Source organism: Oncorhynchus masou, chromosome 14, assembly GCF_036934945.1.
Source record: "Oncorhynchus masou masou isolate Uvic2021 chromosome 14, UVic_Omas_1.1, whole genome shotgun sequence".
Lineage (NCBI taxonomy): Eukaryota > Metazoa > Chordata > Actinopteri > Salmoniformes > Salmonidae > Oncorhynchus > Oncorhynchus masou.
In genome coordinates, this window is record NC_088225.1 from 30,506,746 (window position 1) to 30,574,736 (window position 67,991).

General features: G+C 43.1%; 2 protein-coding genes and 1 pseudogene across 8 annotated transcripts; 1 reads left to right on the plus strand and 2 right to left on the minus strand.

The window, feature by feature from the left end:
• Positions 1 to 14,151: 14,151 nt before the first annotated feature.
• Positions 14,152 to 18,825, minus strand: LOC135554727 (beta-galactoside-binding lectin-like). The gene is made up of 4 exons (XM_064987157.1): positions 18,718 to 18,825; positions 15,285 to 15,364; positions 14,851 to 15,022; positions 14,152 to 14,674 (listed from the first exon to the last, which is right to left on the minus strand). Exons 1-4 carry the CDS (start codon positions 18,721 to 18,723, stop codon positions 14,528 to 14,530), a joined length of 405 nt encoding a protein of 134 aa, XP_064843229.1. The 5' UTR covers positions 18,724 to 18,825; the 3' UTR covers positions 14,152 to 14,527.
• An 8,827-nt stretch (positions 18,826 to 27,652) lies between these two features.
• On the plus strand, positions 27,653 to 36,247 carry LOC135554728 (GTP-binding protein 1-like; annotated as a pseudogene).
• Positions 36,248 to 36,887: 640 nt separating this feature from the next.
• LOC135554729 (small G protein signaling modulator 3-like) lies at positions 36,888 to 60,515 on the minus strand. 7 transcript variants are annotated; one of them, XM_064987162.1, is made up of 22 exons: positions 60,363 to 60,515; positions 50,014 to 50,106; positions 49,551 to 49,636; positions 49,198 to 49,258; positions 47,166 to 47,365; positions 45,904 to 46,026; positions 45,481 to 45,624; positions 44,387 to 44,582; positions 43,905 to 44,050; positions 43,406 to 43,669; positions 43,177 to 43,338; positions 43,035 to 43,055; positions 42,311 to 42,466; positions 41,921 to 41,975; positions 41,160 to 41,209; positions 40,877 to 41,029; positions 40,728 to 40,798; positions 40,572 to 40,620; positions 39,636 to 39,721; positions 39,425 to 39,547; positions 39,053 to 39,113; positions 36,888 to 38,642 (listed from the first exon to the last, which is right to left on the minus strand). In XM_064987162.1, the coding sequence occupies exons 2-22, from the start codon at positions 50,018 to 50,020 to the stop codon at positions 38,559 to 38,561; spliced, it is 2,298 nt and encodes a 765-aa protein (XP_064843234.1). In that variant the 5' UTR covers positions 50,021 to 50,106; positions 60,363 to 60,515; the 3' UTR covers positions 36,888 to 38,558. The 7 variants fall into 7 exon arrangements, with proteins under 7 accessions (XP_064843234.1, XP_064843237.1, XP_064843235.1 ...); XM_064987165.1 differs by having other exon boundaries at positions 43,406 to 43,639; positions 45,919 to 46,026; positions 49,198 to 49,261; XM_064987163.1 differs by having other exon boundaries at positions 45,919 to 46,026; positions 49,198 to 49,261.
• Between the last annotated feature and the right edge of the window lie 7,476 nt (positions 60,516 to 67,991).

A 67,991-nucleotide genomic window follows, 5' to 3' on the forward strand; every position in this document is an offset into this window, starting at 1 on the left:
TAGATGAAACAACATTTATTGAATACCTCAGTAGTCCATTCATAACACTTCTTAATAAAGTACTATGAATGACAAGATGATTACTCATGATTTGGTGGGGGTGAGTTGGCAGCATGTGCAGTGATGCCTGCTGGTGTGGATGAAATGCCAGGTCCAAATACTTGTCCCAGTCTGCCCCTGCGCACACACACACACACACACACACACACACACACACACACACACACACACACACACACACACACACACACACACACACACACACACACACACACACATAAAAACACACTCACCAGTAATTGCCAATTAAAGCCAATTTGACAGCAGTTCCATTACCACTCTCACAGAGACCCGGCAGCCCCCATCTTGTGGTTAAAGCCCCATTAAAAGAGCCCGTTCAGATTCCCTAGACTTGTTACCAGCGCAGGTCTCGTAAGTCACCAGCTATTCAAATGTTTAGTATTTACATTAGTTACACTTACTGTGGCTTCGGCTACGTTATGTTCTCTCTGCACACTTCCAGTAGCATACATCTCACAGCAGACAGTTTGGAAGGATGCTATGAGAGCAGCTTCTCATCTTAACCATGACACACTTCAACAATACAACTAGATACAGATACTAAACTAAAGCCCATTTCTAGCTAAGGGAAAGCATTGGGATGATGAATGACTTAAGCTAAGCTAATGAATGCTAACGCTAGTGTCTCTACATCACGTGTCAAACAGAGGGCCATGTGTCTGTGGGTTTTCTCTCCTTACTTGTATTTGATTGATGAATTAAGGTCAGCTGATTAGTAAGGAACTCCCTCACCTGGTTGTCTAGGTCTTAACTGAAAGGAGAAAATAAAACCAGCAGACACTAGGCCCTCCATGGAAAGAGTTTGACACCCCTGCTCTACATGATGTAAAGTGGGAGGATGACGCTAAGCTAACTTTAGCCTATAGCTAAGGTATGGTATTGGGAAGATGCTGGTTTAAGCTAAACTAATGCTAGTGTCTCCAGCTGAGGTAAGCTAAGGGGATGGTGCAGTGTGTTAAGCCAGTGAGCCAGGAGAGCAGTCAGCTGTGTGGGGCCCACGCACATATCAATGTAGCCGATAGCTTTGGTGCAGAAATCTGGAGTCATGCATGCTGCCTGCTACTATATTTAGAGATCAGCTTTATGTAAGGCTAGGTGAATCACACATTCCCCCTCTCTCACTCACACATACAATATGCTGTATACTGTACACACACACACACACACACACACACACACACACACACACACACACACACACACACACACACACACACACACACACACACACACTTAATGATGACATATGACATGCCAAAATAACAACACTATGGGGAATCACATAACGGTATGAGCAAACACTCACATGATGAGATGCATTATTCATGTATATACACCAACAATGTATCACAGTTTGACTTCGAAATTTGACATTTGTCCACGTTTTTCCAAACGTCTATGGCTGATCTCAAGGTAAACGTTGGTTTTTGATGTTTAGGTTGAGACACTCACCTAACCAAAAACACTTGCATTGGGCTAGGGGTTTCACTTCTTGTTAAGTTAAGGATTAAGGTTTGGGATAGGATAGGATTAAAATAGGGTCAGGTTTAGAAATGAATTCAGAGTGATTAAGTTAAGGGTTAAAGTTTAGGAAAGGCTGAAAACAGAAAAACAAAACATTATCTCCTAGCTCTGGGATTGAACATGCAAACCTTGGCGCTGGAGAGTGGCTTTACCACTTATCCACCATCCCCATCTACAAGCCCCTTACAATCAGCCAGCCTACTTGAAAATAGTAACAATCACCGTGGCCGGTTTTGAAGGCAATTCTAGATGTTCATGGGACCTGGATGGACATCTAACTTAGACTTCAATCTAGAGCAAAATCCCTGTATACACACCAGGCAGGACACAGACACACACATATACACACACCTTATTCTCTGTTTTTTACTCACCTAAAATCACCAAAAGTCCCCACAAGGATGGTAAAGCAAGGCTATTTAAACTTAGTGGTTAGGTTTAGCGTTAGGGTTACAAATAGGGTTAGAATTAGGGTTAGGGTTAGAATCAGGGTTAGAATTAGGGTTAGAATTAGGGTTAGGGTTAGAATTAGGGTTAGAATTAGGGTTGGGGTTAGAATTAGGGTTAGGGTTACAAATAGGGTTAGAATTAGGGTTAGGGTTAGAATCAGGGTTAGAATTAGGGTTAGAATTAGGGTTAGGGGGTTAGAATTAGGGTTAGAATTAGGGTTGGGGTTAGAATTAGGGTTAGGGTTACAAATAGGGTTAGAATTAGGGTTAGGGTTAGAATCAGGGTTAGAATTAGGGTTAGGGTTAGAATTAGGGTTAGAATTAGGGTTGGGGTTAGAATTAGGGTTAGAATTAGGGTTAGGGTTAGAATTAGGGTTAGGGTTAGAATTAGGCTTAGAATTAGGGTTAGGGTTAGAATTAGGGTTAGAATTAGGGTTAGGGTTAAATTAGGGTTAGAATTAGGGTTAGAATTAGGGTTAGGGTTACAATTAGGCTTAGAATTAGGGTTAGAATTAGGGTTAGGGTTACAAATAGGCTTAGAATTAGGGTTAGAATTAGGGTTAGGGTTACAATTAGGGTTAGAATTAGGGTTAGGGTTACAATTAGGGTTAGAATTAGGGTTAGGGTAAGCATTAGGGAAAATATGATTTTTTTAATGGAAATTACATATTAGGTCCCCACGAGGATAGAAGAACATAACAAGTGTATATGTGTGTGCGCGCGCACTTGTGTGTATTCCTCAGAGACTACTCTGATGAGGGTAATTAGAGGGTGTTAATCAAAGCCCTAACAAAATAGATTAGACAGGTGCGTGTGAGCGTGTGTGTGTGCTTTGCATGCTTAAACCCCCTCACCACACACACACACACTCCCACCCCCCAACACTCACTATGATTGTGTGAACTGCAATGCACTCAGACATCAGCCTCAACAGTCCAATGAAAGGGGTGGTTTGTCTCTGAGAACCTATCATCCATTTCCCAGAGGGACCACTCACTGTGGTGGTCATCCTTCCCTCCCTCACTCAGTCTATGTGTGGATAGCGTCTATGTTCAGGTCATTTATAGCACTCTTCCTCTAACTTGAGGGGGATGGTCAAGTCTCTCTCTCTCCCCCTCTCTCTCTCTCTCTCTCTCTCTCTCTCTCTCTCTGTCTCTCCTTTGTTTCACCATCAAAGTGCATAGTGCAGGGAAGCTAATTGAAGGAGAGAAACCAACTGAATGAGAGAGAAAGAGGGATCAATGAAGCTGAGGGGAGGGCAGGTCTCCAGCCCTGCTAAAAATATCCACACGGACGCCGAACCATCAGACACATTCACAAGACACAGACGCATAAAAACACATGTAGGCAAACATACACACACACACGCACATAACACACACAACACACACACACACATGGGCAGAAACATATAGAAGAACACATGCACACACCAATTCAATTAAAGATAAGAAGAGGAAGAGCAGAGAGAAATCAAAGAGAGAGAGAGAGAGATGAGGGGGGAGAGGCGGAGGGAGAGCCGAGACTGAGTCTGACATGAAACTGGTCGTCATGGTATCCAAATCTTTGCTCTCTCCTCTCCAGGGAAACAACCTCTGACAGCGCTGGTGCCGACTGAGAGCTGATTACCACACACACTCTCATACACAGACACACACCTGGGACTCTAGAGCAGAGGGATAAACAACAGTTCAGGCAGAGCCTGTGTCCACCACAGCAATGTCACACACACATACACTACAATCATATGCACATGCATGCATGCGTACACTCCCAAACAATACTGCCAATCAGCTAGAGACATAAACACACTCACATACACCAGCCCTAAAACCCCAAACTACATATACCGTTAATCAACTTCAGAAAACTCACTCTGTCTCTTTCTTGCTCACACACGCACGCACGCACGCACGCACGCACGCACGCACACACACACACACACACACACACACACACACACACACACACACACACACACACACACACACACACACACACACACACACACACACACACACACACACACACACACACACACGCACACACACACACACAGAGCATGGAGGATCTTCATATATCAACTACTGAGAACTCACTCTTACACACACACACACACACACACACTTTAAAACACATACACACACTCTCAAACAATACGTCAATCAACTAGAGAGAACACACACAGACACAAAGGATTTCTGCCGGGAAAGTGGCAGGTCACCTTAAATGATCTCATAGCCTGCTACAGTCTTGTCAAAGATGACATCTGAAAGACAGGGTTGCTTTCCACTCCTCTCCTTATCTCTCCTCAGAACTCTTTCAGACCAATCACATTATATTACATCAGATCAAATTTGAATAACACACAATGCTATTCCGTGTGACATTCCTGTGTGGTTAACCATCTCCTATGGCTCTGTGTGTGTGTGTGCGTACACAGGTGGAGAGAGGGAAGAAGATAGAGGGGACAAAGAGAGAGGGGAAGAAAAGAGGTGAGAGATGCACACACACACACGCTTGTCACAGTCTCTCACTTCCTCTTACTGGAGTGGCAAACAGAGGATTAGTGATCAGCACCACGGACAGCCTACAGGAATGTGACAGTATGTGATAAAACCAAAACAGCCCTTTGCTACACGTTGACTTGTCTGTCATACTGACAAAGCCCCGAATCACATACTGTAGTTACAGTACATAAAACAGTCACAACATAGATAGTATTAGTGTTGGGAAAAACATTTCTGAATTAGGCCTATAATAATATCCATTCCAGAACCAGACAGTCTGTGTAATGTGTGGTCAGATGTGTTGATGATTCAAAGAATAGCAAAAATATTGAGTAAATATTTTATCCAAAATATTGGGTCACTGAGACTAAAACGGTTCATCCCCTGACTGAGGTAGCAAACAATGTACGAGCTGTGATTTTCAATCAAATAGCAATATTTATTTACTACCTTGATATTTTAGACGGGTATCTGTTTGTTTCAGTTCTGCAAATTAGTCCAACATCCATTTGAAGAAATAGCTGATAGCACAGAACTATGAGGAAAAACATTTTTGGTGTATTTGTTTTCATTATTGGTCGCTTGGCTCCTCCTAGTGGTTTTATCGACAATGAATCACCAATAAATCCATCATTTCAAATTCGGTTTAAAATGATTGCTCACCTGAGAAACCTTGCCATCTTCTTATTACTTCTCTCTTTATTGTCGATGTGGACCTCCAGTTCCCACATTGTCCTGCATGAATTCCATTCTATGAGCTTTATGAGGCTTACACTCTGCCCAACAGTAGAAGGTGTGACCTGTTAAATAGATACTGTAGGCCTAAACCTACATTTCCACATTAAATGAACTTTAAACTGAATTTCAGTGCTAGGGGTGTCACTACAGACCCTGGTTAAATTTGAGTCTTTGTCATAACCGGCCTTGGGAGTTGGAGTTGGATTGGGAGTTCCCTCGGGAGGAGCACAACTGGCCCAGCGTCGTCTGGGTTAGTGTTTGGCCGGTCTAGGCCATCATTGTAAATACGAATTTGTTCTTAACTGACTTGCCTAGTTAAATGAAGTTTATTTTTATTTTTTATGATATCCCTGTAAAAGATGTGATCACATATCTTGGTATTACAGTTAGCAAAGATCAGAAAGAAAGGGACAACTTAAATGTCTCTTCTATTGTAGAGAACATTGGAAAGAGATTTAACTCCTGGTTATTAAGAGATCTTTATCTGGGCGTGTACTTTTATCACAATCTGAAGGTCCAGATGAGTTTATACCTCCCTTGCCTTGGATGTTCCTCTGTCAGTAACTCAAATGGTTGATACTAAATTATTTAACTTCATATGGAGGAGTAAACCTCATTATTTAAGAAAAGTGGTAATATGTAGCACCCAAGGTGAGGGAGGGTTGAATGCTCTGGATTTTAAAACCTCTAATATAATATTTAAGATCAAATGGATAAAAAACTATTTGAGAAATAAGAATTGCATTTGGAATATAATCCCTCATTTAATATTTCAACAGATTGGTGGTCTAGAATTCTTACTCAAATGCAACTTTGACATGGATGCCTATTAAGCTTGCTAACTTTCAGCAACAGGTACTTCTAACTTGGAACTTCATGTACAAACATGTTTTTTCCCAACATAGATATACAATCTGGAATAATAAAGACATAAAATACAACACACCAGAACTGGTTCAACAACAGCATTATTTGAGTTAAAAAATGATTGATGATGGACAACAATATGATTATTCAGAATGTATGAGAACACACAATGTTTAATTCACTCCTGAGGAGTTTCCAATAGTTGTTAGAGCTGTCCCTAAAGGTGCTATTCTTCTTTTAGGAGAAAATAACATGACTCCAAGTGCAACTGTTGATGAGTTTGTAGCCTCAATACAGCTAGAAGGAATGTACATTTTAAACTATAACTACTATAACATGTATATAAGAAAACTATGTCAATATGTTACTGTTCCCTCTGCTTTGCATCCCTAGGACAAGTGAACTGGAACATAGTCTCGTTGTTGTCTGGCAAATATTGTATCATACAAACTCATTCATAGAATCTACCTGCCGGTAGATTGCTTAGTGGTTAGAGCATTGGGCCAGTAACTGAAAGGTTGCTGGATCAAATCCCCGAGCTGACAAAGTACTAAAATTATGTTGTTCTGGCCCTGAAAAAGGCAGTTAACCCACTGTTCCCTGGTAGGCTGTCATTGTAAGCAAAACTGACTGGTTAAATCAAAAAATACCTTTATTATACACAGATTCAAATTAGCTACTGATAACAAATGTGTATTTTGTGGTTGAGACCCAGAGATTCTTGACCATTTATTTTGGTACTGTTCTTATGTCAGAAGATTGAGTGAGTAAGATTGTATTTGAAAATAAACAACTATTAATGTTAATCTGAGAGACTGATATTATGTTTTATTTTTATCCAAATGATATTGACCCTGATTTATCTTTCATTGTTAATGTGTTTATCTTTCATGCAAGATTCTTTATCCATAAAATGAAATGGGTGGAGAATTGAAATATTATTTTGAAATGATCAGTAAGTGTAATAACAAAAAAGCAATACGTACCATAAAAAAAAAATGTTTTTTCCATGTATATGATGAAGCAGCATCACAGCCAGCCCAGACCTTGATTCCATATATTGTGGGTTTAGACGGTATGTACTGCCTGAAGAGGCAGCGGCCCCGAAATGGCATAAGCTGCTCATCAACAGTAACGGTGGGCCCAGGGTTGTAAAACAGGGGAAGGTGGGTCACCCACTTGTCCTGCACTGACCTGATAGCAGCTAGCTGGTCTCTCTGCACTGACCTGATTGTAGCGAGCTGGTCTCTCTACACTGACCTGATAGCAGCTAGCTTGTCTCTCTGCACTGACCTGATAGCAGCTAGCTGGTCTCTACACTGACCTGACTGCAGCTAGCTTGTCTCTCTGCACTGACCTGATAGCAGCTAGCTGGTCTCTCTGCACTGACCTGATTGTAGCGAGCTGGTCTCTCTGCACTGACCTGATAGCAGCTAGCTTGTCTCTCTGCACTGACCTGATAGCAGCTAGCTTGTCTCTCTGCACTGACCTGATAGCAGCTAGCTTGTCTCTCTGCACTGACCTGATTTCAGCTAGCTGGTCTCTACACTGACCTGATAGCAGCTAGCTTGTCTCTCTGCACTGACCTGATTTCAGCTAGCTGGTCTCTACACTGACCTGATAGCAGCTAGCTTGTCTCTCTCCACTGACCTGATTTCAGCTAGCTGGTCTCTCCACTGACCTGATTTCAGCTAGCTGGTCTCTCTGCACTGACCTGATTTCAGCTAGCTGGTCTCTCCACTGACCTGATTTCAGCTAGCTGGTCTCTCCACTGACCTGATTTCAGCTAGCTGGTCTCTACACTGACCTGATTGCAGCTAGCTTGTCTCTCTCGACTGACCTGATTTCAGCTAGCTTGTCTCTCTGCACTGACCTGATTTCAGCTGTCTGGTCTCTACACTGACCTGATTTCAGCTAGCTTGTCTCTCTCCACTGACCTGATTTCAGCTAGCTGGTCTCTACACTGACCTGATTTCAGCTAGCTGGTCTCTCCACTGACCTGATTTCAGCTAGCTGGTCTCTACACTGACCTGATTGCAGCTAGCTGGTCTCTGCACTGACCTGATTGCAACTTGCTTGTCTCTCTCACTGACCTGATTTCAGCTAGCTGGTCTCTACACTGACCTGATTTCAGCTAGCTTGTCTCTCTGACCTGATTTCAGCTGGTCTGGTGTCTCTGTTATCACTGACCTGATCCTGGAAATAACCTGATGGAAGTTTTCCACTGACCTGATTTGCTTGTCTGAAAGGTTCTCTCCACTGCATCCAATAGGGATTATGTGGAGCTATTGGTCTCTCCACTGACCTGATTTCAGCTGAGCTTGGTCTCTCCTGACCATTTCTCTCTCCAAAAACTACCTCTCCACTCCAGATTTCAGCTGAGCTTCCTGGTCTCTCTGTGATGAACAGTGAAGACTTTAGTCTGAACATGGTCTCTGCCACTGACCTGATTTTATCAGGCAGCTGAGTCTTCTGCAAGAAGACCTGATTTTATAAATGTTTTGCTCCATGTCTCCAAAAACACCTGCAAGCTGCTGATTAGCAGGTTGCTGTCTCTGTTCCTGACCTTGGTTGTTGAACGTGGAAGTTTTCCTGGGGTTGGTTGTTGACCTGGTTTCCTGGGGTTGGTCTTACTGCATCCCTGGGGTTATGTGGTCCTTGGGTTGACTGATTGGTCCTGGGGTTGGATAAGAACTGATCCTGGGGTTGGTTGTTGACGGGTTGATCCTGGGGTTGGTTGTTGACGGGCTGGTCCTGGGGTTGGCTGTTGACGGGCTGGTCCTCTCAAAAACTGTTGACGGGCTGATCCTGGGGTTGGCTGTCCACGGGCTGATTTCCTGGGGTTGGTCTGTTGACGGGCTGAACTGGGGTTGGCTGTTGACGGGCTGGTCCTGGGGTTGATGGGCTGTCCTGAACCTGGGGTGGTCCTGTTGACGGGCTGGTCCTGGGGTTGGCTGTTGACTGGGGTTGGCTGATGGGGTTGGTCTGTTGATCTGGTCCTGGGGTTGGTTGCTGATGGGCTGGTCCTGGGGTTGGCTGTTGACGGGCTGGTCCTGGGGTTGGTTGTTGAAGACCTGGGGTTGGCTGGTCCTGGGGTTTTGTTGACGGGCCTGGGGTTGGGGCTGGTTGTTGATGGGCTGATCCTGGGGTTGGTTGTTGACGGGCTGGAGCAGGTTGCTGACCTGGTCCTGGGGTTGGTTGTTGATGGGCTGATCCTGGGGTTGGTTGTTGACGGGGTCCTGGGGTCCTGGGGTTGGTTGTTGACGGGCTGATCCTGGGGTTGGTTGTTGACAGGCTTCCTGGGGTTGGTTGTTGACGGGCTGGTCCTGGGGTTGGTTGTTGACGGGCTGGTCCTGGGGTTGGTTGTTGACGGGCTGATCCTGGGGTTGGTTGTTGATCCTGGGCTGGTCCTGGGGTTGGTTGTTGACGGGCTGGTCCTGGGGTTGGTTGTTGACGGGCTGATCCTGGGGTTGGCTGTTGACGGGCTGGTCCTGGGGTTGGTTGTTGACGGGCTGGTCCTGGGGTTGGTTGTTGACGGGCTGGACGGCTGGTCCTGGGGTTGACGGGCTGGTCCTGGGGTTGGTTGTTGACGGGCTGGTCCTGGGGTTGGCTGTTGACGGGCTGGTCCTGGGGTTGGTTGTTGACGGGCTGGTCCTGGGGTTGGTTGTTGACGGGCTGGTCCTGGGGTTGGCTGTTGACGGGCTGGTCCTGGGGTTGGTTGTTGATGGGCTGGTCCTGGGGTTGGTTGTTGACGGGCTGGTCCTGGGGTTGGTTGTTGATGGGCTGGTCCTGGGGTTGGTTGTTGACGGGCTGATCCTGGGGTTGGTTGTTGACGGGCTGGTCCTGGGGTTGGTTGTTGACGGGCTGGTCCTGGGGTTGGTTGTTGACGGGCTGATCCTGGGGTTGGTTGTCCTGGGGTTGGTTGTTGACGGGCTGATCCTGGGGTTGGTTGTTGACGGGCTGATCCTGGGGTTGGTTGTTGACGGGCTGGTCCTGGGGTTGGTTGTTGACGGGCTGATCCTGGGGTTGGTTGTTGACGGGCTGGTCCTGGGGTTGGTTGTTGACGGGCTGGTCCTGGGGTTGGTTGTTGACGGGCTGGTCCTGGGGTTGGTTGTTGACGGGCTGGTCCTGGGGTTGGTTGTTGACGGGCTGGTCCTGGGGTTGGTTGTTGACGGGCTGATCCTGGGGTTGGTTGTTGACGGGCTGGTCCTGGGGTTGGTTGTTGACGGGCTGGTCCTGGGGTTGGTTGTTGATGGGCTGGTCCTGGGGTTGGTTGTTGACGGGCTGATCCTGGGGTTGGTTGTTGACGGGCTGATCCTGGGGTTGGTTGTTGACGGGCTGGTCCTGGGGTTGGTTGTTGACGGGCTGGTCCTGGGGTTGGTTGTTGACGGGCTGGGGTCCTGGGGTTGGTTGTTGATGGGCTGGTCCTGGGGTTGGTTGTTGACCGGCTGGTCCTGGGGTTGGCTGTTGGTCCTGGGGTTGGTTGTTGGTGGTCCTGGGGTTGGTTGTTGACGGGCTGGTCCTGGGGTTGGTTGTTGACGGGCTGGTCCTGGGGTTGGTTGTTGATCTGGTCCTGGGGTTGGTTGTTGGTTGTGAACTCCTGTCTGATCCTTGACGGGCTGGTCGCTTGTTGACGGGCTGGTCCTGGTTGGTTGTTGACGGGCTGGTCCTGGGGTTGGTTGTTGACGGGCTGATCCTGGGGTTGGTTGTTGACATGGGCTTCATGATGGCCTGGGGTTGGTTGTTGAGGGCTGGTCCTGGGGTTGGTTGTTGACCCTCTGGTCCTGGGGTTGGTTGTTGACGGGCTGATCCTGATTGTGCTGATGGGCTGGACCTGGCTGAGGGTGTTTATTTGTTTTCCTTCCAATTTGCCCCTGGCTGTCAGATTCTGAATTGACAGAGACATGATCTTCATTTCCTTCCAATGTATCTCTCTGCAAAAATTTATTTAAGAACATTGTGCAGAGATAATTTTTTGCATACTGATTGATTGTGCTCAGGACACATGCACAGTGTTTATTTGTGGAGTCCTTCCCCCAATTTGCCCCTGGCTGGGGTGCACAGTGTGGGAAAATACTTTTTTTTAATACAATGTGTCGTAATAATTTATTGTAGTAACATTGTGCAGGTGGAACACCGAACACATATGTAGTAATAATGTGTAGGGGTGCACAGTGTGCAGGTGGACCCGAACACCACATATGTAGTAATAATGTGTAGGGGGGTGCACAGTGTGCACTCAATGAAAATGTGTTATTTTACATGTTCTTCACAGAAAATGAGCCAAGGCCAATGAGTCTCAGCTTGAAAAAATAATGAATTGTAGAATTTTTCTTTTAGTAAATATTGAAAATGGGTTCCACAGAACCGAACACCACACAAGGGTTAAACAAAAATAAGGGTGGCTATCCGATTCATCATTTTGTGGAAATGCACTGTAAGACAAAAAAACAATGTTCCTGATGCCCCATTGTAGTTCCTATGTTAGACATGTGTGTTGGAAAGTGTTATATACCTGTATACTGGCTATATCTTCTGCCTAAAACCGAAGTTAGTCTTTAGGAAATAACTATGTGCTGGTGCAGTCAAATGGGTTAAAACCATAAGGTCAATAGGCCATGGGGTACAGTGCTCTTTGGAAAGGGTAGTCTATGGACTGGCAGAAAAACTAAGGGGATAATGGCCACCACTTAGTAAAGCAAAAAGCAACATTGATCCTTGGGCTTACTTTTCTCATCCAGGCACTCTAAGAACGGAAGGATGAATGTCTTGTTACTAAAGCTTTTATTTGCTTGGCATTTCAGTAGAAATCTTTCGAAACTGCAGGTCAAACACAATGCTTGGTACAGGCAGTGTTTTCACTGTTGCGATTTTCCAACTTTATTGACACGAACTGTGATTGGATCATGAGCCAATTCACTCACCACTGCTCGACCAATCAAATACAGGTGAACTCATTTGATTAATGTACATTTTTCTATTGAACAGTGCAATTTGCAGTGGATTTCTTTCCCATATCTCATTGTATTTACATACATGCATTAAATGTGACATGACTCAACACCTCTTAAGCTCGGCATGAGCTCATCGTCATAGGCTGACGAGGTCGATAATTCATCTACCATGTGGTTTAATTAACTAGCATAGAAAGGTAATGCTGCAATGCTAAAACATGGTTATTCTCAGTATCATAATCACATACAGCTGGCTGTTTAACCAGTAAATGTGTATTGAGGAACAGGATGGGTTTGACAATTAGTTACAAATGACTATATACAGTTGAAGTCAGAAGTTTACATACACTTAGGTTTGAGTCATTAAAACTAGTTTTTCAACCACTCCACAAATTTCTTGTTAAACAAACTATAGTTTTGTCAAGTTGGTTAGGACATCTACTTTGTGCATGACACAAGTAATATTTCCAACAATTGTTTACAGACAGATTATTTCCTTTTCATTTTTTGTATCACAATTCCGTGGGTCAGAAGTTTACATTTCCATAAGTTGACTGTGCCTTTAAACAGCTTGGAAAATTCCAGAAATGTCCTGGCTTTAGAAGCGTCTGATAGGCTAATTGACTTCATTTGAGTCAATTGGAGGTGTACCTGTGGATGTATTTCAAGGCCTACCTTCAAACTCAGTGCCTCTTTGCTTGACATCATGGGAAAATCTAAATAAATCAGTCAATACCTCAGAAAAATTATTGTAGACCTCCACAAGTCTGGTTCATCCTTGGGAGCAATTTCCAAACGTCTCAAGGTACCACGTTCATCTTTACAAACAATAGTACGCAAGTATAAACACCATGGGACCACACAGCCGTCATACCGCTCAGGACGGAGACGCGTTTTGTCTCTTAGAGACGAACGAACTTTGGTGCAAAAAGTGCAAATCAATCCCAGAAAATGGCAACGGATCTTGTGATGATAATGGAGGAAACCGGTACAAAAGTATCTACAGTTGAAGTCGGATGTTTACATACACCTTAGCCAAATACATTTCAACTCAGTTTTTCACAATTCCTGGCATTTAATCCTTGTAAACATTCCCTGTCTTAGGTCAGTTAGGATCACCACTTTATTTTAAGAATGTGAAACGTCAGAATAATAGTAGAGAGAAGGATTTATTTCAGCTTTTATTTCACATTTTATTTCACAGCTTTCACATTCCCAGTGGGTCAGAAGTTTACATACACTCAATTAGTATTTGGTAGCATTGCCTTTAAACTGTTTAACTTGGGTCAAATGTTTCAGGTAGCCTTCCACAATAAGTTGGGTGACTTTTGGCCCATTCCTCCTGACAGAGCTTGTGTAACTGAGTCAGGTTTGTAGGCCTCCTTGCTCGCACACACTTTTTCAGTTCTGCCAGCAAATATTCTATGGGATTGAGGTCGGGGCTTTGTGATGGCCACTCCAATACATTGACTTTGTTGTCCTTAAGCCATTTTGCCACAACTTTGGAAGTATGCTTGGGGTCATTGTCCATTTTGAAGACCCATTTACAACCAAGCTTTAACTTCCTGACTGATGTCTTGATGTTGCTTTAGTATATCCACATAATTTTCCCAGGCCTCATGGTGCCATCTATTTTGTGTAATGCACCAGTCCCTCCTGCAGGAGAAAATTCCTGGACATTTCACATTCTTAAAATAAAGTGGTGATTCTAACTGACCTAAGACAGGGATTTTATTTTTTACAAGGATTACATTTCTGGAATTGTGAACAACTGAGTTTAAATGTATTTGGCTCAGGTGTATGTAAACTTCCCACTTCAACTGCACAGGAGTTGCATCACTGGTTTAATTCATTAGTAATTAGGCTGCATGAATGAACCTGTAGACTGACATCTTGTAATAAAGTCACTGAAGAATACCAGCCTATCCAAAGTGCTATTATGCAGAAACAATCTCTAACATTGATAGCTACACAGACATTTACAAAAAGAAAACCTGCTGATTAAAAAAAAAGGAAGAAACAATCTGAAATGGTTCATAAAAATATCATTTTAATGAACAAATACTTTGCACTTTTCTTAACCCACTTCTGGAATGATCTGGAATGATTGTTCCACATTAATGAAATACACATTTATCTTCAATAAAACCATTTCAACACTTAAAAGCTTGTAATGTGCTGCTATTGTAAAATGTCTATTTTACTTGCAGGTTTCACTGTTAGTGGCTCCATCCATTGGTTGGGAATGGCAGCATTAAAACTAACTTAAAACTATGGTGAGTGAGTAAAAAAACAGAGAATAAGGCTTGTGTGTGTACCTCTGGAAAGCCAATGAGTAGCCAGACAAGAAAGCTAAAGATCCAATTGAGTGCCTAATGGAGGATTCTTCTCCACTCTGACTGGTCTACTTGATCTCGACGCCCTGGATCCTGACGTCACCCTCGAAGTGCATGTATTTAAACTTCTCGTCTCCTTGGCGATTGGGGAAGTGGATCTCAGAGCCGTCGGGAAAAGAAACTAGGAACTGCTCCTTGGTGAAGGTGATATTTATCTGAGACAGAGAAGTAATTACACATCTTTATCCAAAGAGGTGCTTAGGTATTTGGGATGCAGTGATTGCAAGTTATTGCCACCAGAGGTCCCTAGTAGAACTCCCTTATACATATGGGAAGAGAGGAGGACATTCACATCAGTATGGGTTAAATTGGAAACAGTGTAATTTCTCACCTTAAACTCCTCTCCCTGGTTGAAGGGGAATCCTCCCTCTCTGTGCTCCTCACACCACTTGCCTCCATGGTAGGAATTACACACCACGGCCCGGGTGTCTCCGTGGGCGTCGAAGCGAGGGTTCATGTGCAAGGCGAGGTCATTCTCGCTGTTGCCCACGTTGATGACAAAACTACAGGAAAGGAAGAGGAGAGCACACAGACAGAAGGGATAAGGGACATCCTTTAACCTACAGGACAAGAGGGTCTGGATTGATAATTACACAGAAACAGCTTATAGCTATAATCAACTTTCATTGTAGTTTGATAATATGTTGTGAATATGAACGGATCATTCTCATGATACAGTGACTAGTATCTCTAGGAGGTCTCTAGGCTGCTGACTGAGAAGTGGAGTGACAATGAATTGTGTCTGAATGGTGGTTAGCTACTCACTGTGCTGCCTCAGAGTTAGGGATCCCTGTGATGGTCAGGGTCTGGCCCACCTTGAAGGACATGTTCTTTACCACAACACCCTGTAGGGAGAGAAGGGAGAGACCGAGAGAGAAAAATACATCAATTGAAAAACATTAAAGGTGCAATTAGCTGATAGTTAATACATAAATTGGCCATAAGTTATGGCCTATAACTTCTGAAACAAAGACGGTTCTATCAAACCATTGTTATAGTAAGTACCCAGACGTCAATTCAATGTATAATCCACATTAAAATGATGTGGAACAAAGCTGATTCAACCAGTGTGTGTTCAGTGGCTATAATGCAGTTGGACGTGGCTCTGGTGTAGAGCTGTAGAGTATGGCTACACTTTGCTAAACCCTTTCCTGTACTTTTATCCTAGACCCATCAGTCTAACAAATCCAACATCTGTCTCTAATTAAAGCTTTTCCATCTATGGAACGGCCCAAAGATATTTTTATAAATCCCAGTCCTGGACAGCGTTCCCATTTTCCATGCAGTGATTTGGAATTTGGAGGGGGAGGCTAAATCTGTCCATAAATGATGGGGGAAGGAAGGCTGGGTTACACTCAGTAAGGCTTAAGTGAAGTCACATTTCCCGCAGGGTCCATATTATGGTGGGCAGCCAACATGGGACCAATGGAGGTTGGGCACGGCACAGGATCAAAGTACTGAGTGATCTTTACATGTGGCAGGGGAAATGGTGTTGAGATGATGTTTGTCTGCACATATACAGTCCTCTTAATGTGCTGCATATTCACCTCTTATTGTTGCCCTTCTTTCCATATGACATCTATTGGCTGTGATGTGTAGTAAATGTTACCCATTTCTGTCACTTGGCAACTCCCAGGTCCTTCTCTGACAGAAGACATAGTTAACCAGTTGAGCTAGAGACCAGGTTGATAATATACTGTATAACCCTGGACAACAGCAGCTAATCAAACAGGAACCTCAAAGGGAAATGACATCAACATTTGTACTTCGGTTTTGTTTCTGTCAGCATAACAGTGGGCATTGGACAAGAACAACTGTCACCTTACCCCTGAACATGTGTTTTAGCTTTCTTACTGGAATGCACTTCTTGTAAGTCACTGGGGGATAGGAGTGTGTACTTAATGCTTTCCGTGTAACTTTGCAAAAGTGCCAAATCATTGCTCACAAGACATACACAGTATTAGGCCTTTTAACAGCCCAGAGCCAGATACAAACCCATTGACATCCAATCCAGAAATACAACAACAGGATAATATAACATTAGAGCACTATTAGTGTGGCACAGACTAGAAGACTACATTCTGACAAGAGAGAAAGAATTTAGAGGAGAGAGAGAGAAAAGTAAAGGAAAGATAAATAAAGGAAAATAAATAGAGGAGAGAAATAAAGAGGAGAGAAATAAAGAGAGAAATAAAGAAGAGCAGCAGAAAGGGAGGGGTAGAGGGTGGAAGAGACCGACAGAGAAAGAAAAGTTACAAAAATGAGAAATAGGGAAAGTGGTATAGAGTTCAGAGAGAGAGAGGGGAGGAAAGAGGAAAGAGGGGAGGAAAGAGAGAGGGAGGAAAGAGAGAGGGAGGGAAAGAGAGAGGGGGGGAAAGAGAGAGGGGGGAAAGAGAGAGGGGGGGAAAGAGAGAGGGGGCGATAGTGAAGTGTTGCATTCTTTCCGTGTTAGTCTTCCCTCTATAATGTAAACTGTGTGCAAAATCTATGGCGCAGCTGGACTTGGCTACATGCAGCCCAGTGCTACTTCAGACTGCAGTTCCCATCCCAGTGTGAGACATACCTCCCCACACTGTTTGAGAGACACAGGACAGCTGGGGCTGCAGGCAATGCAGAAATAGAATGGGTAGAATGGATATACATAGTTCGGAAATACACATGATAACCGCTGGCTGTATACGTTACTTACTATCAAGCTTACCTGACTGACATTTACATTATAGTCATTAAATAGCAGATGCTCTTATCCAGAGCAACTGCACACATTTTTCACACTGGTCCCCTGTGGGAATCGAACCAACAACATTGGAGTTGCAAGCACAATGCTCTACCAACTGAGCTCGGGACATGACAGCCAATCTAACCCTTGTTAACCTGACATTTACTGTAGGTATATCCTATAGCTCCGCTTGGGGAAGATCATACTGGCTCACTGGATATAACATCATTCTGCTACTCTATCTATTCTGACTTCTGTTTACGGTAACTTGAATTCATTTAGATATGAATAGAATTAACCCTGTTGCTCTCAACACATCTATGATTACCATGGTAACCACAAAACAGCCCCGGTGAAACAAAGCCTTTACTATTATACGCAGCCAGAGACCTCAGAGAGTGTTAACACACACACACACACACACAGTCAACTGTATTGCAAGGCCAAGGAGAGTCATTGTTAGTCACGTCCAAGACACGATGCTGCACATTGAGTTCCTGTTAAAAGTGAGGGAGTGGAGTAAGTAATATTATTGGCTAGATGTGGATTGTAATGTCTAGGAACAGTAGGGGTGGCCCAGGTTGAACCCACAGTGATGCTGTTCATGATCATACTCTGATCAGAGGCAGTCTATCCCACACTGCCTACTGTACCCATATAAGTCCCACCCAGCCAACTGTACCCACACAACTAAATACATATGGGTTCAAATTAAACACCCTAAAAATAGTGGTCCGGACCAAAGTCGATCTTATCAACGTTCCTGGGGGTGCAGACATTGATAGCCTATACTTGTGCTTATGGGTTCCCTGATTTGTTAAGGGTGTAACAAGCACCCCCATAGTTCAACCCATTCAAACCCTACTAGTACATACGGATTAGATCATCATATCTAAAGATCACATGGAAGGTATTAAGAGTATAAAGAACTATTTAGAAGACACTTGGATCTTATTAATCCCAAAACAAACATATCACTGCTGTCTGTCGGTCTTCTACATGCCTGCCCCACCAGGCCCTATGTCCACAACCTCTGTTATCAGTAGTAGTTTCAATACGTTTAAATCATTCATTGAGAGAATAAAATTTACTTTTGCAGATGATAGAACTACAAATGATATTGCAATGAGACACCCTTCTCATCTGTAGTCACTGCAGAAAAATACAAAGTGCTGTGTCATAAAACCTAAACAAGACAGTCGAGCCATCTACCATGCTAAAAGTCTGATTAGTCTTCTTAGATGCATCGACAACAAGGTTGACTATAACAGGGCATTGTTAGAGAGGACATTGCTCTATTACACTGGGCTACAGAACATAGCCTATTAAAATCGGATAATTATTTTCCCAACAGCTGTTTAAAAGCGCCAACATGAACCGTTATGAACTTGCACTGCATGTAGGCTACTTTTCAGATAACAATCAAATGAACTAACATATCAGACATTGTAAACAAGTAAAATAAAATGTTGTACTTACACTCATCTTGACAGCACAAACCGCAAATGTTCACAGCTGAAGAATGCTTTGCTGGCTTCAGACTGCAGTAGAACCAAGCAGGCGAGCTTATATGGTCAAGTGCACTAGCCAAATGTGAGTGACGCTATGATAAACCAATAGGAGTATAGGCGCTCAAAAAATGGACCAATCACAGATAAGTTTTAAAAAGCAATATAAACTATTTAGCACGCAAGAGAGGACGAAAATAAAACGTCCATAGTTGAAGGTGATTGAGAGTGAGAAGATAATTAATGAAAGTTTTTTTATGATCTATTTATAATAACAATATATTTGGGTGAGTCAGAGGAAAGGATGTAGATGACCACAAGACCAGAGACACAAGTAGAGATCACTTTCTTGTTGCCTGGGAGACAGCAAAATATTTGGTTTCAGACAAACTTTTGTAGCTTTTGACTTGGGGAAATTAAATTGTAGCTTTTAGTTGAAAATTGGTTTTAAATCATTGATCAAGTTTTATGTAGGACGATATGGAAGAAAAAAGTGTAGTCACAAGCTGACATCGTCTTACAGTATTGCATTTTGGAAGCAGGCCCCCATCAAAGAAGAAACAAACTCTTATGACTGCCTCTGCCTCTGCCTCTCTTTCCCAGGAACACATTTTAAGATCAGCAATAAAGCAGAAATGCTTATTATTAGTCAAAAGGTGGCATGATATTTCCCCAACACAGAGTACATTTCCTGGACTATCTTGTTAGGGGTAAAGAGGTCCATCTGTGACTTTGGCCAGCGGTGGTGGGGCATCTGTGAGGTGTGTGTGAGAATGCTCTGGCGTGTGTGTAGGACGCAGGGAGAGAGAGGTGTGTGTGAGAATGCTCTGGCGTGTGTGTAGGATGCAGGGAGAGAGAGGTGGGGCCATTGGTTTGTTTATGTGAATATAGGTGGACTGAGCAGTAGACTGATTAATTGGGCCGTATCTCAGCAATGGGCTCTGTTTACACATTACTCACATAAATAATCAACAATACTCTCTCTCTTGCATACACACTGACTTCATGCACGCGGGCACACACAAATAATCAACCCAGAACACACGTAATACAAATCTAATCAAATAATACTCATATTCCATACTCAACACACAATGATCATATATATCATTTTGACAATGTCACCGTGAGTCCACAGTTATCAGAAAATATGGGCTGTGTTCAGTACGTTTTTACATTCTGGAATGTTCAATTGAACGGAAACGGTGCTGTACTGAACGACCAGTTGAAAAATGGGGAGGGGTTTGGTTGGGGGTTGGGGAACGCTGTCAAGTTTCAAGCCACAATTCGCCACACCCACCAAACGGGAGCAAACATACCTTAAAGTCTGTTCAAGAACTTACAAGAACGTTTTGGGGAAACGTGATGTTCAGTACAAACCAGCGGTTGGAACCGGTTCAGGGAACAGAACCGATAACCCATTTTTTTTTTTGAGGAACAGAATCAGAACCGCAAACTAACATGATCTATACTGTTCCAGAACAGAACCTTTATTTTAAAATCATGGGAACAGGTTAATAATCCGGGAATTTTGTTTTTGTCACACAAATAATGGAACAAAGCCCCTTTGCAAAGCCCTCATAGTATCATTCAGCAACTTATTCCAGTGTCGGCCTGCCTTACAGAACATATTTGCCAGGGTATGTGCCAGGGTTTATAGCTTATTTTTAATTTATTTTACAATAATTGCCCATCTCATGGATCAGCTCTCAGAGTTTTGACCACTAAATACATCAGGACATTGCATGCAAAGGCCTATAGGCTTAGATGTCCACTGTATGATATTGCAAAAAAAGAATAACATAAAACATATATAAAGGAAGAGAAGCTTAGGACAAGCCCCGAGAGATAGAGAGAGAGAAAGAGATGCCAGCGGCATGCTGCAACACCAACATATATAAAGGAAGAGAAGCATGCTGCAACACCAACATATATAAAGGAAGAGAAGCTTAGGACAAGCCCCGAGAGATAGAGAGAGAGAAAGAGATGCCAGCGACATGCTGCAACAACAACATATATAAAGGAAGAGAAGCTTAGGACAAGCCCCGAGAGATAGAGAGAGAGAAAGAGATGCCAGCGACATGCTGCAACACCAACATATATAAAGGAAGAGAAGCTTAGGACAAGCCCCGAGAGATAGAGAGAGAGAAAGAGATGCCAGCGACATGCTGCAACACCAACATATATAAAGGAAGAGAAGCTTAGGACAAGCCCCGAGAGATAGAGAGAGAGAAAGAGATGCCAGCGACATGCTGCAACAACAACATATATAAAGGAAGAGAAGCTTAGGACAAGCCCCGAGAGATAGAGAGAGAGAAAGAGATGCCAGCGACATGCTGCAACACCAACATGCATTTCTTTACGTCAGACAGCTACTGCGTCTAATATACAGATAAAGACCTACAGAAGGAGGCTACATCATTCATTTTCGATCAGAATATTTTGTATAAAGATAAGCATTATATTGTTAGATTATCGGAGTAACTCTGGTAGGCCTTAAACGTCTTCCTGACCTCAAGTTCAAATGTCAGGGACAGTTGGAGCCCAGGTACTCACTGCCTTCATATCATAGGCCTGTAGTAGTGAAAGCTTCATTATAGCCACACCACACCAAACCTTCAGAAATGCTTCTAAACTTATTAATGTCAAAACTCAGTCAGGCCATTGTTTATAGGGAAAATATGAGGACGCTATTATGTTGCCGCAAACACAGTGAGAACTTAAATGGGCCAAAGAAAATGTCTCAACAGAATGAAACAGAATACTTGCAAACTGGTTTTAACCGTAACTTTTGGTATCGTTAAATGTGAAGACTGTTATATTATCAAATCAAGTAATTAACTAGGAAGTCGGGGCACCACAGGAAAATGTTGTTTATAGAGTTGCAATTTCCCAAATATAACTCTACAGATATTTTATTATCTTATCAATTACAGTTTTCTATTAATGTATTATTACCTCATCAGTCTCATTCCTGAATGCCGCAAACCCCTGGATATCTGCACAAACCCTAGCATCTGAAATCATGAATCAGCGATATACAAATTGGTTTAATTACTTATTTACTAACTAACTAATCAATCACAGAAATACATAAACACACACAATAGTTATACATGGATTGATATACACTGACATGATACACTGAAACGTCCCAAGTGAGCTATGCCGATATGATGGCTTGGTAGACAAAGGAAAGGGGTGGGGCCAGCTCAAGAGCGGGAAACTCAGAGTGGACCTACGTCGACTACACTACACTCATGGGAATGCTTATACTTTGAACATGAACAACCGCTCATTTGAAAATAAATTGCAATTCACATATTTATGAGTGTATGCCTTTGTTGTCCCTCTCTGCGATGCCGGTCTGTCTGCTGGATAGTCAATCGACAGAAAGTCTCTGGATGGTCCACCAGAGATCAAAGTCTTTCGTAGTTGTAGTTTGTTATAATGGATATGTCAGAGTACCATTTGGTTGTTCGACCGGTTGTGTTTACCAGACTAAAGAATTTAAACAGCTGCAGCCTGAATAATTGGTCTTTAGTTTGTAGATTTCTTAATAACCATTTCACCATGGGGATGATCTCCACGTTCTCTGGCCTTGTCCTTTGGTAAAGTTGCCAACCATTTCAACATGTAGCGGCAGCTCCATGTTTTCTGGTCTAATGTACATTTTGTCAGAAGTGGGTAGTAGAAAAGGGGGCGTTCCATGACGCCATGTAATGTCTGTGCTCATGGGGGCGTGGCCACTGACTGATGCTAAGTTACTATGAACAACTATTCTCATTTAGAAGACTAACATCACATTGTTATCTTTCCAAAAGTATTTCTATACTCAATCATTTATTTTATACAATATTCAGACCCCCATAATTGAGAAGTGTATACAAACAAAGAAACAGTAATATGTGTCTCCTGTCCTACATGAGGTCACCAAATGAAACAAAGTAGACATGACTGTCCTTAAGTGTCCACGGACCACTCCATCTGCTTGGAATACAGAAATACTGTTCAATTATTCAACCTTTTGATGACCAAGTGTCTCTCTGTGTTCCACAGACATTCCAATCTCGATACTACAGAGTCAGAAGCAGAGTATTTTACAACCGCCATAAAGCGGCCCCCTCCACCTCTGTGGGAGAGAGAGGGAGCTGTAGACCCACTGTAACCTGATCCTTCAGATACTCACAGGAGAGTCATGACACCGCAAATGTTTTGAACAGGCTATATTGCAGCAATTATCCAAAAACGCTAGTGCTTACCATACCCAACAAATGACAGCAATAGCCTACTGTTATTTATTTTACATCAGGCCTACTTATAATCTATCTTAAACTAAATACGGATCACACAATTAAAAAGACAGATCCAACTAAATTTAGCCAATGAAAATGTCCAAATTTGGCATATTTAATTAAATAACTTATTTTGATTAATAAATGGGCTAACAATAATACCCATGATATACATTAACAATAATGATCAAACAAATTACAAATACAAAAAATAAATAAATGTAAGTTCCAAAATTGCAATCTCCCTGAATAGTGAGTTTCACAGTAGCCTGCATTTGGCCGCTCCAAAGTTCTTCTTTTGCAAGTTCTTCATCTTAGTCCAATACAATATGAAAACGTGTCCACACAGAGGATATTCCTCTTGTAGGCTTTTCACTGTAGGCATTGTGCAAACTGCTCCAACATGGAGCAAACGTTCAAGCGAACTGAACTTACCTCTGAACTCACTGCTAATCACCATTCCTCTCCCTTTCTGGTATATAAGCAGCTTGTTTTACCTCAGTATTAGTTGAGTGTTTGTGGCAACATAGACCATTTAACAGACAATGTCACAAAAATGATGTGCAAGCTTCAATGGGGCAGAAGTCCATGAGTTGTTGTGATTCTGATTGGCCAGATAACTAGTGATAATGACAAGAAATTGCCGTATGGGGAATCGTAGGCTACTTTTATGTTGTTTTGAGTTTTTTTGACTGATGTCATGTCTGTGCTAATGTGGCAAATAAATGGCTAGCTAGCTAACAACTGTAACAATCTATTTGAGAGACAACAATTGTTGATTGTACAAATGTATTTGTTTTCAATAAACATTGGAGATTAAATATAGTTCACATGTTGTCAACAATCTAATCCAACCTTGTCTGTTTTGCCCCATATGTACACTCATAGCCATGGAAAGTAGGGGTGCTGAGGGTGCAGTATTAATTTAACATCCTTACAGACCACTTAATGTAAATGTACATTACTGTATTGTACCTAGGCTGGTCATCTCGATTTGTACCTGTAGACTTTCCATAAACATGAAGAAAAAAATGCACAATACAGTAATTGAGTACATCGAGACATCAAGGGGTTTGTGATTATGTGATGTGATAATGTGCCTCAGTTGGTAGAGCATGGCCCTTGCAATACCAGGGTTGTGGGTTTGATTCCCACAGGGGCCATTATGAAAATGTATGTGCTCACTACATCAAGCAACTATTTTCAGATCAACTGTTTTGTGCAGATAATTATCAGACTCAAGATACAAATGCTGGTGAACTCTCAAATACATTTAGTTTTTTCACAAAGTAGTGCGCTGGGCCCTTACTAGTTCTGTATTAGTATTTTTTTGTATTTTACCTTTATTTTACTAGGCAAGTCAGTTAAGAAAAATATATTATTTTCAATGACGGCCTAGGAACAGTGGGGTAACTGGCAGAATGGCAGATTTGTACCTTGTCAGCGCCGGGATTTGAACTTGCAACCTTCTGGTTACTAGTCCAACCACTAGGCTACCCTGCCGTCCCAGTATACCGATATACTGGCCCAAAAATTGCAGCACCCCCAACCCAAATTACAACTCGCGGCTATGATTGGGCACGCGTCCATTTTGATGCTAGAAATAACCAACCCTTCTATGGGGTGGCCCAATTATTTAGCATTTCCCTTTGTTGTGCTGATTGTTGTTGACCTGACTAAAAACCACAACTTGTATCACACAAACATACCTACCGGCCTTAAAATCTATTCCATATCTCGATACTATCCCCAATATGCTCCAGTGTCTTTGTGCTATGCTTTTTCAGTTAGTTAATCAATAATATACTCTGAACTGGAAACCTTGTCTTCAACTCCTCCTCATTGCAATATCACTCCTCAACCTAGCCTAAGATACAGTCAAATCTAATCCTTATCTGTAACACCAAAGACACGTTTTATTGCACCTTTGTTTTGCAAATTCTTTCCCAGCCATGTGGGAGGTACAGTAAGGACTGACTTGGCACAGGATGTGGCTTTTCTGTGAATTTGGAGATGGAGGCCGATAGATCAGCATCTCATCATCTGTAATCCTACATGATACTGTTCTTGAAGTGTTACTGCTCATTGCTATTGAAGCCAGCCCACATGTTCTCTAATATACTTTGGACTGCATTGCTATGAAGTGAGGATAGCCCACATAATATACACTGCATTGCTATTGAAGTGAGGATAATAGAACACAATTAGTGGGACTGCATTGCTAATAATAGCGGAGGCGACTAGCACATTTAATATACTTTGGACTGCATTGCTATTGCTACTGGAATTGTGAAGTCAGATAGCCCACATTTAATATACTTTGGACTGCATTGCTACTGAAGTCATTGCTACTGATAGCCCACATGTAATATACTTTGGACTGCATTGCTATTGAAGTGAGGATGAAGTCATGATAGCCCACATTTAATATACTTTGGACTGCATTGCTACTTGAAGTCAGATAGTGACTGCATTGCTACTGATAGCCCACATTTAATATACTTTGGACTGCATTGCTAGAAGTGAGGATAGCCCACATGTAATATACTTTGGACTGCATTGCTACTGAAGTCAGGATAGCCCACATTTAATATACTTTGGACTGCATTGCTATTGAAGTGAGGATAGCCCACATTTAATATACTTTGGACTGCATTGCTACTGAAGTCAGGACTGGACTGCATTGCTACTGAAGTGAGGATAGCCCACATTTAATATACTTTGGACTGCATTGCTACTGAAGTGAGGATAGCCCACATTTAATATACTTTGGACTGCATTGCTACTGAAGTGAGGATATTGCCCACATTTAATATACTTTGGACTGCATTGCTACTGTTTACAAAAACATATCCTCCATTCAGTAGCACACACACACCCTCCAGAGAATTAGACGTTTTCCATGATCATTCTATGGTTCTGTGGTTTCATGCACACATACCCACATACCAGCACAGTATCAGGCCAAATTCAGATGACATTGTGTGTTGCTAAATGTGGTGTAAGAGTTCAATGTGTAGCACAGACTCAGTTCCCCTGGGCTGGTCTTGAGACAGTCATAAGACTCAATTACATCACAGAAACCAGAGCTGGATGGACAGAGGAAACAGCTGCATAACTGATACTTCTTCTACAGCAAACTGTCCACTGGGTTAGATATAGAGGACAATGTTCCAGTCAGGTAAAGTAGTCCAACAGATCTTCACGCAACATCATTTTATTATAATAATTTGGTTTCTGCTTATATTTGTCATGTACAAGTGTGTATTTTACACATGTGGTTATTGGAAATGTGTTTTTTTGCATATCCTTCTCTTCCTGAGAAACCCTCGGAGAGTGGGGTCATGGCCAGGGTCTGCCATTATCAGTGGCGACCATGGGGCAGTTACGGTTAAGTGCCTTGCTCATGGGCACATCGACAAATGTTTCACCTTGTCGGTTGGGGGATTTGCCCACTATCATTCGTAATATCTATGTTGGTCACCAGCACACTATTTCTCAGGCTTGGGCACACCCAGTTACTGGAAACTGTGCACATGGCATCTGAATAACGTTACCCACATAAACCATTCCTCCCTCATCTATACTGCCCTCGTGTGTTGCCACTGGGTAGTACACTTGCAATAGAAACCATAATATCGGTCTACAATATATGCCAAGTTCACATCACATTTTATTTGCCACTTGCGCCGAATACAACAGGTGCAGACTTTACCGTGAAACGAGCCCTTTCCTAAAAATGTAGAGTGAAAAAGTAAAAACAAATGTGCCGAATTAAAAAGGAAATCGTTGCCAACATACACATCATAGGCCATCATCCAGCCTACATATCAGTCAGTCAGACTGAGCGGCAATGATCATTACTTGTATTTCATTTCCATGGAAAAAATATTATCTTGGGTATGAAACCTCCCTGGACTATATTTAGCCCCTGTACCTTCCTGTATGAAACTCACACATTTCAATTCAATGGGCTTTATTGGCATGGGAAACATATGTTAACATTGCCAAAGCAAGTGAAGTAGAAAATATACAAAAGTGAAATAAACAAAAATGAACAGTAAACATTACGCTCACTCATTCTCTATATGTGCGTTAGACTAACGTTACTACGGCCGCTGCCAAGAGTTTATACCATGTCCAATCAGAATCCTCAAATGCGGTTGAAGCTAACTACGTCACAGCTCTTGCTGTTTCCCCTTATCATCAAAATATCACATTGGCATCTCACAAGGAAGTCTCCCCTGTTTGCAGATTTCCCCTCGATGACTGGTTATTACTTGGTTACAATTGACCTATGGCTTGTTTGGGAATAACGTTAGGCATGTCAGGCATGTTTTGCACCTCTTTGCATCATTCCGTTAAAGCGACTTTATCTTTATTCAATGAATGAGCATGAACCAATCCTGATACGATGAGTTGACGCATTGCTGATATCAACCACGCCGATATTTTAACCACGCTGGACGTTTTTTCTAATTATATGTGAAGCACTCACTTGCTCTGATTGGTTTATTCTGGAATATTATTTGGGTATTCGGCGCGCAATTGGTTAGATTTTTGATAAGAAGGTGTGTCAGCAAAAAAACACTATGAACCAACCCCCTTATGTTTTTTAATTTACGTCACCGCAATTTTCTGTTGCCACTTGGAGGATTGTAAACATATATTTTAATGCTAGCTACACAGAAAGCAGATAGCCAAAACGTACGAGATCATTTTTGTAATCTACCTGTATCATACAATTGCTTTGTTTCTCAGTTCTGTGTAATAACTGCACATATATCAGCTGTTTAGTGGTCTGAAGCTAGCTAGCTGTCATAATAATCAACACAAGAGACAGCAAGAAGACAATATAGCAATCGTTACTGCAAAGCCGACATAATGGCATCGTTGGCTGCACACGAGCCGAATATAACCCCAAATTCCATACCAGTCCTCGCAGACGCTCTGATGCCCGCGAGCATTTTCGCTCCGGATGGAGGAGGTTGTGGAGATCATGACGCCGGGGAAGAGTGCCTCGAGGACGGCGACCTCTTCAACGGCGAGACCGGGGATCTCGGTATTGACTTCACTAGCAAGGTAGTTAGCCTGGCCGCGCTAGTCGGGGCTGTGTTTATCATCTTCATGTTGGCATTTATTATGCCTAAACTTGCTGTCATTCTTCTGGCTGCTGTATTGCAAGCTAAGTTAGCTAGTTAGAATAACGATTGTGCTATATACTAATCAATCTAGCTGAGTGCCCATCTTGCTTAAAATGTTATGCAGAATTGCATATCTAAAAGTTCAGAACTATATTTGTGGCAAAAGTGTGTGGTTTTAAATGTCCTACTGACTCTGTCACCTTAAGCTTCGGTTGAGCTTAACGTAGGCTAATGCAATTAGCATGAAGGTTGTAAGTAACAAGAACATTGAAATAAAGGTGCGGATCCTTAAGAGGCTTTAGCAAGCATATCAGATCAGGTGTGGTTTGAATGGGTCTTGAATGTGTTATGGCTGATGTAACTACTGGCTAGAGAGAGGACACTCCAGCAGCAGTGTGACTCACAAACCACAGCCATGGGCATGACTCTTTCTCTGGTTGATGAGTCCTTATACATACTGTGCCACCATTTGGACCGATGAAACAGAGGGCAATAGAGAAATGGTGTGTGTCAAAAGGAAGTGTTTCTGGCAAATGGGCCAGGCTCAACTTACAGTGCTGAACAATGATCAGTGTGTTGTTGCCTGACAGGAAACTCATTTCCCTCCATCTTTGGCACTCATCCATATCAAGATCAGTATCAACAGAGAGAAATGAACTAGAATAAACAGAAAGATGCAATACTTCTAGGATGTTTTGGTGTCAATACTACAGAACAAATAGGTTAGGTGTGTGTGTTTATTTTTTATAAAACTTTATTTAACTAGGCAAGTCAGTTAAGAAATTCTTATTTACAATGATGGCCTACCCCTGTGCAGGGATGGGGGTTGGGATAAAAAATAAATCAAATATAAATATAGGACAAAACACAGACAACTCTACATAAAGAGAGACCTAAGACAACAACATAGCAAGGCAGCAACACATGACAACGCCGCATGCTAGCAACACAACATGACAACAGCATGGTAACAACATGACAACAGCATGGTAGCAACATGACAACAGCATGGTAGCAACACAAAATATGGTCCAAACATTATTGGGCAGAAAACAGCACAAAGGGCAAGAAGGTAGAGACAATAATACGCACAAAGCAGCCACAACTGTCAGTAAGAGTGTCCATGATTGAGTCTTTGAATGAAGAGATTGAGATTAAACTGTCCAGATTGAGTGTTGCAGCTCGTTCCAGTCGCTAGCTGCAGCGAACTGAAAAGACGAGCGACCCAGGGATGTGTGTACTTTGGAGACCTTTAACAGAATGTGACTGGCAGATCAGGTGTTGTATGTGGAGGATGAGGGCTGCAGTAGATATCTCAGATAGGGGGGAGTGAGGCCTAAGAGGGTTTTATAAATAAGCATCAACCAGTGGATCTTGCGATGGGTATACAGAGATGACCAGTTTACAGAGGAGTAGAGAGTGCAGTGATTTGTCCTATAAGGAACATTGGTGGCAAATCTGATGGACGAATGGTAAAGAACATCTAGCTGCTCGAGAGCACCCTTACCTGAAGATCTATAAATTATGTCTCTGTAATCGAGTATTGGAAGGCTGGTCATCTGAATCAGGGTTAGATTGGCAGCTGGGGTGAAAGAGGAGCGATTTATGATAGAGGAAACCAAGTCTAGATTTAACTTTAGCCTGCAGCTTTGAGTAAAAATGACATTGAGTAATAATGACTTTATGTCATTATTATGAAACCACTGTGATGATTTAAAAATCTGCCATCAATGTATGTCTCGAAAAAGCCAAATAAGTATGATTCTGATGCAACACTCGGTAACAGAAAGCTGTCAGGCAAGTTCACCTGCTTTTGATTGGGCCATTTCTTTTTCCGTGGCTGTGTGCTCTGGGTGGGTAGAGATTTCAGTTTAGGACCAATGGAATGGTCTTAAATGTGCAAACCCCACCCACCGGGCCCGAGTGATGCAAAACAAACTCCCTCACTGTTTGGATGAATCTATTTTCACATAAATAGTGGGGCATTCACAACTCTACATTGTCTTTATCAGGGTTCCCTAAGCTGAGAACATTGTATAGAGATTGATTTGGACTGAAAGCAAGCTTGTAAGGTAAATCTACAGCCAAATCTGAGTACCCAGATAGTCAAATGTTTTTAGACGAGATGAATAATCAATTTTTCACAGAAATGGTGTAGCATTCACAACTCTAACCAGATGGAGGACAATACAAGATGAATAGCCCTATAGCTTTTGATAAAGTACATTTAGGCCTTTATCAATGGATATATGTGTAGGCTTTCCACCATGGCCATGTTATAGGATACCCAGGCCTGCATCAACCATTTTCTGTCTCTCCTTCCCTCCCTTGTCAGTTGGCCCTGGTCAGCCCTAATGGAGAGCAGTATGACTCGTTACTACGACAACTCCGGGAGAGGATGGACGAGGGTTGTGGGGAGACCATCTACGTAGTTGGGATGGGCTCAGGTAAGTCGGACTCACTCACTCACTCACTCACTCACTCACTCACTCACTCACTCAATGAGGCTATACAGTATGCACTGATTTGCTCCTACATTCACTAGCTCACAGAATCAGTCACTTACTGTAGCGAGTGACATTTTACACCGATAAACCCCCCCCAACCCCTCACCCGTCATCCCTTTCTATCAGACGGAGGTGACTATGGTCTGGATGAGGGAGACATGGAGGCGTCTGTAGCCACAGTTCAGTCCCTGTGTGAGCAGACCGAGTCAGAGCTGATCCTGCTGAGGGAGCGTATCGAAGCTGGGGGGCAGGTACGCGACTACCTCATCCGCCGACGCGTGGGTGATCAAGACTTCTTGGAGGTCAGGTGAGTTGGGGGAAGGTCAAGTGTCAGGGGTCAAAGGCTGACTTGATCAGGGGTCAAAGGCTGACAATTAGATGTGTTTTGACATTAGACCTGGGCTGACGAAGACAAGCATGTCTCTCAAATGCAATTTAAATGAAAAAAAGCTTAAGGGGACGTTGACATAAAGGGGGGAGATCCAGTGTTGTCAAAGCAACACACAAGCAATACTCTGTTTTCATCCCTCTCCTCTCCATCTTCATCTGATCTTGTGTCCCAAATGTCAAATCTCTCCTCCCCTCTCTTCCCCTCTCTCAGGGTAGCGGTGGTGGGTAACGTGGATGCAGGTAAGAGCACCCTGCTGGGGGTGTTGACCCACGGGGAACTGGACAACGGCAGGGGGTTCGCCCGCCAGAAACTCTTCAGACACAAACACGAGATGGAGAGCGGCAGGACCAGCAGTGTGGGGAACGACATCCTGGGCTTCGACCAGAAGGGACAGGTGAGGGAGATGACATAGGAGGGGCTTATAGGTGACGGAGATTACACTGGGATAACATTGACATGACAGTTGAGAGATGACAATGTAAGGCCTGCTTCATTGATAATTTTGTTGATGAATTGGTTTTACAGATGGAGACATGAAGTTGTTGTTGTGTGTAACATCTGTCCCTGTATCCTAGGTGGTGAATAAGCCAGACAGCCATGGTGGCAGTCTAGACTGGACTAAGATCTGTGAGAGGTCCTCTAAGGTCATCACCTTCATAGACCTAGCTGGACATGAGAAGTATCTCAAGACCACAGTGTTTGGAATGACTGGACACCTGCCTGACTTCTGCATGCTCATGGTGAGTGAGGGGGTCATGTTTGGGCGTTGGTGCTTTTTCTGACTTTACTATCCATCAACAGCACCACTGATTAATCTTTCACCATGTTCTTTTGCTCTCTCCCTCCTTCCCTCGCTCCCTCCCTCCTTCCCTCGCTCCCTCCCTCCTTCCCTCGCTCCCTCCCTCCTTCCCTCGCTCTCTCCTCCCCCTCCTTCCCCTTCCCTCGCTCTCTCCCTCCTTCCCTCGCTCTCTCCCTCCTTCCCTCGCTCTCTCCCTCCTCCTTCCCCCTCCTTCCCTCGCTCTCCCTCCTTCCCTCCCTCCCCTCCTTCCCTCGCTCTCTCCCTCCCTCCTTCCACCCCCTTCCCTCCCCTCCTTGCTCTCTCCCTCCCTCCTTCCACCCCCCGCTCTCTCTACCCTTCCACCCCCATTGCTCTCTACCCTCCCCTTGCTCTCTCTACCCCCTCTCTCTCTCTATCCCCCTCGCTCTCTCTATCCCCCCTCGCTCTCTTTATTCCCTCTCCCTGTCTATCTCTCCCATCCTCTCTCTAGGTGGGCAGTAATGCAGGTATCGTAGGGATGACTAAGGAGCATCTAGGTCTGGCCCTGGCCCTCAATGTGCCTGTGTTCGTAGTGGTCACCAAGATAGACATGTGTCCTGCCAACATCCTACAAGGTCAGTTCCTTTCTTTCTCTTTCTGGGTGCATCTCAAGTCTAAATCTGCTTCCTTTCCTGGACTCCTTCCCCACATCTGCACTGATATGAAATAATTATACAGGTGAAACCATATTCCCACTACCCCACCATACCTCTTTCTCTTAGATTTAGTGATGAGGACCCCCCTCCCCCTTTTTTGGTTACAATATTGACAGTCATCACAAAACCTGACTTTACTGGTTGTGTTATTGTAACAGAGACGTTAAAGCTGCTCCAGAGGTTACTAAAGTCCCCAGGCTGCAGAAAGATCCCTGTTCTGGTCCAAAACAAAGATGACGTCATCGTCACAGCCTCCAACTTCAGCTCTGAGAGGTAAACGTTAAGGCACACACTTTGTAGCCACAATCACACACTCTTTATAAACTGGATTTTGCTTCAATTATAGGGGACCATAATTCAGTGTGTTTGTGTGTGTAGGATGTGTCCAATCTTCCAGATCTCCAATGTGACAGGAGAGAACATGGACCTGCTGAAGATGTTCCTCAACCTGCTGTCTTCTAAAACCTCCTTCAGAGAAGACGAACCTGCAGAGTTCCAGATAGATGACACCTACTCAGTACCGGTTAGTCACACACACACAAAGCAGCTGCTACACATGCATATTGATGCCACACACACACCTCTCTAACCATGTTTACCTTCTCCGTCAGGGTGTAGGCACTGTCGTTTCAGGGACTACTTTACGTGGATTGATACGTCTGAATGACACAATGTTGTTAGGCCCAGACCCACTGGGCAGTTTCCTCCCCATTGCAGTCAAATCTATCCACAGGAAGAGGATGCCAGTCAAGGAGGTGAGAGGTGGACAGACTGCCTCCTTTGCCCTCAAAAAGGTATGTTTTCTCTTTAGTGTCCCCTGCTGGAGATGTTTGGTATTACAACACTTTTCTTCATAGATAGATAAATGTTAAGTTGAACTGAATGTTTTTTTCAGTGAATAGGAGTCAATACCTCAAGTCTCTCTGTTTCTCTCCCCTCCCTTCCCGCTCCCTCTCTCCATGTTCTATCTCTACCTTATCTCTCCCCTCCCACTCTCTCTCCCTCTCCCTCCCTCTCCTCCCCTCTCTCCCTCCCCTCCCCTCCCCTCTCTCTCCCCTCCCCTCCCCTCTCTCTCCCTCCTTAGATCAAGCGTTCATCCATAAGGAAAGGCATGGTGATGGTGTCCCCCAGGTTAAACCCACAGGCATCATGGGAATTTATGGCTGAGATTCTGGTTCTGCACCACCCAACTACGATATCACCCCGCTACCAGGCCATGGGTGAGACACACACACACGCACACAGAGAGAAACACACACACACAGCAAGAAACACACACACACACACAGCTGTCTCATGTCTGACTATATATATCTCTCCTTCTCTCATCATTCCTCTTTCTCCCCCTTCGCAGTGCACTGTGGCAGCATCAGGCAGACAGCCACTATCCTGACCATGAACAGAGACTGTCTACGAACAGGGGACAAGGCATCGGTCCACTTCCGCTTCATCAAGACCCCCGAGTACCTCCACACAGACCAGAGACTGGTGTTCAGAGAGGGACGCACCAAGGCTGTGGGCACCATCACCAAGGTCAGGGGTTAGAAAGGCTTATGAAAGGTTTATGAATGGTTGGAAAGGGTTTATGAAGGATCATGCTCATGAAGACCCCAGAGTTCCTCCACATAGACCAGAGAGTAGACTGGTGAGGGATACACCAAGGCTGTGGGTATCATCACCAAGATCTGGACTTAAAGGCTTATGAATGGTTCTGAATGGTTTACGAAAGGTCATAAAGACACCAGAGTACCTGCATGCAGAGTACTTCTCTCACACATTAATCTTATTGGTGGGTGGGTGTTTACAGCTGCTGCAGTCGACCAATAATCTGCCGTCAAACTTCAAACCCCGCAAATCAAAATGCAGTCTACGAAAAAAGCCCCGTACCGCAGAGAGGATGGAACCACGCCTGCCAATGAGGACGAAGCGAGCACAGCCAGACCAGACAGTCCGCACCAATCACAACAACTGGTGAGAGAGAGAAAGTGAAGGAACGAATGAAGGGAGTGGAGGGGATGGTTAGATGGCGGGTCGAGTCGTGAAAGTAATAGTTTCAGGGCAGTTGAATAGGTGTAAGTGTTTAACTTGTGTGTGTGGTGCGTAAGCTTTCCTCTTAACTTGCTTTACTGCTTCTAGAATGTTTTCTTCTGTAGCTGTGTCTGTCTGATCTACCTAACACCTCTCCTACTATTCTTCTCCTCTTCATGTTTTCACACCCTACTGTTTCCTTCCTTTTCATTGCTATTATAATTTAATGATTACTCCACCTGCCACCCTGTCTCTTCTCACCCTCATTCTCTGCATTCTTTTCAATTTCCACGTTCATTTGCTCTTCATCCTCTTTGTGCATTACAACGTTACTACATCCTGGATTTGCCCTCCATTCCTCCTCCTCTTTCTCTGTGTTGGTGCTTTGCTTGCTTCCTCAGACAGAGGGGGAGGATGACCCTCAGAGTAATGAGGGAAACAAAGAGGGCAAGGTAAACAGAAACAAACAGAGCAAGATAAACAATGGGAACCAGGCAGGTCAAATGAGTTATGTAACCATTGAGGCGTGGGAAATGAGTCTTGTCTAGTAACTTCTGTAAATATCCTGAAACAATGCATGCCTCAACTGATGTGAACCTGACATGAATCTTCTAGAGATGTGTCCACAGCATGTAGTTCAGTTTGATAACATCAGTCTTAGCTGGAAGTGATTTTGAATGGTAATCTCATTGTTAACCCAGTTGTTTCTGTTCTTCGTCTGTCTGATTGTGATCCGTTCTCTACAGACAAAGTCAGGAGGAGGGAGCAGGAGACGAGGAGGACAGAGACATAAAGGCAAATCAAACCAGAGCAGCTCCACCACAGCAGCCCCGTCATCAGCAGGCACAGGAGGTTCCTAAACTACACCCCTCTCAGCCCCCAAACTACAGTACTTCCTCCATCCACCTGTTTCAGCAGACAACTAACCCCCCCCTTCCCAAAAACTACTCCACTACAAACCCCCATTGAAAAAATGGGGTCATAAAATGTCCCTTTCCCAAACTCTCTCCCTCTATACCACCCTGCTATCTATCGCCTTATCAAGTGTCTTTATCACTCACACCAGAGAAAGTCTCGGTGAAAAGCAGCTCCCAGCTCTGTGCTTGTAGATGGTTACCTCTGCCTCCTCACTCTCCTCATCTTATCTCCGATTAGTTTAGAAAGCATCCTTATATTTACAGTATATGAACCTGATATGCCTTCTTTCATTGGGTCTACGGTGAGAATCACTGTAATACTGTGTATAGTTAATCATGGGCCCGAAGCCACATGGGCAGCTATTCCCTTACAGTAGAGTAACCCAGCTCCATGCACTATAGCTCATTGTTTCACTGTTTAGCAGGCATACTAGTTTCTCTCATTTCCTATTTACCACTAGAATCCCCCAATATGACACAATGAAGCATGTTTTCTATTTAATTTTATACTAAAATGTGAAGATTAATGAAAGGAAGTAAGGTCACAACTGACATAGTGAATGGTACATTTTAGTGGGCCTTCATTATGAGTGAAATATTGTAGATAAGATGTTTAATTTGCCATTTATGACCAAAAGGAAAGCAAGGGTTTGTCTGACAATCATCACACCCTTTCTCAAGTCCATCCTCCATGGCCCGGAAAGGGATAGTGTTGGTGGGCAAAAGGAAAAATATCCTCTCCTCCTCGATAGCCACCGTCATGGAGGACAGTCATGTGTATCCTCCTCCTCGATGGGAGGACAGTCATGTGTATCCTCTCCTCCTCGATAGCCACCTTTCATGGAGGACAGTCATGTGTATCCTCTCCTCCTCGATAGCCACCTTTCATGGAGGACAGTCATGTGTATCCTCTCCTCCTCGATAGCCACCTTTCATGGAGGACAGTCATGTGTATCCTCTCCTCCTCGATAGCCACCTTTCATGGAGGACAGTCATGTGTATCCTCTCCTCCGATAGACACCTTTCATGGAGGACAGTCATGTGTATCCTCTCCTCCTCCTCGATAGCCACCTTTCATGGAGGACAGTCATGTGTATCCTCTCCTCCTCGATAGCCACCTTTCATGGAGGACAGTCATGTGTATCCTCCTCTGAAGAGTTTACAACTATATTACACCCCCTGTGAATCAGCTATTTTGTCTGACAAAAACATGCGCACAAGTAAATGCATTTCACTTTACACCTATTTTGGGATCACACCTGTAAATGTAATTTTCCTGAGCAGAGGAGTCGTCATTTCATACAAGCGCATTTATCCACGTTCTCTCATTTTTCAGGAGGCGAGAGGAGTTAAGGCCACTTGTCCTGTCTAAAATAAATGATTCCATTTACACTGAAAAGGTTTATTTAAGAATATAATGTACACTTGATTAGCAACTGTTTAAGTGAGACATTGATTGTAATAATAGTCGCAGTGCTGTTTGGACCATCACTGTTTACTTAGGTGTGGAATTCTGTTTGCTTCTGACATTCACCAATAAAAACAGGCTTAATTGATCACTGATTGGTCAACTGTGTTGTACATGAAATTAATTTATATTTAAACAGTGAGAACTTTAGGCATAGGGGTTGAAATTAGGGTTAACGTTGTAGTTTGAGGTTAGTGAGTCTGAACTGATACCATTTGTCTGTGTAGTATGACAGTCAGCACAACGAAGTCTATAGGTACATTGCTACAGGTTAAGATGAGGGGAATGAATACAAGTTACTGGGATAGTATACCACCATTTTCTGATGGTTAAATACACTGCCTTAAATTTAATATCAGAGCACAACAGGGAGATTGAGTTTATTTTCTTATGTGTCAAGTGGCTTTTCTTCAGTAATTACACACCAATATGGAGGTTAGATGGATGGTGGATGGACACATCCATTGTAAAAGAAATAACTGAAATGAAAGTTTACATAGTTATAGATTTCATTTTTGGACACAGTACAGTAGTTCTTCCCAGTCAGCAACTACAGATACACTTTAGTAGCCCACAGCAGAGAGCCATGTTGGCACCAAAACATTGAGACAATAGTGAATGGAATGCAGAGTAGAATGGGATTGTTGGGTACCAACACAGATCCACAGGGTGGTTGGAGTATGTTCCACTTCTCAATCAGCACATCCTACTACAGTACTGGTTGCAGGACACACGAACATAGGTGCTACTAGGACATCAGATCAGTGCCCACTGTTGCAAAACGTTCACAACAAAAACAAGTTTCTCTGGGACAAATTCAGGTACATTCCTCCCGGTTTGGTTCTTAGTGATACTCCCCAGTCCTTGAGTCTGAGGAAATACTTCATATGGCACAGTAGAGGTGACTACTCTGTACCTAAGGAATGCTACAATCAGCACTTTCTGTATATTCCTAGTCTTCTGCACCTGATCTAAAGTATCAGAAACACTGGTGTGGACAACATACACAGTAGCTTCACCCAAGAACTAACAGCCAGGACTATCAACCTTGGTTACATACTAATTGCTTCCTTAAGACACATCAAAATACCTTTGATTTGTTAGCAAGCTCAGAAAGTAAATGTAATTAGTTGATTGACATGGAAAGTGTTTTGGTGTCTCAAATCATACCCTGGTCACGTTAAGTTGCCAAACATTGCAGATAGAAACGCCATGAATAGAGCTGATGTTATTCCTTATTCTTACATGTCAGAGGCATGTTTGTTCCACAATGCTTATTTCTATCTGAACATTCCAAAAAGTTGCATTTTGCTGAACGCGCCCCCTATAGTGTACTATCCTCAGTAGAAAGGCTTCAGCTGCAGGTTAGTTGAGACGAGGAAGGGAAACCACGATGCATATCAAATGTGTTTGTAGAATGATGATCAAATGTCTGAACAATACAATGCTTCCTAGTGAGAGGTAGTGATGGAAACACTAGTAGTGGGTTCTGACAGCAGTCAATATGAAAGAAACAGAAAGATCACTCTGGCCGGCACACAGCATGTGTTGGGCAGGGGAGTTTTTTTGCAGGCTTTGGGTGTGTGTCTCTAGCCATCGATGTCCCAGCTGAAGAGATGATGCTTCACCAACATGTCTTGGACTCCTTCCTTCAGTGGCCTCTGATCTTTCTCCTGGAGGGAGGGGGGAAGTAAAGAGTGACAGAAAGAGGCTGTTTGTTTAAAGGGAGTGTATAAGGAACAGCAGTTGCTGGGTGCAGTTTAAAAATGTCCACAATGGAGGTCATGGGTGAGGTGTGCGCATTGGGATGGTTTTCACCAATGTTCACTATTCTACTATCACTAGCCACCACCAGCTACGCTCAACAACTGAACCAGGAACAGCTTTTGTTTAGATAACTCTAGTTTCCTAGTTGAGTAACTAGACCAACTACATTGACCAGAGATCAGAGTTTACCTAGAGATCCCAACTAAAGAGGTAATGGTCACACATCTGCATCCCCTTCATTGAGAATGTCTGAATTCCGCAAGACCACACATAGGTATGAGTTCACAGGGTGTGTGTTTCACACACACATACATACCTCTTTCTTGACAGGCAGCTCACAGTCCTGAGAGAGACTGAAGGCAAACTTTGAGAGAACCCTAAGGAAACATCACCCTTTTAAAACCACACCACCATCCTTTCCACACATACACCATTTTATATCCATTTCACTTCATCCTGGCCTCTAAATCTTTCAAAAATAATCTAGCTGTTAATACGCTTGAATGGCGTGATTTAATCTGGTAATAGTCTGCTGACACCGTCTTGTGTGTGTCGCTCTCGCATTTATTCTCACTTGTGATCTCACAGTTTCACTCCAATCTCTCCTTTGTTTTATTTCTCAATCATTTGTTCCAATCTCTTCTCATTCTCTCTTAATCTCTCGTGGACATCTGTCTCCATCTTTTACCTGAGTTCACACTTGATCTGGACCCATCCTGGGCTGCGTAGGAAGGACCAGGGCTGGTACCACTTCTCCACTGCAGGCATACTGGAACACAACACCTCCAACCACAGGTGTAACACCTGCTCACTGTGTGGGGAGAGAGATGTGGTTAGGGAGTGTTCACTGATAACAGGGACAGCCAGGATCTCTGAGTGAGAGAATCTGTGTGACTCACTTGAGGCCCACGCAGAGGAGCGAGCGGAACTTGACGTCCATCTGAGCGTGTGCAGAGTCGTGGCTCATATTTACAGACTGCACCGCCTGGAAGAGACAGACGGAGGGCGCTGAAGCATCACTGAAACAAATGCTTATGAACAAAACATTCAGTGAAAAATCTGTAGCCTAAGGCCTGTGTTTCTAACAGTCAACATTCACAGCCCATCGGCCCCTACCACGAGGCAGTTCCTCATTCCCCATTTGAAAGCACCTGAAATGCAGATACTAAGTATCATCATTTTTTAAATTGTACTTTTTACCTCCTTTACTCCCTAATTTCGTGATATCAAATTGTCCCATCGCTGCAACTCCTGTACGGACTCAGGAGAGTTGAAGGTCGAGAGCCATGCTTACTCTGAAACACGACCCCGCCAAGCCACACTGCTTGTTGACACATTGCTCGCTTAACCCAAAAGCCAGCCGCACCAATGTGTCGGAGGAAACACCGCACACCTGGCGACTGAAGTCAGCGTGCAGACGCATGGCCTGGGACATCCCAGCCAGCCAAACCCTCCCCTAACCTGGACGGTGCTGGGTCAATTGTGCGCAGCCTCATGGGCCTCCCAGAGGTTTGTCAGTGAATTATTGTATAGTCAGTCTAGCCCGGGATTGAACCCGGGTCTGTAGTGACACCTCTAGCATTGTGATGGTGTGCCTTAGTCCGCTGCACCACTCAGGAGACCCAGATACTGTAAATTCAATGGAGAACTAGGCCCCATATTACACAGTTCTTTCAGATCATGGAGATGGAATGAGGAAGTCTTCAGTGGCGGGAAGTCTTCAGTGGCGGGAAGTCTTCAGTGGCGGGAAGTCTTCAGTGGCGGGAAGTCTTCAGTGGCGGGGTATGAGGAAGTAAACAGGCTTGTTATAGGATAACATTTACAAGAGGACTCACTCTGTAGAGCAGCTCCTCTGGTGTGAGAACCTTGCCATCCTCATCTAATCTGGGGGGAGAGAGAGAGAACTGATGAACTGCACCACCCAACTAAGACAACTGTGTAGGAATCCTAGCTGTTCATATGGTACAGAGGTCTGTGTGTGTCTAAGTTACCTGTACGTCTTACACAGCACCAGTCTGGAGTAGACCGAGTTAAAGTCCCTCTCCACCTCTCTACTGGCTGCCTGTGGAGAAAACAGACAAAAGAACAGTCAGGTAAGGCACCGACAGACAGACACTGAACACAGCCCTCGGTCTCCTACCTCCTCTATGAAGAGCCAGGGGTGGCAGGGTCCTCCCAGTATGGACGGTTTCTTCAAACCGTGTTGGAAGATGGCCTTCAGGGCAGGACACAACGTCCCTCTGACCAGGTCTGTCACCGCCTCAGTCACCGAGTCATCACCCGCCAGAGAGTACTGGGGACAGCAGAACAGTTATACATACAATACTGACAAACCCATAGACTGGATATATCCACTAAAAGAACACTGACAAATTTAAGTCTAGTAAAAAACAGACTGACTAAACAATAATTCACTGACAAACCTCTTTGCTCCGCTCATCGAGGATTTCTACGAACTTGGCTGGGAACCAACCTTGAGTAAGAGAACAGATCATGAGATAGAAGGTTCCCCAGAGTGTTAGAATGTTGTAGTCTATCTTTTCCTAAGACATGTGGAGCGGAGATTGGGACAGAGATGGACATTCTACAGGACGTACGGAGGGAGATTGGGACAGAGATGGACATTCTACAGGACGTACGGAGGGGAGATTGGGACAGAGATGGACATTCTACAGGACGTACGGAGAGGGAGATTGGGACAGAGATGGACATTCTACAGGACGTACGGAGGGGAGATTGGGACAGAGATGGACATTCTACAGGACGTACGGAGGGGAGATTGGGACAGAGATGGACATTCTACGTGCGGAGGGGAGATTGGGACAGAGATGGACATTCTACAGGAGGGGAGATTGGGACAGAGATGGACATTCTACAGGACGTATGGAGGGGAGATTGGGACAGAGATGGACATTCTACAGGACGTATGGAGGGGAGATTGGGACAGAGATGGACATTCTACAGGACGTACGGAGGGGAGATTGGGACAGAGATGGACATTCTACAGGACGTATGGAAGGGAAGTTGGGACAGAGATAGACATTCTACAGGACGTATGGAGGGGAGATTGGGACAGAGATGGACATTCTACAGGACGTATGGAGGGGAGATTGGGACAGAGATGGACATTCTACAGGACGTATGGAGGGGAGATTGGGACAGAGATAGGGTGTTTTTCATTCACCTCTCAGCCCATTGAGCTCTCCCACCCAACAGTGCTCATCTTTCTGGGAAAAAATCTGAGAAAGAGAAAAACAGAGGGATGAGATGGAGGAGTGAGTTAGTCACTTTTGTAAAACGTTAGATTTTTTTTTAGACGTATGTTTTCACACACATTTCACACGCTGTGTTTGCAAAAACAAAGTCAGTGCTGTTAATAGTATAGCTTTCCCACTGTCCCTGTACCATACCGGGCTCTAACTAGTGCTACTCTGCTCACAAACACACGTGACCAACTTCCTTGACAACGTACCAACGGATTGAGATACACAAATACATGGCAACATTTAAAGTAAGCTGTGGAGTGAAATTACAGCACTTAACTCCGTTACATGTATGTGTTCTGTCCACTCACTGTGATGATGTCGTTCTTCCTGAAGCCCAGTTCGTCATCGTCATGGCGCTCAAAGTCCAACAGGGCTTTGGCCCGTCTCCGTCGGTTACGAGACACAACCAGGAAGTTCTCGTGGTCTCTCTGGTGGCTCTCCATGGAGTAGTCTGGAGTCAGGTCCTGAGAGGGAGGAGGGACAGAGGGAGAGAGAGAAAGATGAAGAGAAGGGACATAGATTAATCTAATCAAATTAGCTCAGAATGTGCATCAAACATGTCAATCAGAATGACTCCACTATTTCCTAACTGTGTCGCAGTGTGAAGCACCATTGATTCAGTGATTTGATTTAATGACCGAGTGACTCATTGTTGGGTAACATGACTCACGGTGCTGCTGTGTCAGGGGAAGAATTCAATTATATGACTCATGACACGATGACACCAGGCACTACCTAAAGCCATCTACTGGAGATCAGGCATGGGAAAGGGGATAACCTAGTCAGTTGTACAACCATGCATTCAACTGAAATGTGTCTTTGCATTTAACCCAACCCCTCGGAATCAGAGAGGGGCAGAGGGCTGCCTTAAATTGACATCCAGGTCTTCAGCACCAGCATGGGGAGGACAAGAGATGCATACATTCAGCGACTTAACGGCCAGCGACTGAGCTCAGAGACCAGAAAGTCTCAGATTTCTGAAAATTATCAGCAAGGCGATAATCAGTAATCTGATTCAGTAGTGATACTCACAGTGCTGGTGTGTCGGGGGTCCAGACAGCTATATGATTCAGTAGTGAGACTCTGGTGTGTCGGGGGTCCACAGTGATTCTGGTGTGCTCGGGGGTCCAGACAGCTATATGATTCAGTAGTGAGACTCACAGTGCTGGTGTGTCAGACAGTGGAAGTGTTCAGCGGTGCGGGTGATGGCCTCTCGGAGTGCTGCTACCAGCTCTGTCTGCTTGATGTTCTTAGACTTGAGAGCCTCCGCCTCATCCTCACCCCACAACAGAGAGCTCAGAGTGGACTTCCTACGTAGCGACTGTCTCCTCACAACCTATAGACACACTCTGGTTAGACATGCTATCACACACACACACACACATTTCTATCAGACCACTCACTTTATTGAGGTTGTTATTGAGTGTGTGGGAGTTGTTGGTGTTGAGCTGGGCCTGCTCATTGAGGATGTAAGCCAGGTGTTTGTTTCTCTGGGCCTCCAGTGTGTCCTGGGACAGCGCCCCCGCCAGCCTCATGGCCTCCCCCAGTACTACAGCCCCGTCACCCAGCTGGCTGGGCAGATCGGACAGCGTGTTGAAGATGGACGCAGAGTTCTCAGAGGAAACCAGCTCCTCCTCCTGTAGGGGAGAGAGGAGAAGGTCAACCTCCTGTAGGGGGAGAGGAGAGGGTTAAACAGGGGAATGACCAATCCCAAATCCCCAAGACACTTGTAGGCCTCTAGATCTGAAAGGGTTGGATAGATGTAAGAAAAAGAGGTGGAGTTATTACTGTATGATTTTCAATACCAATCCAATCCTTTCTGATCTACACAGGTCTAGGGAGTAGGGGTTGGTTTAAAATCAAACCAGCAACCAGCCAGCCAATGAGAAACAACTATCCCACCTTGATCTTGAGCATGCCCAGTGTGACCTGGAAGAGTACCACAGAGCCCTGGTAGAACAGCAGGTCCCAGATCCTCAGCAGGATGCGGATGTCCACCACACTGGCAAACGATGTCAGGAACCAGTGCAGCGTGATCAGAGACAACTCTGGGGGAGGAGAGGAGACGAAGGGTTAGGACACACAGGCAGGTTGGTCTCCTACACTACACCTGACATTCTTAGCAATGTTTGTGGCCTCAACACCAGACTTTAAAAGCCTTACTACAGTTTCCCTGTAGATCCCCGAGATCCCTATTCACATTTTTACATTAACATCTTAGTCATTTAGCAGACGCTTTTATCCAGAGTGACTTACACTAGTGCTTTCAATCTTAGCTTAGTTAGCTATGTGAGACAACCACAGTTCCTTTTCCTCCATAAAGTAGTAACCAGCAAAGTAGGATAAGACGAGTGTTAAAGTGTAAAGAACCCCATCTCTCTCACCGATGTCGTGCTCCTGCAGAAGCCTGTCCAGGCTTGGTAGATACTGGACTATGAGCTGTCTGAGGACCCTCTGGTCTGTCTGGACCCCCAGCAGGGTGGAGGAGAAGTAGGAGGGTGGCAGCAGGTCCTCGATCAGGGCGCACATCATCCACAGCACATCCTCCTCCTCCAGGAACAGCAACAGACATGACACCACCTGGGGATGGGGAGAGGGTGGAGAAAAGAATCAGAATAGATCAGATCTTTATTGTCCCCGTTGGGCAATTCGGTTGCAGCGAAAATACAGAGTCTGGGCAGATACAAACATATACACATTACAGTAGAGGTATTACAAACTCCCTAGATTAAAGAGTTCATCAAGAACACAAGATCAAAGTAATATTTAAAATACTATTTAAAACGTGCAGAAAGGGACCTGGATGGTAATATGCCAGGTCTTTACCAGACAGAGGAAAGTGTATTAACCTGGATGGTAATATGCCAGGTCTTTACCAGCCAGACAGAGGAAAGTGTATTAACCTGGATGGTAATATGCCAGGTCTTTACCAGCCAGACAGAGTAAAGTGTATTAACCTGGATGGTAATATGCCAGGTCTTTACCAGCCAGACAGAGTAAAGTGTATTAACCTGGATGGTAATATGCCAGGTCTTTACCAGCCAGACAGAGTAAAGTGTATTAACCTGGATGGTAATATGCCAGGTCTTTACCAGCCAGACAGAGTAAAGTGTATTAACCTGGATGGTAATATGCCAGGGTTTTACCAGCCAGACAGAGGAAAGTGTATTAACCTGGATGGTAATATGCCAGGGTTTTACCAGCCAGACAGAGGAAAGTGTATTAACCTGGATGGTAATATGCCAGGTCTTTACCAGCCAGACAGAGTAAAGTGTATTAACCTGGATGGTAATATGCCAGGTCTTTACCAGCCAGACAGAGTAAAGTGTATTAACCTGGATGGTAATATGCCAGGGTTTTACCAGCCAGACAGAGGAAAGTGTATTAACCTGGATGGTAATATGCCAGGTCTTTACCAGACAGAGGAAAGTGTATAGATCGTAACTACACAATAGAGCACAGTGAACGTCCTCCTTACCATGCCTGTGCCCTGGCAGTAGCCAATGTCTGGGTAGAGCCATGCCAGGCCCCGCAGTACCCGCCTCAGCCTGGGAACCCCCACACTCTGCAGGCTGCAGAAACACGCGTTGGAGGGCATGGTCCGCAACAGGTCCTTCTCTATCTGAGAGGGGGAAGAGATGGACGGAGTGGGATGAGAAGGGGTGGAGAGATGGGGGGGAAATATTGTTTTTCAACCAATGTGTTGTAAGAGTTTACAGATTTATTAGTATCTATAAATGAATAATCAACCATTAATAAATCCCCTTGTAAATCACATATTTTTTTAAACAGGTTAACAATGTTTGATCCTCAATGACAGATTTTCATCAAGGGAGAGAAACATCTGACATCATCAGTACCATTCCACCCCTCCACCTGGAGTCATCTGGATGTACAGTACCTCAGCATCCAGTACCTGTTTGGCAGCAGTGGTCTCGTCGTTGGTGCTGTTCTTAACGATCTCTTTGTAGGAGATCTCTGTAGTCCTTTTCTTCTGCAGAGCTCCAGACAGACGCATCCACAACTAGCACCACCAGAGAGGGGGGGGGGGGGGCAGTCAGACAACAGAGGTCGACCGATTATGATTTTTTAAACGTTGATACCGATTATTGGAGGACCAAAAAAAGACAATACCTTTGAGATTTATATATCTCAATCAATCATAGACCTAATTATAATATAAAAACACACAGAAATATGAGCCTTAGGTCATTAATATGGTATAATCCGGAAACTATCATTTCGAAAAAACAAAACGTTTATTCTTTCAGTGAAATACGGAACCGTTCCGTATTTTATCTAACGGGTGGCATCCATAAGTCTAAATATTGCTGTTACATTGCACAACCTTCAATGTTATGTCATAATTATGTACAATTCTGGCAAATTAATTACGGTCTTTGTTAGGAAGAAATGGTCTTCACACAGTTGGCAACGAGCCAGGAGGCCCAAACTGCTGCATATACTCTGACTCTGTTGCACAGAATGCACGAGAAGTGACATCATTTCCTTAGTTAAAAGAAATTCATGTTAGCAGACAATATTAACTAAAAATGCAGGTTTAAAAATATATACTTGTGTATTGATTTTAAGAAAGGCATTGATGTTGATGGTTAGGTACACATTGGTGCAACTATTGTGCTATTTTCGCGAATGCGCTTGTTAATTAAATAACCCATTTGGCGAAGTAGGCTGTGATTCAATGACAAATGAACAGGCACTGAATTGATTATATGCAACGCAGGACAAGCTAGATAAATTAGTAATATCAACAACCATGTGTAGTTAACTAGTGATTGTTTTTTATAAGATACGTTTAATGCTAGCTAGCACCTTACTTTGGCTTCTTGCTGCACTCGCATAACAGGTAGTCAGCCTGCACCGCAGTCTCCGTGTGGAGTGCAATGTAATCGGCTATAATCGGTGTCCAAAAATGCCGATTACAGATTATGAAAAATTGGGAAAATCGTCCCTAACTAAAATCGGTCATTCTGATTAATCGGTCGACCTCTACAACAGACATCTCTGAATCAGGTTATACACCGTAGTAGGAGTTGGCCCTTTGACCACTTTATCTCCCCTTACTGGTCTGTGGTCTCATTCTGCCTTTTCCCTTTGTTAAAACCTCTACTGCTGTGTTTTCCCCCCTCTAGGCCCCCTTACCTGTGGTCTCATGCTGTGTGGTATGCCCCCCAGCACCAGGGAGCGGAGGCGTTCAGAGCGGGGCAGGACGGGGGAGATGAGGTCCCAGGTCAGGTCTCCTACGGTGTGGTTGTGGGTGAACTCCAGGTGGGCCTGCCAGCGCAGCCTCTGCTGGGGGTCCTCTCTCTGGGGCTCTGGCCTCGGCTCTGGCTCTACTCCATCTGGAGGGGGAGAGAGATGGTGTTCAACTTCAGTTATCGTTGTTCAGGGTTATACTCCTGCATTCCTGTTACTTTGGCACTGTCTGCTTCCCCTGTTTGAATGATTTCTCCTCCTCCACCACTAAGGTCTGCTTCCCCCGTTTTAACCCATTAGACATGGGCCCAACAACAGCTGCGTCTCAGTTCCTTTACAGTGGACTACGTCTACAGTATCAGCAACAGGTCAATAGGATTTCAGCAAGCAGTGCAAGTCACTTTTTAACCTTTATTTAACTAGGCAAGTCAGTTAAGAACAAATTCTTATTTTTAATGACTGCCTTTCCCCAGCTAAACCCTAACCCGGATGACACTGGTCCAATTGTGCGCCATCCTATGGGACTCCCAATCACGACCGGTTGTGATACAGCCTGGAATCGAACCAGGATCTGTAGTGACACCTCTAGCACTGAGATGCAGTGCCTTAGACCGCTGTGCCACTCGGGAGGCCCCAATTCAATGCCTGTGAATTGATCACAGGTATTGAATTGATCGGTCACTACGTTGCATACTGTAGGTATTGAATTGATCGGTCACACGTTGCATACTGTAACTGTAGAGCTATGGCTGAAAACATCTGAAAGACGATGGCCAGAGCTTACCCATGATGTTGCGTAACGATTTCATTCAATAAGTCAGTTTTAGTCCATGTATGGAATAGTTGGGAAATGACAAATCCGAACTGCCCACTTTGTGCAAATGTGTGTGAATGCGGTCTTTTCCTATGATATGTGACATACACATTATTTTCAGCCTACGTTACATTTCAGGACTGGGTTTTATTTGGGTGTTACCATCAACCAGCATGCCACTGTTTATTCATCAGAAACAGGTGCAGTGTTATTCATTTTCAAGACTGAGATGAGCCAAACAGCCTTGTGTCCACTTGTCAACCTGAGCCATGGAGCAAATTAAAATGGGGCGTGGAAACAGGATTTTTTTTTAAACCAGAAATGCATCATCCATTGGATAACATATTTTTAATAAAGACTAGCTAAAAATAAAAATTTATCTGACCATTTTATAAATGGAATAATTGTGTGATATGATAATATTTTGCAAACCTGCAGCCGTATAGTGGTCAAAACCAAAGTTGCTTCTCTACACGTTCCACTGCTTTGATTGGTGTAACGTTAGCTAGAAACCACAACTGTCTATCAAGATAATGAAAAGCACCCGTGAAAGAACATTCAAGGAACTTCGTCACGTCATTTGCGGCGTGAATGATCATGAGGTAAGTCATTGTGTTGCCCATCATTTCACTTCCTGTGAGAACCATGAGCAGAGGCTGACTTGGCTTTGTTGTACCGCAGCCGAAGCCTACCAGCAGTCTGCCAGCAGCCTACCTCACAAAGGTTGCACTGTGTCCATTACAATGGAGAAAAACACATTTCAGCTTTGTTTCAATAGTAATCTATATTACTGGAGCGTCATATTCTTTCTAGCAATTTCAATGGTGGATTCGTGGACGCAATTTAGGGAAGATAACACAACTATGGAGATAAAAATAGATGGCGAAGTCAAAGACAGGCCAGTGGTTACCATCTGTGGAGTAGTTCCCCCTAAATCAATGCTTGTGACTTGGTGCAACTCAACTGTGTTTTGATCCAGGGAAAAGAGGGCTGAGCACAACCCACCACGGTAGTCAACTCTTCATCTACTGAATGACTGCTAACATATTGCTGGGTGAGTAAAGACGATATCATTTAAAAGAAGCAAATCACATTCAAATTGATGCATGCAATGAGTGATATATCTGTGATGTTGAAGGTTTGAGTCCTATGTTTTCTTCTTACCATCACTGTCCAGCCTGAAGCCAAACTCATCATACAGCAGTTCTGCCTCCTCTGAAGAGTCCTTCTGTCAACAGAGACAATAAGAGCCATACAACAAGTCCCATGACATATTATATTAAAGTACAAGATAAATCACAGTAAACACTAAGGGTTAAGCAGTACCTTTATAGGTCAATGAGTGCAAACAAGACGCTACAAGAATTAATGGCAAAAAATATGAATATGGGCAGGTGTGGTAAAAACATTCACATTCAATAAATCCAGAAATTGCCTAGAAAACCACAGTACTAAGCTAGAGGCTCCCTCTCCTCAGTGTTAACCTAGCAGTACAAAGATGTCAGGTCAGTCTGTACCTGATAGTACTTGGCCAGGATGTCCTGGGGCCACATACTGGAGGTCAGGGCTGAGAAGGGGCCCCCAGGGGCTGGAGTGTAACCACCTGGAACACAGAGGGGGGAAGGAATGAGAGAAGAGGGAGATAGAAGAGGAAAATGAGATACTGTGAGGATAAACTGATTGTGAGTCAAATAATGTGAGGGACATAAAGAAAATAGAAGGACAAGAGGAAACACGAAGGGAAAGGGCGAGGTGGTATGACAGAGGACTGAATGAGAATAGACTGACAGGAGGAAAATCAAACCCTGACAGAGAAGTTTGAGAGAAAGACAGAATGGAAAATGATGGGGGGTGAGAGGAGAAACTGGCAGAAGGATAATCAAAGGCACTATCAGAAAGGGGAAGCGTAAGGGAAAGAAAAGGGAGAGGACGGAGGGATTGAGGGAGGGAGGAGGGGAAGAGAGGGATGGGAGCCCTTACCTGACATGCCGGAGGAGAGCAGAATGAATAAGGTGTGTGTTGGTGTAGACAACCACTCTGGGAAAGGAGGGAGATCAGATACTAGCACCGACTCTGGAAGGAGAAAACACATACAAATTACCTGTCTGACCCAGTAACTCACTCACACTAATGTCCCAAAGATTAGTCCCCCTTTAGTTAACTCCTTTTTCAATCCAAGAGTGGCAGAAGAGCTCCTGCATGTTCAGTTTGGTCTTCAATTCCATGAAGCAAGGTAGCCAGCATCAGTACATCCTTTGGTAATCCTAGTAAGGAGGGGTCAGTTCAAACACATTTACAGACACTAGACAGAGCACACAATAAGAGCTTAACCCTTCTCCATGTCAAGCAGTAGAACTACTGGAGCAACAGCCTCTCTCTCATGAACACACCTCTTCCTTATAGAAAACAAACAAAACAGAAGACTCACATGACCTATTCTTGCACCATGCAGTCAGGATCAAAACTGATAGAACAAGAGAGGGAGGTCAGGATGGAGAGAGATACAATGAGGAAAGAGATTGAAGTGAGAGATAAGGAGGAAGAACAGATCAGAGCAAGAGGGAGAAAGAAAACTGGGGGTGTGTGAAGGAGGAAGAAAGAGGGATAAAACTCTGAAGCACCAACTGTTCTCATGCAATAATCATGACAACGTGACCATGGCTGCTGCTCTACATACTGTAAATATTGCCCTTCCTTGACTTCTCTCACACACACACTATAAGAGTGTTATTGTCTTGAAAGTAAACCCATGACATGCCTAGCTCCTCAGGGAGTAGAAGGGGGGTTGGCAGCAGCATTTGACCTCAGTGTATTTGAATGAGCAGCAGTTAAGTGTACCCATTAAGACCACTTCCATCTTTGTATTCAAAGTAGAAAAAGAAAAATGTTCTGCTATTTAAATGTTTCAACCAGTTATTCTAAGCCTCTCTCTGTTAGTGATGGCTGTTTAACAGTCTGATGGCCTTGAGATTGAAAAACAGCTTCTGTCTCTCGGTCCCAGCTTTGATGCATCTGCACTGACCTTATCTTCTGGATGATAGCAGGGTGAACAGGCAGTGGCTCGGGTGTTTGTTGTCCTTGATGATCTTTTTTCCCTTCCTGTGACATCGGGTGCTGTAGGTGTCCTGGAGGGAAGGTAGTTTGCCCCCGGTGATTCTTAGTGCAGACCGCACCACCCTCCTCCCTTTGTGCAGTTGCCGTACCAGGTGGTGATACAGTCCAATAGGACTGTTGCGCCTTCCTCACCACGCTGTCTGTGTGGGTGGACTATTTCAGTTTGTCCGTGATGTGTACGACGAGGAACTTTTTTTTTTTAAATTAGACTTTATTTTTATTTTTTTAACTTTCCACCTTCTCCATTACTGTCCTTTGTTTTGTTGACATTGAGTGAGAGGTTATTGAACATTCCGGACACCACACTCCGAGGGCACGGACCTCCTCCCTGTAGGCCGTCTCGTCGTTGTTTGTAATCAAGCCTGAGTAGCAGACAGTTTCCTCTGGGCACCTTATTCATCCAAGCTACTCAATACTGCCCCCAGCCTTAACAAGTTAAACATATTGCACTTTTACTTTCTTCTCCAACACTTTGTTTTTGCATTATTTAAACCAAATTGAACATGTTTCATTCTTTATTTGAGACTACATTGATTTTATTTATGTATTAAGTTCAAATAAAGTGTTCATTGTTCATTCAGTATTGCTGTAATTGTCATTATTACAAATTAGAGGTTGACCGATTAATCAGAATGGCCGATTAATTAGGGACGAATTCAAGTTCTCTTTTTTTTTTTACACTTTTATTTAACTCGGCAAGTCAGTTAAGAACACATTTTCAATGACGGCCTAGGAACGGTGGGTTAACTGCCTCGTTCAGGGGCAGAACGACAGATTTTTACCTTGTCAGCTCGGGGGATTCAATCTTGCAACCTTACAGTTAACTAGCCAACGCACTAACCACCTGCCTCTCATTGCACTCCACGAGGAGATTGCCTGTTACGCGAATGAAGTAAGCCAAGGTAGGTTGCTAGCTAGCATTAAACGTATCTTATAAAAAAACAATCATAATCACTAGTTAACTACACATGGTTGATGATATTACTAGATATTATCTAGTGTGTCCTGCGTTGCATATAATCGATGCGGTGCATATCGTTGCTCCAATGTGTACCTAACCATGAACATCAATGTCTTCTTAAAATCAGTACACAGAAGTATATATTTTTAAACATGAATATTTAGCTAAAAGAAAACCAGATTAGCAGGCAAAATTAACCAGGTGAAAGTGTCACTTCTCTTGCATTCATTGCACGCAGAGTCCGTGTATATGCAACAGTTTGGCCCACCTAATTTGCCAGAATTTTACGTAATTATGACATAACATTGAAGGTTGCACAATATAATAGGAATATTTAGACTAATGGATGCCACCCCTTAGATAAAATACGTAACAGTTCCCCATTTCACTGAAAGAATAAACGTTTTGTTTTCGAGATGATAGTTTCCGGATTCGACCATATTAATGACCTAAGGCTCGTATTTCTGTGTGTTATTATGTTATAACTAAGTCTATGATTTGATAGAGCAGTCTGACTGAGCGGTGGTAGGCACCAGCAGGCTCGTAAGCATTCATTCAAACAGCACTTTCATGCGTTTTGCCAGCAGCTCTTCGTGGTGCGTTAAGCATTGCGCTGTTTATGACTTCAAGCCTATCAACTCCCGAGATTAGGCTTGTGTAACCAATGTGAAATGGCTAGCTTGTTAGCGGGGTGCGCGCTAATAGCGTTTCAAACGTCACTCGCTCTGAGACTTGGAGTGGTTGTTCCCCTTGCTCTGCATGGGTAAAGCTGCTTCGAGGGTGGCTGTTGTCGTTGTGTTCCTGGTTCGAGCCCAGGGAGGATCGAGGAGAGGGACGGAGGCTATACTGTTACACTGGCAATACTAAAGTGCCTATAAGAACATCCAATAGTCAAAGGTTAATGAAATACAAATGGTAGAGAGAGAAATAGTCCTATAATAACTACAACCTAAAACTTCTTACCTGGGAATATTGAAGACTCATGTTAAAAGGAACCAACAGCTTTCATATGTTCTGAGCAAGGAACTTAAACGTTAGCTTTCTTACATGGCACATATTGCACTTTTACTCTCTTCTCCAACACTTTGTTTTTGCATTATTTAAACCAAATTGAACATGTTTCATTATTTATTTGAGGCTAAATTGATTTTATTGATGTATTATATTAAGTTAAAATACGTGTTCATTCAGTATTGTTGTAAATTGTCATTATTCCAAATAAAATATATTTTTTTAAATGTGGTCCCCCAGTAAATCAGGTATCGGCGTTGAAAAATAATAATCGGTAGACCTCTATTACAAATATATATATTAAATATATATTTATTATTTAAATCGGACGATTAATTGGTATCGGCTTTTTTGGGTCCTCCAATAATCGGTATTGTAAAATCATAATCGGTCGACCTCTAGTCTGGGTAAGCATTATCTAATTATTAAAACATATTTTTGGGGACAGTTTGTTTTTGATATGGCTACTATACAAATATGCAAGTAACCATTTCACAGTATCGTTTCCACCTTCTGTATCCTGTGCATGTGACAAACTTCAATTTTATATAGTGTGTGTTTACTACAGACGGTAATGTGAAGACCTGCACCAAAGTCAGATTAGGATGTAGGCCAAGATAGTGTATTTTGCACCAAACAAATCTTTGGTTGGTTACTACACTAATCTGTTTCGCACATGGCCTCACATGTGAATCACGAAAGTGACGGGTGGGGCTAACGCTTAAGAGGATGTGAATGATGCTGAATGCGTGTCGACAAAGAAGAGTTTACCAGTAAGTGTACCAAAACACTAAAAAGGGCCATTTTCTCAAAAGTGGGGTTACAGGTTTAACTTTCAAAGCAGAATTACTTACACTGCAGTTGAGGAACAATGGGTATAATATACCATTGTTCAGGCTCAGAGTCTCTAATTTTATCCCAATATTTTTTATTTTTTTTTACATTTCAAAATGTTTCTCCATTGGACCGAATCCAGATGGTGAGTCACATATCCACATCCTAATACACCAATATTACCTGTAAAGTCACTTTGTTACTTTTAAGTCCACCTTTGAAAATACATGCATACAAGTACTTATACTTACTCTGAAATAAAGGGTATTTTAGTTCATTGCATTACGATCAGTGATTTTAGTATTATGCAAGTAATTTGGGATTAACAAATGACACTGATGATTTGTTGAGTTACTGAATCTCTGATAGAAATCAATACAGTTAAACTATTCACTACCGAAACATGTAGTCTCATCTCCGTAACCTGCGTATCATTACTGTAATGCACCGATATTGAGATTAGGAAAAATAAAATGTATACTTTAAGCAATTGTCTTAATCTTCATCCAGATATGTGCATAAATACAACTCATAAATAACACTGTATACATAAGTGATGACAAAAACATTTTAAAAGTTTTGTTTACTGTAATGAGAAATTACAAAAAAGTTACATTTGTAATATTTTTATTTTCAGTGTGATTAAGTCAGGCCTTGTCATTAGGGAAGCAATGTTACAAAGTATTAGAAATAGATTTGCGTACAACTTTTTGGGACTTTGAAAACGGTTGCAATAAGAACGTTTTTGCATTGGTAGTTGTGGAAATTGTGGCAAAATGCATATCTGATCAAAAAAATGTATCCTAATATCTCAGAGATCCAAGAGGAAATGTCATGAAAAATAACACGATCATTCTTTGGGTCAAATGTCAGTTGTGTGAGAATTACCCATGCCTGTTTGTATGTGCGTTTGCAAGGACAAATCAACAGGCGTTAGCCTATCTGGTGAATGAATAATGAAGCCTAAAATCATGTGAGTGAGTGAGAAACCCTTCTGCAGCCAATGCAGTAGGTAGAAAATCCCCACTCGATAACACACAACTCACACACAGTAGTGTCCCTATCAGTTCATACCCAGACTCATATCACAGCGAGTAAAGATAGAGCTTACAGACACAGTTACCTCATCACAGGCCAAAAGAACACCTAGTTGGTTACCCATGGAGACAGTTTCCCCCGGAGACAGTGTCGTCTCTTAATCTTGGATTGGGAGGAAAGCTCACTCAAGTCTTATGAGCTGTGTAGCCTAGAAGATGTTTGTTTTCCTTTGAGCCAACAAGTCATGTTCTCTAATCACTATGACAAAAACACATTACAGCGCCCCTGGGCCCTAGTAACACAGTGTCCATGTTAACAAACAGTACTTAGCCTATTGAAGATGTAATCAGCGACAGCCAGACTTGCTGACTGGAAGTGATGTGGGGACAGGTCACACAGAAAAATTTAAAAAGCACACACAACTAAGTTTTCCAGATGCATTTTACAACACCAGGAGACCTTTTACAAACCTGTTTAGCTTGCTGAACTGTGACAAACACTCCCGGCAACTATACCATGGTAACCGACGACAGCTTCATGGAAACAGACACTGTCGGAAAACAAACGTTGCGGCAACAACACGACCACCTTGAAATTATTAAACAGCTGGAGGCTCGCTCTTCTGATACAACTTCCTAGAGACCATTCATTCACAGTAAACAGCCCCACTATCACCTCCTCAAAAACAGACATTAGGATAATAGCTATAGCCAGCCAGCCAAGCATATCAGGCCAACCACCATGGCAACAAAGCAGTCATTCATCCAGACAGGGAGTATCAGCATATGAAGAGGATATTTGGGACTTGAGAAATCAATTGGTGGTTTGGAGGATGGCCAGAGCAGTCCTAGACTAGTCCTTGTGTTTTTCCTACTTCGGGGGTACAGGGCAACATGTAGGCTACACAGTCATATGTTGGATTGGTATTACACATTTATAGGGCAAATGTATCCCTTTTCTACATTCTTAAAGACAATTCTGGAAGAAAGCAGAAGGCAGATTTTAAGGCGAGGCTATCCTGTGTTTACCTACACTTTACACAATGAAGATCCTGCTGTGTGGGCTGAGAGTGCCCTGTGTGTGAGAGCCCTCTTGAGTCACCAGAGCAGGAGATCTGGCTTGCAGATTCTTTGCCTTTTTAAATCCCTGCTGAAGACATTTGTATAACAATGTGTTTAATGCATGATTTTAATTATCCATCTTGTTTCTTTGTCCTTCCTCCAGTCTTTGTTAGTACTTATATTTTGTGTTGTTTTATGATGTGAAGCACTGTTGCTTGTATTGAAAGGTGCTATACAAAACATTTTTTTTATGTATTATTATTAAATGGCAGCTACATTTGACATTTGCGTCATTTAGCAGATGCTCTTATCCAGAGCAACTTACAGGAGCAATTAGGGTTAAGTGCCTTGCTCAAGGGTACAGACAGACTTGTCACCATTCGGCTCTGGGATTCGAACCAGCTGCCTTTCAGTTACTGGCCCAATGCTCTTAAAGGAAGTGCTGCGATGGGCCTTCTCCCTCTCTGCTGCTGTAGACTCTGGTGAAAGTGACCTGTTCTCTGCTCATAATCCTTAATCCATCCCCTTACTCCCTGGCTCTCCTTCCAGCAGGTCCCCCCAGAGCCAGACAGTCACGTCAGCAAATGGTGAGTCACAGCAGGCTATATCATTGGACACACACACAATGCAAGAGACAAGCTGCCACGAGCACCACTCTGCTCAACAGCTAAATTATGATCAGCAGGCCCCATTCTCTTTGGCATGCTGGCGTCGCTCCTCACACAAACAGTGGCATACACGCCCCATCACAGGTTCCCACACCTATTCCAACACACAGACATGTGAGACACGGTAACGAGATATGCCACTTTCTCTGAAATCCCAAATACTATTCTGGGGAAAGCTCCATAAATCCACGGCCTTTCAAGGAGCTTAGAGGGAACTTAAATGTCATCACATCACTCCCTACTGAGGAAACGAACTGAATCCAAACGAACACAGTATCCAACAGCATCCGTCACACTGTGGTCTTTAACCAACAGGTGTTAAAGGCAGAGTGTGTGGTGGAGCCAGTAAGATGGTACCATTCATTTCACTATTGAAACATGCAGATGTTTCCAACACACTGGAGCAACGTACAGAAGACTGAGACGTGTTGTGTGTTGCTACATTGTATAGGCTTAATACAACCATCCTAGGCACTCAGACCAAACGCCAATAACAAAACAACCCAAATCAATACTTAACTGTGTCAGTAAAGTAATGCACAGCACTTTAAACATCTAATAAGGATGAAAATTACACACACACCCCCTGCAAGCACCTGACCGAGGGATGGGCAACTTTGTTCATGGCTCAGGGGGTCTGCCATTTTGGGCCCTTTGTGAAATTATCTTGGGCCCTCCCCATCCACCATGCAAGCAAAACATTTTTATCGCCCCCCGACAGCAAAAAATATGTATATTTTTTTGGTTATATTACAAATTTCATGCAAACCTACTCATTTTGCCATAAGGCGGATTTTTGTTAAATTAAACGCACTACGCATTATGCGGGTTGAATGCTGTAACAGAATAAAACAATTAATACAATTCCCATGACTGCCTATCACTTATTAACCATCAGTTATTCACATGACTTTAATATTTCAGTTGTGTACATTACATTTGTTTTATATCATTTCATTCCAAGTCATTATCTCTATAGAGCTGCTGCCTACGCTGTCTGACAAATCACTATTTTAGTAGTTCAGAGTAAATAAGGCAGACTTATGACTGCTGAATACCAATATCTCAAAGCAACTGCTCTCCGTGTATCCCCTCTTGATCCTGCATTCATCTGTAGCTTAGTAGCAGCAATGGTCAATGTAGTTAATTATCATGTTTTCTGCACTAAACTATGTAGAACATTGGCCAGTTGGAAACTAAAACATCGTACATTTCAGACATGATCTGATTTCTCTACAGAAACTGCAGTACATTGACAGAAAAAAGGAACAAAGAGGAATTTCAAATAATTAGCTAGTTGTTTAAAAATGGAAAAACAACCGACACTTCAGTTAAATCCCTAAGCACTAGTAGTGGTGCGCGACTCCTGTGGTTGGAGTAGCCTCTTGCTCGACTCCAAAATACGCTGAAACGGATGCGCACACACCACCTCATTATTGCTGAGTCCTACTAGGAAGACTGCATTTTCATTCTAGAGGACTGACATGAGCATGATGCTGCCCCTTTGCTCATCAACTTAGCCTAAAAATGACTAGGTGATGTGTAGGAGCAAGAATATTTCTGTGATATATCTGCTGTGTGCAGCCTTGATGGACCCCATGGAATGACATGGCACAATCTACCATGATAAGGCTAGCAAGTTAGCAGATTTAAGGAAAATTAAATTAAACATTTGGTCCCATTTAGAAAATCGATTTGTGTTAAGAAAACATGCATTTCATAATCAACTAAATGTTTTGTCTGCATTACCATGGCATAGAGGAGTGTCCCAGTTTGACAGTAGGTGATAGGGATACTGTCAAAATGTCACTATTCTAAAAAGCTGGGGTCCACCATGGGGCCCATCAAGGCTGTGCACAGTCATTTAGATTTACATCCCATTACAAAATACGTAATGAATATCCTTTCTTAGTGAAAAAAAACAAACAATAGAACCTTAACATCAATTACCTCAGAAACCCTATGTCATTTGACTTATCATTATGCCTCTAGAGACATGCCATTACACGGGATGCCATGCCCACAATGATGCCCATTGAACCAATTTGTTTATCAGTCTCATATTTTCGCAATAACACACAGGCATTGATTGTTATTGTACAAATGTATAGGATATCCATTACAAAGCTTAAATCTCCCACTCTGCCAGGTGTCCTGCTTAACCATACTCACCCTATACTTTTATATACATTTGATGAATTTATGAGGCATTAATAGACAAGACATTGCTGAATACAGATTACCAAAATATAACCTATGCACATAGTTCTGGCTGTCTGCCCCGATCCTCTCTGTCCCTTGCTGTCTTGCCTGTTACTCTTTCTCTCCGCTATGAAAAATGCTAGTATGTGTTTGGTCTTCGGTATGTTGAGTATAGAATAGCTCAGCCTACTCACTGATAGCTCTTACTTCAATGTATTTGCGCGAGACATTGCAAGACAAGAAATGACAAAATACAGCATTGCGATAGCCTACATCTTCTGATTACTGATGCATGGTTCTGGCTGTCAGCCTAGTGGGCGACACACCTACCTATGCCTGGCTGTGCTCCCACCCATCACTCTCTCCCTTGTTGTTGGCTCTTTCTTTACTGTGAAAGATGCAAGAGTTTGTGTTCTCGAAGTAGACTATGGCAAATAGTTTCCACCTTTGCAAAAAATAATGAATCTTTGGAGTTGATTCCAAGCGGAGCAGATGTCAGAGAATGGGGCAGATAGTCAAGGAATCAAATATTTTGGAGTCGACTCCCCACCACTAAGCACTAGCAGTTTTTCAGCTAATTTCCTGCAATTATACACGTTGCCATAGGATGTAGAGAAATGTTTGAAGTTAATATGATATCTGAATGATATCTGAATAAGGGCCCCTGGTCGCTCATTTGACCATGATTACAACAAGCTTAGATAACTGGGTAGACAAATTAACCAATCTAAAAATGTTTTGCTGACATGGGCTAATTGAGTGACCATCTGTGAAAGCCATAAGAGAAAACTACTGATGCACAACCACATTTCGAAATTGCACCTTGTGTTTCTACTATGCTAACTCAGTAAGTTAAGACCAACTGAGTTCCTAAAAACAATAAAAAAATAAAATATCCGCGCGTCTACAAACAAGTGTACACTGCGCATGTGTGGAAAAACCTAGTAACCACCATCATCCCATGGCACCGATCACAAATCCTCGTCAATGAACTCGCCATACTAACTTTAATTTGTCGGTTATAAATAACATGATCATATTCCATTGTAGCAGCAACACAACGTTATATTGATGCCAACAGTCCAAGCATATTTCACGACTTGGAGGATGGAAACCTTTATCGTTCGTCATCACTTGACATGAACATATTCTTTGATTCGTGATTGTATTGGCTACCTAACAAGCTAAACTTCAGTTTACTAATATGCTGTTCAGAACATGCTAGCTAGCTAGCTACATTGCCAATCATGATAGATAGATTCAATGAACATGCATGAAGCCTGGCTAGTAAGTTAACAGTTCTAGCTTGCTTGATAACAACGCTAATGTTACCTAACTGGCGAACTAATAGCTAGCTAGGTAGCTAACCATATGTTAAATACGGCTCTGGCTACAACAAGTGCAGTGTCAGTGACTACATTACAATAGCTAGTATCTTACCTTATTGTCATTCTGTACAATTACAAAGGCTGTCCAATATTTTCCGCCGGCGTTTCTTAGTTGTAAAAATAGCCAAATCTTCTACTACTGGGGTCTCTGTTTTGCGTCATGCACCTGTCTGCGGTGCGTTTCTCTTTGGTATCACTGCGCTTCTCCAATGTTTTCCAATGTGAAAAGTAGTCCCAGATCCCGGAACTACAGTACGTAACGTAATCTGTTTCCATATCCTTCCGCTTTGGACTCGATTAATGACGTGGAGTGTGGATTGATATGAATGAATATGGATCAATTTCTTTATTTAAATTGTATAATGTATACTTTGAAAGTGATTCAGTCCAAGAACATATATGAATAAATTTAAAGATGAGGAATGTCGATATTTGAGAGAAATAAAGTGAGTATCGAAAGAATAGGCATTGAAATTCCTGTTCAGACATTCTCTGACATCTGCTCAATGTAAACAGACGCATTAGCGGATTGCTCTTTGCCTGTCAATCCACTGACCTTGCAATGGCAAATACAGCCCATTACCAGTGAGTGATTAGCTAACTATTGGATGGATGATAGATAATGGCTGATTGATAAGGTTGTTCAGATATATATACTCCTCCCTCTTTCTTTTTCTCCAGCTCCACCACTCCCCCTTATTTCTCCCTCTAGCACTCTCCCATTCCTCTATTGTTTGTGTTATTCTCAGCTGTGGTCAGACAGAGTGCCTGGCCCTTGACATAGAATAAACAATGGGAGCACAAGAGTGTGAAGAGAGAGAGTGTGTGTGTGTGTGTGTGTGTGTGTGTGTGTGTGTGTGTGTGTGTGTGTGTGTGTGTGTGTGTGTGTGTGTGTGTGTGTGTGTGTGTGTGTGTGTGTGTAGTGTGTGTGTGTGTACTTACCTTGTGCACAGACATGGAACACTGATCACTTTAATTGACACTAGTCACTTTAATAATGTTTACATACTATTTTACCCACATCATATGTATATACTGTATTCTACTCGAGGCCTATCCTAATTTAACTATTGCTGTACATATACTATTCTATCCTATGTATTCTTCAGATATACTATATATTCTATCCATATACTGTCCATATATATATATTTATATATATATATATACATACATACATACATACATACATACATACATACATACATACATACATACTGACTCTGGACTCAAGACATTGCTCGTTCTAATATTTCTATATTTCTTAATTCCATTTTATTTCTTTTTTAGATTTGTGTGTATTGTTGTGTATTTGTAGATATTACGGCACTGTTGGCGCTAGGAACACAAGCATTTCACTACACCCGCAATTGAATCAGCTAAATATGTGTATTCGACCAATCAAATTACATTTGATTTGCTTGAGATTTAGGAGAAGCGTAAACTGCTTCTATAGAAACCTTTCATCTCTGTATACTCGTCGCAAGACCCACTGGTTGATGCTTATTTATAAAACCCTCTTAGGCCTCACTCCCTCCATCTGAGATACCTACTGAAGCTCTCATCCTCCACATACAACAGCCGTTGTGCCAGTCACATTCTGTTGAAGGTCCCCAAAGCACACACATCCCTGGGTTGCTCCTCTTTTCAGTTCGCTGCAGCTAGCGACTAGAACGAGCTGGAAAAAACACTCAAACTGGACCGTTTTATCTCAATCTCTTTATTCAAAGACTCAATCCCTCTTACTGACAGTTGTGGCTGCTTTGCATGATGTATTGTTGTCTCTACCTTGCCCTTTGTGCTCTTGTCTGTACCCAATAATGTTTGTACCATGTTTTGTGCTGCTACCATGTTGTGCTGCTGCCATGTTGTGTTGCTACCATGCTGTGTTTTCATGTGTTGCTGTCATGCTATTTGTTGTCTTAGGTTTCTCTTTATGTAGAGTTGTGGTGTCTTTCTTGTCTTGTGTGTTTTGTCCTATATTTTTATTTTATGTTTTATTATTAATCAAAGTCTCAAATGTCTCAAACCCATTGGTTGTGAGTTCAAATCTAATCATAGACAACTTTAGCATTTTAGCTAATTAGTACATTTTCAACTACTTCCTACTTTTTTGCTATTTTGCAACTACTTAGCATGTTAACTAATCCATCCCTAATCTTAACCTGAACTCTTTCACCTAACTCCTAACTGAACACTTACCTTATCCCCTAATCCTAACCCATAGCCTAGCTAACTTTAGCCATTCATAACATACTGTATTATCAGTGGCGATTTTAGCATGTACGGTTGAAGTCGGGAGTTTTCATACACTTAGTTTGGTGTTATTAAAACTTGTTTTTCAACCACTCCACACATTTCTTGTTAACAAACTATAATTTTGGCAAGTCGTTTAGGACATTACTTTGTGCATGACACAAGTAATTTTTCCAACAATTGTTTACAGACATATTATTTCACTTATAATTCACTGTATCACAATTCCAGTGGGTCAGAAGTTTACATACACTAAATTGACTTTGCCTTTAAAAAGCTTGGAAAATTCCAGAAAATTATGTCAGGGCTTTAGAAACTTCTGATAGGCTATTTGACATCATTTGAGTCAATTGGAGGTGTACCTGTGTATGTACTTCAAGGCCTACCTTCAAACTCACTGCCTCTTTGCTTGACATCATGGGAAAATCAAAGAAATCAGCCAAGACCTCAGAAAAAATTTGGTTCATCCTTTTTCCATACGCCTGAAGGTACCACGTTCCTTGTGGAAGGCTACCCCAAACGTTTGACTCAAGTTAAGCAATTGAAAGGCAATGCTACTAAATACTAATTGAGTGTATGTAAACTTCTGACCCACTGGCAATGTGATGACAGACTAAAAAGGTGGGGCTGAGTGACGGGTCGCCACTGTGTATCATACAGAGCACGCAAATTCATAACATATTGTACCTTTTGCAAAGCCATAATATTTTGTACAGTTTGCAAATTCATAACATATAATACGAATTGTAATTCATCAACATATCATGCAAAATGGGAGATGGACACCCACAAATGAATACATATCACACTAAACGTAACATATCTTACTCAATAGAGCATCTCGGATTTACATACTAAATAATAGGAAATGCTCTAAGACCAGGTTGGGATGTCCTCAGGACATTCACAATGTTCCCTAGTGGTCCCTTGCTGGTCTTTATGGAAAGTTGACTTGCCCCTCCAAAATAATAATAATAATCATTTATTTAACTTGTGTAGAACTTTTCATTAGAGAAACTATTCTCAAAGCGCATATGTAGAGTAAGGAATCATGTAATCTCTATTCATTACATTTCTATCTGCATTTTCAGCATTTTTTTGGGGTGTTTTACATGTCTGTAAGGAAATGGAAGGCGTCAAGAGGGGTTTTGAAGACAAATGATCCTATCAGCAGTTTATTCTGTCATGGAAGTTCCAGGCACAACCTTTATATATGTTTTAATGATACGGCTGGAAAATCTGCACAGTGGGAGGTCGTATTTCATCTCAGTACCTCCAGCTGAGTATAGCATTGGTTATTGGTGTGTGTGTGTGTGTGTGTGTGTGTGTGTGTGTGTGTGTGTGTGTGTGTGTGTGTGTGTGTGTGTGTGTGTGTGTGTGTGTGTGTGTGTGTGTGTGTGTGTGTGTGTGTGTGTGTGTGTGTGTGTGTGTGCATTTGTGCATGCGTGAGTGATTGAGATTGTGTGAGTTAGTGCGTGTGTGTGTGTGTGCCTGCATGCGTCTGTGCACGTGTGTGTAGGTGTGTATGAATCTAGCAGGGGTTATCTGTGTGTGAGGGTGGAAGGGAGTCCTGTAAGTAAATTAAACAAAGTATAATCAAGAGAGTGTGTGATTTGTAAATGTGCAGGTCCGTGTTTGTTTACACATTGTAATTGTTAATGTATATGTGCATGCGCATGGATAAGGATATGAATGTGTGTGTGCCTGCGTGTGTGTGTGGCTGTGAAAGAGCAGCGTTGCACAGTCTCCTGAGTCAGCAGCCAATCCCTTTGGAATGCTAATCACTTAGCGTTTCTCTCCACCTGCACCCCCCCTCCTTCTCTCTCTCTCTCTCCCCCCCTCTGGCGTCACTCTCTTTTCCCATCTTTCTCCATTCCTCCCTCCCTTCTCCTTTTCATTTCTTCTCTTCTTCTCTATGTCCAACATTTCTTTCTCTCACTCTTCTTCCCCTTCACCATATATCCCCTCTCTCTCTCTCTCTCTCTCTTTCAGACATGTTTCTATGAAGTTGGTCTGTCTATTAGCTGGTCCTGTTGCAGGTTCATGTTTGGTCCTCTGCAGCAGTGGTGGGGTGAGTCAGACATAGAAATGTGACTGATAGAATAACTTTACTTCCTCTCAGGGGAACTTATACAGAGCCTGGTAGCAGCCAGTCTGTTTAAAGACAGATTATAGGGATATTATTCTAGCGTCTCTATGACGTGGTCTGTAGAGCCTGAGTTTAGTACACACCTCTCCTCCTCCTCCCCCTCCTCATTCCGTTCTCCGATCCCCCTTTGTCCATAACTAGCCCCCAGACAGATGGAGAGATGTATGATGTTCTGCTCTGCTCGATGTTCTATTCGACTGCAGTTGCTATGACGTCAGAGAGGGGAAGACGGCGGTGCTAGAGAGAGGGAAGAGAAGAGAGGAGAGGAAGGGGAAGAGTCAAGCTGACAGGGTTCACAGGGTTTGTTTTGGGATATTTTCCATTCTAATAGAACAAATCAAAATGTATTTGTCACATGCTTAGTAAACAAGAGGTGTGGAGTGAAAAGCTTACCTGTTCCAACAATGCAGAGTTAAAGATATACTGTATATCTTTTTTTTAAATTGAGAAGTAGACACGAGGAATAACAAATAACAATAAGGAGTAACAAAGAACATGTCTACCTGTACAGAGTCGATGTGCAGGGTACCATGTCAACGTGTGGACGTGAGAGGGCTGTGGGAACACGCACACTGACACAGACCATGGTCATATGATTACGGTCATATTGACCATGGTCATAATAGATCCCATTCATTAGGATGAATCAGCAGGTTATTTTCACATGAAATAACAGAGGGGAGAAGAACATCTTAGTGTTCAGTTCTCTCAGATTCAATTGGCTGCAGTCATGCAGTTATTTTATTGGACAGAAGAGAGCGCCTTTGGATAAATGAGGAAATGTGTGACGAATCTGTGAGTCTGTGTGCTGTAGTTGAGAAAGAGATTATTAGGTTGTGTGTAGGGGTGTTGTATGTTTGTGTATACGGTTGAAGTCAGAAGTTTACACACACTTAGGTTGAGTCATTAGAACTTGTTTTTCAACCACTCGTTTTTCAACCACCAGATCGTACTTTTTGGAGAAATGTCCTCTGGTCTAATGAAACCAAATAGAACTGTTTGGCCATAATGACCATCATTATGTTTGGAGGAAAAAGGGGAGGCTTGCAAGCTGAAGAATACCATCCCAACTGTGAAGCACGGGGTGGCAGCATCATGTTGTGGCAAAATGGCTTAAGGTCAACAAAGTATAGGTATTGGAGTGGCCATCACAACGCCCTGACCTCAATCTATAGAACATTTGTGGGCAGAACTGAAAACGTGTGTGTGAGCAAGGAGGCCTACAAACCTGACTCAGGTCAGGCTCTGTCAAACCTGGTCAGAAATCACCCAACTTGTTGTGGGAAGCTTGTGGAAGGCTACCCAAAATATTTGAACCAAGTTAAACAATTTAAAGGCAATGCTACCAAATACTAATTGAGTGTATGTAAAATTCTGACCCACTGGGAATGTGATGAAAGAAATAAAAGCTGAAATAAATAATTCTCTCTACTATTATTCTGACATTTCACATTCTTAAAATAAAGTGGTGATCCTAACTGGGTATTTGTTACTTGGATTAAATGTCAGGAGTTGTGAAAAACTGAGTTTGAATGTATTTGGGTCAGTGTATGTAAACCTCCGACTTCAACACTGTTCACTGTGTATCTTTATCTTTGATCTTCTCCCACAGAAACCAGCACAGAACCATTGAAGATGTCCATAGACAGGACATCATAGGCTAATGATTTCACATATCCACTGGACCCCCCACCAAGCCCAGAGACCAGATCCCAGGAGGGACAAATAGTTTGGAGTTGTGTAACATGCATGATGAAGTCTTGCCTGGAGGCCACGTTACATCATTCACATGCAGGCAATGCTGGCTCCAGTCTCCAGGGGCCTTTAATTCTTCTGTTGCCCCACTCTGAAGACCCTCTCCTTTGGTATGAAGGCTGAATGTAAGGGGATGTTAAGATGCTATGGTTCTATGATCCTGCCCAGTGGTTGACTTGGTGTTTGGACAAGGAAGGTACACAAGGCTGGGCAAGTGGCTAGTATAACAACATGTTTATTTCACCATTATTGTAAAAGAGGTAAATCATGTTCAAATAAAGCAGTGTTACTGTGTTTTAAATGGTGATGGCTTTTGATGCGGGTTGATCTCTGGGGGAAGGGGGTATCTATTTTACTTTAACAGGCTCATGTAAGTCAAACCCCTCACTTTCTCTCTTTTTTCTCTTTCTCTCTCTCAGTTCTACTGGTGTGTAGAGACACTGAGCTATCTGTCATAGAGATAGATGGAGGGAGAGAGAGAGAGAGGGAGAGAGGGAGAGTGGAGGGAATGAGAGAAAATGGGAGAGAGAGAGAGAGAGGGATAAAGGAGAGTGAGGGGAGAGACCGGGATGGAGGGGAGCAGGACAGAAGGGAAGGAGCATAAGAGAGGGTAGGGGGTGCATGCAGGAGAGGGAGTGGGATAAAGGAGAGTGAGGGGAGAGACCGGGATGGAGGGGAGCAGGACAGAAGGGAAGGAGCGTAAGAGAGGGTAGGGGGGGTGCATGCAGGAGAGGGAGTGGATAAAGGAGAGTGAGGGGAGAGACCGGGATGGAGGGAGCAGGACAGAAGGGAAGGAGCGTAAGAGAGGGTAGAGGGTGCACATGCAGGAGAGGGAGTGCAAGGAGTGACAGACAGGCACAAAATAAAAAGGAGAGAAATGATTGAGAGAAGGAAAGGGAGATGGTGTGGAGTGATATACAACTGCAGAGATTTACAGAGAGAAAGAGAGCATGTTCAGGACACAGAGACAGATAGGCAGGATGACAGGCAGGTGGAGAATGATGTAGAGAGAGAGGGAACCAAAAAGAGAGAGTGAGACAGAGCGAGAGAGGTAAAGAGAGAGAGACCAACAGATAGACAGAGACACTCTCCAGTCCTGTTGCCACATCAGGTCACTATGTTAACAGCTGTAGCAACCGATCCATCATATGTCTCTATAATTCATGTTTATCATGCCATGTGCTGGGACTGTACTGTATTGCTGTTATCATAGTAATGTGGATATTGAGGTGAAAAGCAGTTCAGTGCTTCGGCCTTATTGCTTCAACCCCCAGACCCTTTGTTCTGTCAACACCACAGAGTGTTTCTTCAATCAATCTTGGTTACTGCGGTTCTATAGCCTGTGTATTTGTTTCTGCATGTGTGTATCTTGTCAAACAGTCTGGAATAATTCAATGCAGCAGTGTGACTTTGTGCAGAAACAGTAGGGTTTCTAAGCTAAAAATGGGATACTCAATTAAATCAAAACGTAATTCTTCTTGCCCAGCATGAATATATTTTTGAATTCATATTTTCATAAAA

Excerpts from the sequence above, each read along its gene's own strand:
- LOC135554727 (XM_064987157.1), bottom strand. Across the intron at positions 15,023-15,284 it reads CCTAACTCTGAGGCAGCACA|TTTTGTCATCAACGTGGGCA; the intron begins GTGAGTAGCTAA and ends CCTTTCCTGTAG. Across the intron at positions 14,675-14,850 it reads ACCAGGGAGAGGAGTTTAAG|ATAAATATCACCTTCACCAA; the intron begins GTGAGAAATTAC and ends TCTCTGTCTCAG.
- LOC135554729 (XM_064987159.1), bottom strand. Across the intron at positions 47,366-49,197 it reads CTTCAGGCTGGACAGTGATG|ATGGAGTAGAGCCAGAGCCG; the intron begins GTAAGAAGAAAA and ends CTCCCCCTCCAG. Across the intron at positions 40,799-40,876 it reads CCTGGCTCTTCATAGAGGAG|GCAGCCAGTAGAGAGGTGGA; the intron begins GTAGGAGACCGA and ends TTTTCTCCACAG.